The 60948-nt window shown below is 42.9% G+C and overlaps 4 protein-coding genes, 1 long non-coding RNA gene and 1 pseudogene across 7 annotated transcripts; 4 read left to right on the top strand and 2 right to left on the bottom strand.

Annotated features, from left to right (window-relative positions):
* Window positions 1–829: 829 nt before the first annotated feature.
* On the top strand, window positions 830–1849 carry LOC115132364 (uncharacterized). The gene is made up of 3 exons (XM_029664946.2): window positions 830–1196; window positions 1399–1521; window positions 1723–1849. Exons 1-3 carry the CDS (start codon window positions 873–875, stop codon window positions 1780–1782), a joined length of 507 nt encoding a protein of 168 aa, XP_029520806.1. The 5' UTR covers window positions 830–872; the 3' UTR covers window positions 1783–1849.
* An 871-nt stretch (window positions 1850–2720) lies between these two features.
* On the top strand, window positions 2721–14278 carry LOC115132362 (XK-related protein 7-like). The gene is made up of 3 exons (XM_029664945.2): window positions 2721–3281; window positions 11100–11299; window positions 11838–14278. Exons 1-3 carry the CDS (start codon window positions 2752–2754, stop codon window positions 12794–12796), a joined length of 1689 nt encoding a protein of 562 aa, XP_029520805.1. The 5' UTR covers window positions 2721–2751; the 3' UTR covers window positions 12797–14278.
* On the bottom strand, window positions 5156–17837 carry LOC115132365 (uncharacterized). The gene is made up of 3 exons (XR_003864058.2): window positions 17221–17837; window positions 14092–14208; window positions 5156–10273 (listed from the first exon to the last, which is right to left on the bottom strand). It is a non-coding gene; the product is annotated as an uncharacterized LOC115132365 (long non-coding RNA).
* On the top strand, window positions 15866–37060 carry LOC115132363 (CDK5 and ABL1 enzyme substrate 2-like). Of its 3 annotated transcripts, XM_065020805.1 has the most exons (9): window positions 15866–16506; window positions 18509–18604; window positions 29030–29107; window positions 29373–29478; window positions 29554–29725; window positions 29825–29922; window positions 30190–30296; window positions 30467–30671; window positions 34781–37060. In XM_065020805.1, exons 1-9 carry the CDS (start codon window positions 15866–15868, stop codon window positions 34919–34921), a joined length of 1644 nt encoding a protein of 547 aa, XP_064876877.1. In that variant the 3' UTR covers window positions 34922–37060. The 3 variants fall into 3 exon arrangements, with proteins under 3 accessions (XP_064876877.1, XP_064876878.1, XP_064876879.1); XM_065020806.1 differs by lacking the exon at window positions 29030–29107 and having other exon boundaries at window positions 15931–16506; window positions 29352–29478; window positions 29554–29922; XM_065020807.1 differs by lacking the exon at window positions 29030–29107 and having other exon boundaries at window positions 15932–16506; window positions 29554–29922.
* Window positions 37061–37412: 352 nt separating this feature from the next.
* LOC115132634 (proteasomal ubiquitin receptor ADRM1-like) lies at window positions 37413–39259 on the bottom strand (annotated as a pseudogene).
* An 8894-nt stretch (window positions 39260–48153) lies between these two features.
* LOC115132633 (microtubule cross-linking factor 2-like) lies at window positions 48154–57648 on the top strand. Its single transcript, XM_065021089.1, has 9 exons — window positions 48154–48252; window positions 48769–48993; window positions 50085–50243; window positions 52540–52605; window positions 52689–53894; window positions 54032–54172; window positions 54374–54460; window positions 55340–56617; window positions 56884–57648. Exons 1-9 carry the CDS (start codon window positions 48154–48156, stop codon window positions 56971–56973), a joined length of 3351 nt encoding a protein of 1116 aa, XP_064877161.1. The 3' UTR covers window positions 56974–57648.
* Window positions 57649–60948: the final 3300 nt, after the last annotated feature.

Raw genomic sequence — 60948 nt, 5'->3', positions numbered from 1 at the left:
TACGAAAACCTGGGCTCTCTACTTTAGTCATAACATTACTGTCCTATATTTTTGTTGAAACATATCCTCAAACCTCAAATTGTTTGAGTCGTGCACTCGCTTAGGGGAGACCGTGGGAAATGATGACCTATTTTGTATTTGTATCTAGGCTATTAGAGAGACCATGGTTAGTGGTTAGTGATAATTTACAGAGTGGCTCTCTATTTGTCCTCAGAATATTTTTTTTTTCCTCATTCTGGATGACTAAAGTTTTTCTTCTGAAATATTGACAAAGAATTATTGTAGCCTATATTATTACGGCGCCGATCGGAAAAATTAAACTCGCATTGTTCCACTCTTAACTCGCCCCGTCCAGGTCTCGATCACAACACGGGTGTTTTTCCCCCCTATCCCACTCCCCCTGAAACACCCTTGGGATCACGGCCAGGGATCAGCCTCTGGAGCGTTTAGGGTTAAGTGCCTTGCTCAATGCAGAAGTTGCACCTAGTTGACTCGGGGATTCGAACTAACAACCTTTGGGTTACTGGACTAATGCTCTAACGGAGAGGCTTTCTGTCCCCATCTTTAACCGTTGCAAATGCAATATGTCACGGTAACGTCTCTGTGGTGACGAGAGAAAACAGAACGAATCTCATAGAATTAGAATGAGACAATTCGTTCTACTTCCATGGAATCGGCCCTCAGCCTAACATTTATCAACTTCCCGCGTGTCTGAAATACAACAATGTTTGCAACGTTAGTAATGCGCTAACTGCTGTCCCCAATTGTCACAGTTCATCCTCCATCTAATTCAGGCCTATTATTCATAATGATTAGACGTTCCTTTTAATTAAACTTCAAATGGCTTAAAAGCCAAAAGATTATCTTAGAAAATGACCGACGCACCAGCCAAGACCCATACCGTCGTCTGCAGGAATTGGAGAAATGCGACAGCAGCGGAACTTCGTGAGATGTGCCCACAGCAAAAGGCCCGTTATTTGGCTTATGAGGAACCACCTAAGGAGGCGCAGGGTGTGATGGCTGTAGCGCGGCAGAGGGTGTGTGCCAGGCTGACAGAGTGGAAAGGCAGACAGGCCACTGTGAATGCTGCGCAACAGTCAGAAAGAACTAGGAGAGACACAATAATCGGTCAACTGAAGGCTGCAGAGGCGCGCAACAGGGTTCGCCTTATGAGGATGCGTCACCAGAACATCAGGGTAAGACATAAAAGTTGTATAGACGTTTTTTCAACTTTCAACAAGCCACCAACAAATATCTCCATAGCATCCATAGTACTTTTTGTTTTCTTTGCTACAGTGTATGTTCCACTGTTTACATTGAATGTGAAAATATAGGCCTATTCAGTATCTTTCAGTCTTCTCTTTACCTCTACCTGCTTGTTTCATTATTGCTCTCAAGACCCAAGATATAAGTCTGATGATCGCCTGTCAGCCCACTGCTCAGAGGGCTGTACGGCTGGAGCTTTTACTGCCACAAGAAGAGACAGGACTCAATTTTCAGGATACTTTTGACAAACTCCAGGTTAGCAAAGCCATATCTAAAGACAACGTTAGCATACTGAGCTAAAGCCTGACCTCATACTAACATGACTCTTCTGCAAGAACCAGGCAAGGTACTGTGGATATGACTGTCAGAGTAAAAATATAACGAGTATGTGAATCATGGAAATGGCAACAAATAAAACACTCACCTATTCATTCAGTCCTTTCTGTATATTTTTAGAGGAAGAGGGTTGAGCAGCTACTGGATAAGAGCTGGGGAACTCTGGAAAGAAGGTGGTGATGGGATGCCAATCGGAGATGAATATGCTCTCTTAATAAAAAATACCCACACTGAGCCTGTCCAAGCTAATCAACTTCATTGTTCTGTCTTGCTTTCTCTCATACATCCTCTCTGCAATTTTTTATACAACAATCTTAGCCCTACTGATTAACTTTGTAGATTTTTTACAACTCTGCTTCACATTTTCACCAGTAGGTGTCAGTATAATAAGAGACTGTACCAGGATCCATAGGCGCCTGATTTTTGATAGCCCCATGTCTGTCACATCATCATATGAAATTTTTATATCTTTGTGGCACATGGATCATGTAGGCCTAAATTACAACGAGGAGGAACCAGCTTTTTTATAGCAAATTACTCGTACGAAACAAAGGACTGAATATACTTGTAAATTGACTTAATATAATATATTTTAGCAGGAAATATATTACATTTCATATACATATCCCAGTCATATTTGTATTTATTTTTCCCAAGGGAAATGTTCAAACAAAAAAATAAAAACACACACATACACGTACTACATATATACACACAGCAACAACACAGCCTCCATATAATTCATTTCATAATAAATAATAGTAAATTGACATTTTAACATCTGATATGTGTTCTCATAACGGCCATCTCAGTATTTGGTTCGGCACTGATGGAACGTCCAACTGTTTCGTCATGGGCCCCCTGCCAGTGCAAATGCAGTATTTAATAAAACCGCCCAATCATTCATCTTATGATCTAGCTTGCTAAAATTTCACACTTAATTTCCGTTATATGGTAGAGCTAAATCAATATTTTTTTTGTCAGGATTTTAAAAATGAAATATCGTTTTCGCTTTCTCACCTCCCTTCGCCTTTTATTCCTCCCTTCCTTTCTCCCCCACACATGCATGCATTCACACACATACGCGACCCCCTCCTCCCTTCCATAATTTCCCCATCTCCCTTACCCACTCTCTTCTCTACAACAAACATGGCCGCTAAATCTGATGGTGCAACCGTCTCGTTGCGAAATGACATCCTGCCCGAGGGTCTGCCCGGTTCAGATCAACGTTCGCCTCAGTGCCACCCTGACAGGAAGCGCTACTCACTCCACGATTGCAGCTGGACGCTATGTGCCCTTTTGGTGTTCTTTTCGGACGGGGCCTCAGACCTGTGGCTGGCAGCGGATTACTACCTCAGCCGGAACTACTGGTGGTTTGCATTGACACTGGTCTTCGTGATCGTCCCATCTGTGGTGGTTCAGGTGCTGAGTTTTAGGTGGTTCGCCTATGATTATTCGGATACCAACGACAGTAGCACAGCCGCAGCAGCGGTCGCAGCATCGGGCGCCGAGAGCCATTTCACCACCAAGGACAGCGATCAAACGGGCGCTGGCCGCGATGCTGAGTTCGGGAAATTGCCTACGACGGGCACTATGGGAGGAGCCCGGGGTTGCTGCAGAGCCTGTATGTGGCTCTTTCAATGCTTCATCCATATATTTCAGCTAGCACAGGTCTGGAGGTAAGATCACCCATGCTCTCTCATATACGGATACTGTACTGGCTTGAGCGTGTGTGACAGGGTACTGCGAAGATGGTGATCAAAGCATTCTAAAAGCCCTAGTAGCCCTACTAGACTACGATGTCTGGGTTCGTTTTAACAGCTCAATCTTGACCTAATTGTTAAACGAATTTAAACTCATCCAGAGAGAAGGCTACTGTATTCACAATAGGGCCGATTCCGATTTAGGAATTTACGCCTATCCTACACACTTCTCAGTAATTCGTATTCAGATTTACACAAGAGGTCCACATAGCACATTGGGGTCGATGAAACAATGACAACGTTCACATGAACACCAATATCCCGTTATTATTAGGGATACTCAAGTATTCTGTTTTGGAGTTGACACATAAACATCATATCCCGTTTACAATAACCCGAAAATGGCTCGTATCTCAGTTTTGAGAAACCCGTATAAAATGCCTGGGATATGCTGATTTTAGACGGGAAACTGGCATGTAAAAATCTTATCTCCTTTACTGTTTTTTTTCTGGGTCTGCACAAGCTCTGTTTCGCATATCATTGGTGTTGTGTGATGATATTTTCATCTGATTGTCAAACAAATCACTTCAAAAAGTAGGCTACCTGCACAGTTGGATCCACCATAATAATGTATTTTGCTGATACTCCGTCCTGGACAGTATAGCCTACTGGCTACTTTCACCCTTAATTTAGACAACTTTCTGCTTATAATTTCCGACATTTGGTAGGCCAAATTCTAATTTCCGACTTTTGGTAGACCAAATGATAATTTCCGACATTTGGTAGACCAAATGATAATTTCCGACATTTGGTAGACCAAATGATAATTTCCGACATTTGGTAGACCAAATGATAATTTCCGACATTTGGTAGACCAAATGATAATTTCCGACATTTGGTAGGCCAAATGATAATTTCCGACATTTGGTAGGCCAAATGATAATTTCCGACATTTGGTAGACCAAATGATAATTTCCCCGACATTTGGTAGACCAAATGATAATTTCCCCGACATTTGGTAGACCAAATGATAATTTCCGACATTTGGTAGACCAAATGATCATTTCCGACATTTGGTAGACCAAATGATAATTTCCGACATTTGGTAGGGCAAATGATAATTTCCGACATTTGGTAGGCCAAATGATAATTTCCGACATTTGGTAGACCAAATTATAATTTCCGACATTTGGTAGACCAAATTATAATTTCTGACATTTGGTAGGCCAAATTATAATTTCTGACATTTGGTAGGCCAAATTATAATTTCTGACATTTGGTAGGCCAAATTATAATTTCTGACATTTGGTAGACCAAATTATAATTTCCGACATTTGGTAGACCAAATTATAATTTCCGACATTTGGTAGACCAAATTATAATTTCCGACATTTGGTAGACCAAATTATAATTTCCGACATTTGGTAGACCATTTGTTTGTTAAGTATAGTTACATGCAGCTTCTCTTTTGTCATAACTTCTTGCACCAGAAGACTAAATAAAGTAGTTCTCACCTGAATAATGTTTTACAATTGATATAATTAATACATTAGTAATAAAATTTAACACCAGTAAAGTTGTATATTTCTTTTAGGGACCAGGAAGAAAACTCGCTAACTCCAAAACAGTGGAAAGATTGGTCCTGTGCAAAATGTCATCAGTTTGAATGGTTTTAGGGAAATTAAAATCTGAGAAAACTATTAAACATGTTTCTGGTAAGACATCAGTTTGTTTTAGGTGCATATTTGGGGTTGAAATAGTGTCTGCTTGCATAACAGTGTCAAAGACAACACATTAGACTTGCATTTTCTCAAGAGATGCTGAAATAAATAAATATTTCTCCACTCCTGTTCCCAAGACAAAATGAACATTTATTGTATAATTTCCCTGCAAAAAAATGCATCATTCTGCAGGAGTTAATATGATATTATACTACATGTGAGGTTATAGGCCTACAGTGAATACACATTTCAGTTACTATTCCATTTAACCCATATGAATTTAATTGAGGAATATTCAGTTCATTCATTGATACAGGGGTGGCAGGTAGCCTAGTGGTTAGAGCATTTGACTAGTAACCAATAGGTTGCAATGTCAAATCCCTGAGCTGACAAGGTAAAAATGTGTCGTTCTGCCCCTGAACAAGGCAGTTAACCCACTGTTCCTAGGCCGTCATTGAAAAAAGTTAAATACAAAAATAAATGGGTCCTGAGATCCTCAAAATGTTGTACAGCTGCAACATTGAGCGCACTGGTTGCATCACTGCCTGGTACAGCAATTGCTCGGCCTCTGACTGCAAGGCACTACAGAGGGTAGTGCGTATGGCCCTGTACATCACTGGGGCTAAGCTGCCTGCCATCCAGGACCTCTACACCAGGTGGTGTCAGAGGAAGCCCCTAAAAATGGTCAAAGAACCCAGTCATAGACTGTTCTCTCTGCTACCGCATGGCAAGCGGTACCAGAGTGCCAAGTCTAGGACAAAAAGGCTTCTCAACAGTTTTTACCCCCAAGCCTTAACAGGTTCAACAGTTTTTACTCACAAGACTCCTGAACAGGTAATCAAATGGCTACCCGGACTATTTGCATTGTGTGCCCTCCTACCCCTCTTTTTACGTTGCTGCTACTCTCTGTTTATCATATATGCATAGTCACTTTAACGATACATTCATGTACATACTACCTCAATTGGGCCGACCAACAAGTGCTCCCGCACATTGGACTACCAGGCTATCTGCATTGTGTCCCGCCAACCCCTCTTTTATGCTACTGCTACTCTCTGTTCATCATATATGCATAGTCACTTTAACCATATCTACATGTACATACTATCTCAATCAGCCTAACCGGTGTCTGTATGTAGCCTCGCTACTGTATATAGCCTGTCTTTTTACTGTTGTTTTATTTCTTTACTTACCTATTGTTCACCTAATATCTTTTTTTTGCACTATTGGTTAGAGCCTATAAGTAAGTATTTCACTGTAAGGTCTACCTACACCTGTTGTATTTGGAGCACGTGATAAATAAACTTTGATTTGAAACAGCTAATCCCGAATAAGACCTTAAGTGGGATATGAGCCACTATCCACAATACTGTGCGCATGTGAACGTGGTCATTGGAAGCCCATACATTTTTAATGAAGGAAGCGAAGTGGGCGGGGGACCATTGGACGATGCAAGCATGGGTGAGGGACGTAAAACCGCAGGACCAAAGTCGTGTCTCTGTACACATACAGAGGGAAGCCTGGCTTCCCTTGGCATCCATGATGACACACCACTGCATGTCCCTAAAGCACAACGTTAGCCTAATATGATCCACTAATACTCAGACCCTCAGGAACTGTTTAAACGGTCTTGGCAGAGGAAATAAATGTAAATGGAATAGAAGGATGCAAAATGTAAGCAACTCATTGAAGAAAACTAACACCAAAGTGGCAGTAATAAATATATATATGGGTATTACTTAGCTTGGATGTCAAAATTTCATCCATGCATATTATCCAGTTAAATGTAATCGAAAATGTCATCTATGTAATCCCCAAAAGTAATTATTTATCATAAACAATAACTAGTAATGCTGTATACTCAAAGAAAAGGTTAAAATCTCACCTTTCTGGTAAAAATAGTTATAAATTGCTGAGGTTTAGTCACTATTGAGGACACTAGCTCAAGTACACAGTACAAATATTATAAAAATATGAAATATTTGATATGATGTATTTCCTATTCAACAAAAGGCTTGAAATGACATATACTTTCTAAATATAGCATAATGAAATGATAAAACGACTAACTATAAGATTTCACCTGCCTTATAACTGTAAATACCTATTTGTATGTAAAAATGTGCATATTTTCTAAAGGTCTCTCTTGATCAAAACTTCTGCCCCCATCTTTGTGAACATATCACAGAGCTCTAGGAACTCACCTTTCATCTCATGTTAATATTGTCCGTCTGTGGCAAACAGAAAATGTTTGTTTCAAATCGATTATTTATTTTTGATTAATGGATATAAATCGATCTCTGAATGTGCTATCATGATGAAACCACTCCCTCCTGCTGCGCTACGACCTAATGCTTGCAGGCATGTGCTTTGTCAGTGGCTGTGATGTAGGGTTCAGCCAGGAGTTGATGGACAGTCGGAAGAGCGAATGAAATGGTAGGAGGGACATCCCAGCTTCAAGTGGTTTCAGATTTCACATCATACGTCACACGGGGTCAGAAAAAATATTACTGTGTATGTGGGAACCAGGGCTATCGCTCAATGCAAGCCATTTCGATATCCACTATGGTATCCACATATCAATTTATAAGCAAAAATGTCAGACAGAACCGGTACCAGAACCACACAGGTCCGCTAAAAAGGGACCTTGCATCTAAGAGGTTTTAAGAGGGCACACAATTAAAATTCGGAATAATGGAACGGCTCTAGACCTTATTCATGGTTTCCTCACACATACAGTTGAAGTCGGAAGTTTACATACACCTTAGCCAAATACATTTAAATTCAGTTTTTCACAATTCCAGACATTTAATACCTGGACTTTGTTGTCCTTAAGCCATTTTGCCACAACTTTGGAAGTATGCTTGGGGTCATTGTCCATTTGGAAGACCCATTTGCGACCAAGCTTTAACTTCCTGACTGACATCTTGAAATGTTGCTTCAATATATCCACATAATTTCTCCCTCATGATGCCATCTATTTTGTGAAGTGCACCAGTCCCTCCTGCAGCAAAGCACCCCCACAACATGATGCTTCCACCCCCGTGCTTCACGGATGGGATGGTGTTCTTTGGCTTGCAAGCCTCCCCCTTTTTCCTCCAAACATAATGGTGGTCATTATGGCCAAGCAGTTCTATTTTTGTTTCATCAGACCAGAGGACATTTCTCCAAAAAGTAGGATCTTTCTCTCCATGTGCAGTTGCAAACCATAGTCTAGCTTTTTATGGCGGTTTTGGAGCAATGGCTTCTTCCTTGCTGAGCGGCCTTTCAGGTTATGTCGATATAGGGCTTGTTTTACTGTGGATATAGATACTTTTGTACATGTTTCCTCCAGCATCTTCACAAGGTCCTTTGCTGCTGTTCTGGGATTGATTTGCACTTTACGCATCAAAGTACCTTCATCTCTAGGAGACAGAATGCGTCTCCTTCCTGAGGGGTATGACGGTCCCATGGTGTTTATACTTGCGTACTATTGTTTGTACAGATGAACGTGGTACCTTCAGGCGTTTGGAAATTGCTTCGAAGGATGAACCATGTGGAGGTCTACAATTTTTTTCTGAGGTCTTGGCTGATATCAAGCAAAGAGGCACGGAGTTTGAAGGTAGGACTTGAAATACATCCACGGGTACACCTCCAACTCAAATTATGTCAATTAGCCTATCAGAAGCTTCTAAAGCCATGACATAATTTTCTGGAATTTTCCAAGCTTTTTAAAGGCACTGTCAAGTTAGTATTTGTACACTTCTGACCCACTGGAATTGTGATACAGTGAATTATAAGTGAAATAATCTGTCTGTAAACAATTGTTGGAAAAATTACTTGTGTCATGTACAAAGTAGATGTCCTAACCGACTTGCCAAAACTATAGTTTGTTAACAAGAAATTTGTGGAGTGGTTGAAAAATGAGTTTTAATGACTCCAACCTAAGTTTATTATAAACTTCCTACTTCATCTGTATAATTGAATTAAATGTATTTGATAGCAGGCATGTTCACAAACCTTTTGTGGAGAGCTTCCTACTTCCGACTTCAACTGTAAATGTGGTGGAATTATTAGCGAGAAGTTAAAAATGTCAGTGAAGACACTTGCCAGTTGGTCTAAGCATGCTCTGAGTACACGTCCTGGAAATCCATCTGGCTCTGTGGCCTTGTGATGTTTAAAGGTCTTGCTCACAATGGCAATGGAGAGCGGGACCACACAGTCCTCCCGAACAGCTGGTGCTCTCATGCATGCTTCAGTGTTGCTTGCCTCGAAGCGAGGCATTTAGCTCGTCTGGTAGGCTCGCGTCACTGGGCAGCTCGCGGCTGGGTTTCCCTTTGTAGTCCGTAATAGTTTGCAAGCCCTGCCACATCCGACGAGTGTCAGAGCCGGTGTAATAGGATTCAATCTTAGTCTTGTATCAATCTTAGTCTTAGTCTTGTACACCCCCGCCCCTCGTCTTACCAGACGTAGCTGCTCTGTCCTGCCAATGCACGGAAAACCCAGCCAGTTCTATTTTATCCATGTCGTCGCTCAGCCACGACTCGTAAAACATAAGATATTACAGTTTTTAATGTCCCGTTGGTAGAATAGTCTTGATCATAGATCATCCAGTTTATTTACCAGTGAAAACGTTGGCCAATAGGACGGAAGGTAGTGGTGGTTTACCCACTTGCCAATGAATTCTCACAAGGCACCCCAACCTCCGCCCCCGGTATCTCAGTCTTTTCTTCACGTGAATGACGGGGATTTGGGCCTGGTCTCGGGAAAGCAGTATAACCTTCGCATCAGACTCATTAAAGAAAGAATCTTCATCCAGTTCGAGGTGAGTAATCGCTGTTCTGATGTCCAGAAGCTCTGTTTGGGTGGCTTCCCGAGTGGTGCAGTGGTCGAAGGCACTGAATCACAGTGCTAGCTTTGCCACTAGAGCTCCTGGTTCGAGTCCAGGCTCTGTCACGACCGGGAGACCCATGGGGCGGCGCACAATTGGCCCAGGGTCTTCTGGGTTAGTGGAGGGTTTGACCAGCAGGGATGCTTTTTTCCCATTAGCGACTCCTGTGGCGGGCTGGGCACAATGCACGCTGACACGGTCGCCAGGTGTACAGTGTTTCCTCCGATACATTGGTGCGGCTGGCTTCCCGGTTAAGCGGGCGTTGTGTCAAGAAGCAGTGCATCTTGGCTGGACGCGCGGCTCTCGACCTGCTCCTCTCCCGAGTTCGTATGGGAGTTGCAGCGATGAGACAAGACTGTAACTACCAATTGGATACCCTGAAATTGGGGAGAAAAAGGGGTAAAAGTTAAATATATATATATTTTTAAATGGAAAATAAGCTCTTTTTGGTCATAAGAGATGGTAGCAGCAACATTATGTACAAAATAAGTCAAAATAAATAGCACAGTTGGTTAGGAGTCCCAGAACAGGATGCTTTTGGATTACTTTGAATGAGCATAATCATTAGTGGGCAACTATAGCATACAATTACGTGTGTACTGTGTGTATATGACATGTGTATATGACAGAGGAAACCAGAACAAAAACTGTTATACTAACTCCTTGTTCACTGGGCTCATTGAGATACTGTAGTGTAGAGCTCTCTTCTGTCCCATGATCCCATCATCCCTCTAGCCATCACAGAGAAACACTTCTCTTTCACAAAATCAGACGGAGGTAATAAAGTAACAAAAACAGTCCCTGCATTTCACTACATTTAGAGAGGTCAAATGAGAAAGTATAATTTTATATTGTCAAAGCAATCACTTCTGTAGCCCGGAGAGGAAAGGATGAAGTGACCAGACCCGCTCAGTGGCACTCTACCAAGAGATGACATACCATTACCAGTTATTCTGTCTGGATGGAGTGACAGTTCCCAGGCTGTCTGGAGAGTTTGATGTTCAGTTGCTAGAATGAGGCTGGACTGAGGCTGCAATGAGCCATCTGTCTTGGGATGGTGCTGGCATGTGGATGAAACAGATTGATATGGAGTGTCTCTCGATAGCTGGAGATTCTTCTCTCGCACAAATTATGACATAATTCTAATATCATACTCATGCCTTTCCCTCTCTGTCCCCCCACCTCCCCTCTGATGTTTCACAGGTATGTCCATGCCCTGTACTTGGGGGTGCAGAGTCGCTGGCGTGGGGACCACGAGAGACGTCACTTCTACTGGCGCATGATGTTTGAGAGTGCTGACATCAGCATGCTGCGTCTGTTGGAGTCGTTCCTGAAGAGCGCCCCCCAGCTGGTCCTGCAGCTAAGCATCATGGTCCAGGCCAGCCAGGTCCTCCCGTTGCAGGGTGAGTCACGGTCTGAACACAAATACTGACCTGAACCTTAATAATTACCAGTGACATCACCATCTCAAACTACCCCATACAATCCACTGTGACCTTCACATTGATGGCCGGCATCCTTGCGGTTAAGAGCATTGGGCCATTAACCGAAAGGTCGCTGGTTTGAATCCTCGAGCCGACTAGGTGAAAAATCTGATGTGCCATTGAGCAAGGCACTTAACTCTAATTGCTCCTGTAAGTCCTTTACCTTATCACTCACTAATGATAATCACCCTCTCAAACTCCCCCATATAATGACCTCACATAGTCACAACTGCCAGATTTTCAATCCACGCAGTTAGTCACCATTCTTAATTTTACAACAACAAAAAAATCCCTTCACACAGAGCCACTAAGGATGAGTTCATATTTTTTGTGGCCCCCACTCCCATCAAAGTTGCCCATACCTGCTCTAAAGAATTCCTTAACCTACAATAGTCTTCTGATTCACACAGACTCAATCTTAATTATTATTTCTCCCTGTCTCTCCCTCTTTCTCCAGGCCTCTCAGCCTCTGCCTCGCTGGTGTCCCTGTCCTGGATGATCGCCTCCTACCAGAAGGTTCTAAGGGACTCCCGGGACGATAAGCTGCCCATGTCCTACAAGGCCGTCAGTGTGCAAATCCTGTGGCACCTGTTTACCATCGGAGCCCGTACGATGGCCTTCGCCCTGTTCGCCTCCGTATTCCAGCTCTACTTCGGTATCTTCATCGTGGCCCATTGGTGCATCATGACATTCTGGATCATTCAAGGCGAAACAGACTTCTGCATGTCCAAATGGGAGGAGGTCATCTATAACATGATGGTCGGCATAGTGTATGTTTTCTGTTGGTTCAGCGTGAGGGAGGGGCGCACACGCTGCCGTATGCTCATCTACAGTGTGGTTGTATTCATTGAGAATGTGGCACTCACCACATTCTGGTATGTGTACCGTGGCCCACATACCTCTGACTTCAGTGCCCTGATCATAGTGTGTATGGTGGCCAGTAGCTACGCTCTGGGCACCTTCTTTATGTTAGTCTACTACTGCCTGCTGCACCCTGACGGTCCTATCTCAGGGTGGTTATGGGGGGTACCAGAGGAGATAGCAGTGGAGTCCTGCCTTTCCCCAGCTTCCTCTCTTCCTCCAGATGTAGTAGCGAGCCCCCCCAGGACTCTGCAGAGGACTAAAGGAGGAGACCGTGAGCAGATGGGAGGGGCTAATGCAGACGTGTTTCTGGTACGAACACTTAAAAGAGGAGGCAAGCCAAATCTCCCACCCCTCATCCCTAGGACAGAAGGGCCAGTCATCCGTATAGACTTGCCAAGGAAGAAGTACCCTGCCTGGGATGCCCACTTCATCGACCGCCGTCTGCGCAAAACCATTCTGGTGCTCGAGGCTGCTGCTCCGGTCACACCAAGGATCCAGTACCGCTGTCTGGGCTCAGCCACAGAGGTGATGGAGTATGAGACCACAGTGTGAACCGCTTAGAGTACAGTTACTCAACTGGCTATCATCCAGCCGGCAAAGCCCCACAGTGGCACACAGCTGACTAACTCTCTCTGAGGATCAGTTCTGCTCTAGTCCCGCTCTGTGCTGTAAAGCATCAAGAATACACTGGCTGGGAGAGGGGGAGTGCGTGGAAAGGGTTTCACATCAAATGTCTGGGATAGAAAGACGATGTCTGATGTGGCCTAAGTAGGTGACCACGTGAGGTTTGTATTTTGGTGCCGTGTCAGTATAATTTCTCCGGTTAGGGGGATGGTACAGGTAGTTATGGGCCAGGGGTCAGAGATCAGTGAAAGTGCAGAGGGACACAGAAAGAGGAGCTGGATAGCTGTCAGAGGGAAACCATCCTCAATGAACTTGCTCCAAAATAATGTCCTCTCAAGCCAAGGCAAATACCATCAGAGACAATACCTAAACATTTATGAATACCTATGACAATACCTCTGTTAATTTATTATGATTATACACCATAACAGTAGATAAGTCACATGGTTAATACATACCCGTCTAATTGAGCTACTGGAACAGGACATTTTGACTGCTGTGTGTGATTTGTCATAGCTATTTATGCATGTTGAAGTAATCTCAAAGCCTTAATAAGTGGTCTAAAATCCATAGGACAATTTCTAAAGAGAGAGAAATTGAGAAGATGTATTGGGATGAATGTTCAATACACTTGGTTGTCATACAGTTAGTGTGGTATTATGACAACATTCGTGTAGTATAATAAACATGAGGCTGGATACTGAATGTGCAGGATTGCAGCACCATGGATTGCTGTATTTTGTCTAACTTGTCTGGACTCTGGTTGCCCTGTAGAAAATAGTTTAGATATCTTTCAATCTTCATGATGATGATACAGTGTGTGCTTCGTGTGTATCTAGGTGGTCATTGCTCCATAAAGAAATGTTCTGTCTAACACTAAAAATGGAGTGCATTGTATCAACTTTAAATCCAGAACAAGACAGAAACCTTATGTGGCTAAGAAGTGGAAACAAGGTTGAAACTGGGAGCATTTGTATATGAGGTGTATGCGTGCGCGTGTTCGTGCACATTTGTATGTTGTACATTGGGGTTCATATGATATTGTGTTGTAGAAAGATTAAGCTTTAGTTCTTAAATGCTGTCCAGGTAACTCAATTATCCCACTAGCACTAAGATGAATACAATATCTCCACACAGAACCATCAACACAGCCACAGAACTATGAAGCCACGGCTCCACGTTGGTGCTACCTGTTGAGTCTGTTTATAAACACCACAACTTACCTTATACAGTGGTCTGGATTCATCCATCAAACCATTCTGGTTTGGGTGGGCTGTACCTCAAATACACATACCAGAATGAAAGCCTTAAACTGGTCAAGCCAGACCTGTTGCTGGTGACTGCAGAAAAAAGAACAGAGACTTTCATTATGTTGTTGTTGGGAAAATAAAGAGCAATGTGTTTACCTTCTCCATGACCAATTCATTCTTTCAATGTGTGGTTTTCAGAAACCAAATGCAACCACAGTTATCCAAAATATGGCCAATTATCCAAAACATAAATCCGGATTTCAGGTCAGGTAAATGCAGTTATCCAAATACAATAGAATAGTTTAAATGTGAAGCAGACAATCAAACAGATAGGAAGAAACAGACAGATCCATCTAATCATTCTGCTAAAGTGACAGATTATTCTGATTAGACTGTTCAGTGGTAAAAAGCTAAATCATGTCTCATATAGAAGTAGATTAAGTAGATTATGAAACAATACCCCGCTGGCTGCTGGCACCTGAGCCCAGGCAGAGGTCATTGGGTCAGGTGAAGCTGGCTACACAAAATTATTACATTTTTTATCATCATAATTTTCAACTGAAAGTGGTTCACTTAACAGCCATTCCCATATCATATATACTCCCATCTGTATTAATTTGGACAGTGAAGCAAAAATGTGTACATTTGGCTCTATACTCCAGAATTTTGTATTTTAAATAAATAAAATGTTTCATATGAAGTGACAGTACGGAATGTCACCTTTTATGTGAGGGAATTTTCATACACACCGGTTTTACTGTTTACAAATTAAAGCACTTTATGTCTCTAGTCCCCTTCAAAAAATGCTAACCTCTCACCATTACCAATAACAGGGGAGGTTAGCATTTCTCACTCATCATTATTCAGGATTCATTCATGATTATCCATAATCATGGGAGAATCCACATTAATGTAGAAGTGTTCAGAAAAATCTTATATTCTTATTTCAAATAAAAGTGACTCCAAAATGACACAATACATGATTTACCATTCAGTTCCTACTGGGAAAGACATTATCCGAAACACAACCAAAACAAACTGCAAATGCTTCCAACAACAGTTTGTAGAGTCACAAGCTTGACATAGTCATTGCGTGCTAGGAATATGGGACCAAATACTAAACTTTTGACTACTTTAAGATACTATAATTTTATTGTTCCAAATAAAATGTATTCAAAATGGGGGGACTAGATACACAAAGTGATATCTAAACAGTAAAACAGATCTATATGAAACATTTAATCTCATATCCAAAATTCTGGAGAATAGGGCCAAATGTACACATTTTTGCTTCTCTGCAGCACAATGTTATTCAATATAAATCATCACCAACCTTCTGGGTAAAGCAGGCTAATAAGTAACAGATCCCTCTACAATAAATTGGTGATTAGGATGAAATTAGTAGGACCATAGTTAATAGAAAAATCTATTAAAATATGTCCAATGTTTTGCTGATTAAATGCATAGGGTCGAATGTATTACAATACCTTGACTATTATGCATCTATCCGTTACAATCTATTATTATCTGTTGTTACATTGGTGGAGTTCGTTTTGCATAGCCCGGTGCCCCGGGTGGATGGCTATTTCACTTAAGGAGCAATGGAAGGGTCCTAAATGAACAACTCCGATAGCCCGGGACACCAGCCCACGCAAAACGAACCGAATAATGTATCAATCAGTTGTTACAATGCATCGCCATCAACTCACAGCCAATCCCCTAAAACCAAACCGTACTTATTTCAATAATGATACGTTTGAACCAATCAGCTTATGGTGGGCGTGGAGAGGTCCTCTCGCCGGCTAAATTCATTCCTCAACGAGCACAATCGTTCTATTATACTAGAATGGCGACTGCTGTTTTCGGTCGTCAATGTACAACAGGCAGTAATACTGCAAAATCACACAAAGAACACCTGCGAAAAGGTAAGGATTCACGACGGAGACAGGCGGCTCTTTTGTTCCTCAACAACATATCTTTAGACGGAAGGCCTTTGTATCATCTCAGCAATGGAAACCACGGTCAAAGGGAGGCCGCCGAGCTCCGAAGTCGAGACGCCACCGGGGCACAGGCGACTGGACACCCTCTTTTCTCATCGAGTATCTACGGAACCGTCTCCCTTGTGGCACCCTCCTTGGCCGGTGGCGCTGCTCCTACTGTGGCGGGGATCAGTGGACTGAGCCCAGTCCCTCCTAATTTGGTCTTGTCTACAGACACGGGCTCAAGTACTGCTGTGCGGTGTAGTGAGGTCTTTTTTGAGGGAGTTGACCCCATGGTCCCACCAGATACCCATCTGTCCCCCACCTCTGGACCTCAGACATTCAATCCAAGTGCCAAATCATCATTTGTGCTCCAGACTCAGAATTCCGTTCCGGGGGATACACAAAGGTGGGAAATAGTATCTAGCTACTACGTTTGTATTATAGGGTGGTAAAAAATAATGGATTAATCTGTCATAACCATCAGTCACGACTAACGTTAGGTGTTACTCACTCTGCTGTTGTATTCATTGTAACCAACATTGGCTGTTTCAAAGTTTGACAGAATAGGCCTGATTTATAAATGTGGTCTATTTACTTCCGCATATTTCATTTCAATATAGAAATCTACGGTAACGCAAATGGCCACTGACTAGACCTTACGTCAATTTTAGTTATTTAAATCTATTTCTCAAAGCAATCATTAGAACACGTCTTAATTGTCAGCTGCCACATTGGAAAAAAATATTTCCCTGTCAAAGTCCTTTTAAAAAAACTCTGCAGCGACAAATGTAGCTGAGGAACGCTCAACTCTGTTCTAGTATAAAGGCGGAGTTGAGTTGATTCAATAAATTGTGCAGCACTTGTAGCTGAGGAACGCTTAGCTCCTTTTAGCAAAGCTAGTATCTTACGCACTAGTATTGCTAGGAATTGGCTTGTATAAAAAACGAAATAGCCCGTCAAAGGCGAGATGTTAAATACAATTCAATTTACTGCGAGTCTGCCCTGCAGATTGTCCATAGGGTTGGTCCTTATGCAGGGGGAAATTGGTCGCGCGATTTACTAGCAACAACCTTTATCATCAGTCGATACATGTACAAATGTCAATTCTGAAAACGCTTACCTGTACCCGTTTATGTACAACCGCGTTCCTTCCGCGGGATCCGAAATTCACACGTTTAATAAACCCTTATCGAATACAACCACCGACCTTTTCCTAATTTGGGTTGCGCAACTCAGCGCGAATGCTCATGTGACAATTGTATCTCCGCTTACATCGAGGTCGCTACGTGAGCAACACAAATGTGAGAAAAAGTAGGTATTGTTTACGTTTTTATAAAATAAATAGGAATTTTAGCACAGCGCGGAAGGACCGCGATTGTACAGGACAAACATACGTACTGTAGGCCTACAGGTAAACGTTTCAGAATGTAACTTTTTTCAAGTACTGACTGCTGGCAAACTCAATGTTGTTACGAGCAAATCGGCGCCCAGTTATCAACATTCAACCCTGCCTTGATATAAGAGAACAGTTGGACGATCGCTTAGCTGCTTATAGCAACGCTAATATTTACACACTAGGGTTGCTGGAAATTGGCTTGCAAAAAAACGGAATCGTCCGCCAGAAGTTCAAATATTCTGTCCATTGTCTGTATAGTTGGTCCTTGTGCAGAGGGAAATTTGAGAACACACAATGGAACTTAAAATGAAACGGAATTTCCACACGTGGGTCTGTTGTAGACCTATGAAGTTCCTCTCCTTACTCGTGTCAAAGTAAAAGTCCCCTACAATTTTTTTTGTGCAGGTTTGGCGCACGTGCTGGACTTTTATTTTGACATGAGGTTATCAGAGGAAGTAGGTCTAAAAAATACCCATGTTTGAGAAATCTCTTTAATTTATGTTCTATTAGATTTTTTCTTCTTCTCGATTTCCCCCCTGCACAAGGACCAACCCTATAGGCAATTGGCAGGACAGACTCGGAGTAAGTTGAAATTGAATTTGATTTAACTTCTCGCTTCTGAGGACTATTAGTTTTTTACAAGCTAATTCCTAGCAATGCTAGTGTGTAAGATACTAGCAATCAAATTGTATTGGTCACATACACATATTTAGCAGATGTTTCTAAAAACAGCTAAGCCTTCCTCAGCTACAAGTGCTGCACAACTCCTCACTAAATTAAACATATTTAGTTGGTATTGGTTTGTTTATTTTACCAATTCATCTTTAAGGTCTTCCTTAGTTTATTATTTCAAGAAAATGGTTCATTCTTCCTCCATATTTGTCTACCTCCATATTCTAAAACTCACTGACAAATGATATGGTACTGTTGCTACCTGTTGGTCCAGATATTAGACATTACTAATGTTGACGTTTAATTGACAATTATGTTTGTGTTCTCCATTTTGTCTTAGATCACGGAATCATTCGGGCTCTCCAAAACCTGCAAGGGTGGCCAAGAAGGTCCACTTTATCAAGAATATGAGGCAGTACGACACAAGAGGCAGCAGGTGAGTTTAAGTAGTAGATCAGGGGGTGCAGGAGATGTGTGGCTTTAACTGTGTATTCTAACGAAGTGAACAACCAAAACAAAATGTATAAAGCATTCTTCTATAGGCTCAACAAGTGGTATCAAAAAAGTAATTCTAAATGGCATTGTCGTCACCCATGACATACAGGAAATGAATTGCATTCATAAGCATAGGCTTTATAGAGAATAGGGAAGGAGATTGCAAAGAGACCTGCTGGAACTTAGATAACGCTCTTAAATGAGTAACAGAACGACTGTGTGGATTGCAACAGTGCATTTAATCAAATCAAAACACCAAAAAGGTGTCCTGTGGAAATATAACCCTCCCTGGCATTAACAGTAAAATAACCCATAGTTCAGTCCCATCTTATATATCACACTCAAGCTGCACTCAACCTATTCTCACTCTGTTTAACTTAGTCTCTTATTCAATGTGTTTATTATGAATGAGGAACCTGGGTGAGGCTTATAGGGCTACAGCCTAGTCAGGTTGTCTTAGAAAGAAAAGTTTCCCTTTCAAATCAAATCAAATCAAATTTTATTTGTCACATACACATGGTTAGCAGATGTTAATGCAAGTGTAGCGAAATGCTTGTGCTTCTAGTTCCGACAATGCAGTGATAACCAACAAGTAATCTAACTAACAATTCTAAAACTACTGTCTTATACACAGTGTAAGGGGATAAAGAATATGTACATAAGGATATATGAGTGAGTGATGGTACAGAGCAGCATACAGTAGATGGTATCGAGTACAGTATATACATATGAGATGAGTATGTAGACAAAGTAAACAAAGTGGCATAGTTAAAGTGGCTAGTGATACATGTATTACATAAGGATGCAGTCGATGATGTAGAGTACAGTATATACGTATGCATATGAGATGAATAATGTAGGGTAAGTAACATTTATATAAGGTAGCATTGTTTAAAGTGGCTAGTGATATATTTACATCATTTCCCATCAATTCCCATTATTAAAGTGGCTGGAGTTGGGTCAGTGTCAATGACAGTGTGTTGGCAGCAGCCACTCAATGGTGGCTGTTTAACAGTCTGATAGCCTTGAGATAGAAGCTGTTTTTCAGTCTCTCAGTCCCAGCTTTGATGCACCTGTACTGACCTCGCCTTCTGGATGATAGCGGGGTGAACAGGCAGTGGTTCGGTGGTTGATGTCCTTGATGATCTTTATGGCCTTCCTGTAACATCGGGTGGTGTAGGTGTCCTGGAGGGCAGGTAGTTTGCCCCCGGTGATGCGTTGTGCAGACCTCACTACCCTCTGGAGAGCCTTACGGTTGAGGGCGGAGCAGTTGCCATACCAGGCGGTGATACAGCCCGCCAGGATGCTCTCGATTGTGCATCTGTAGAAGTTTGTGAGTGCTTTTGGTGACAAGCCGAATTTCTTCAGCCTCCTGAGGTTGAAGAGGCGCTGCTGCGCCTTCTTCACAACGCTGTCAGTGTGAGTGGACCAATTCAGTTTGTCTGTGATGTGTATGCCGAGGAACTTAAAACTTGCTACCCTCTCCACTACTGTTCCATCGATGTGGATAGGGGGGTGTTCCCTCTGCTGTTTCCTGAAGTCCACAATCATCTCCTTAGTTTTGTTGACGTTGAGTGTGAGGTTATTTTCCTGACACCACACTCCGAGGGCCCTCACCTCCTCCCTGTAGGCCGTCTCGTCGTTGTTGGTAATCAAGCCTACCACTGTTGTGTCGTCCGCAAACTTGATGATTGAGTTGGAGGCGTGCGTGGCCACGCAGTCGTGGGTGAAAAGGGAGTACAGGAGAGGGCTCAGAACGCACCCTTGTGGGGCCCCCGTGTTGAGGATCAGCGGGAGGAGATGTTGTTGCCTACCCTCACCACCTGGGGGCGGCCCGTCAGGAAGTCCAGTACCCAGTTGCACAGGGCGGGGTCGAGACCCAGGGTCTCGAGCTTGATGACGAGCTTGGAGGGTACTATGGTGTTGAATGCCGAGCTGTAGTCGATGAACAGCATTCTCACATAGGTATTCCTCTTGTCCAGGTGGGTTAGGGCAGTGTGCAGTGTGGTTGAGATTGCATCGTCTGTGGACCTATTTGGGCGGTAAGCAAATTGGAGTGGGTCTAGGGTGTCAGGTAGGGTGGAGGTGATATGGTCCTTGACTAGTCTCTCAAAGCACTTCATGATGACGGAAGTGAGTGCTACGGGGCGGTAGTCGTTTAGCTCAGTTACCTTAGCTTTCTTGGGAACAGGAACAATGGTGGCCCTCTTGAAGCATGTGGGAACAGCAGACTGGTATAGGGATTGATTGAATATGTTCTTAAACACACCGGCCAGCTGGTCTGCGCATGCTCTGAGGGCGCGGCTGGGGATGCCGTCTGGGCCTGCAGCTCTTACTCACCTCGGCTGCAGTGAAGGAGAGACCGCATGTTTTCGTTGCAGGCCGTGTCAGTGGCACTGTATTGTCCTCAAAGCGGGCAAAAAAGTTATTTAGTCTGCCTGGGAGCAAGACATCCTGGTCCGTGACTGGGCTGGGTTTCTTCTTGTAGTCCGTGATTGACTGTAGACCCTGCCACATGCCTCTTGTGTCTGAGCCATTGAATTGAGATTCCACTTTGTCTCTGTACTGACGCTTAGCTTGTTTAATAGCCTTGCGGAGGGAATAGCTGCATTGTTTATATTCGGACATGTTACCAGACACCTTGCCCTGATTAAAAGCAGTGGTTCGCGCTTTCAGTTTCACGCGAATGCTGCCATCAATCCACGGTTTCTGGTTTGGGAATGTTTTTATCGTTGCTATGGGAACGACATATTCGACGCACGTTCTAATGAACTCGCACACCGAATCAGCGTATTCGTCAATATTTTCATCTGACGCAATACGAAACATGTCCCAGTCCACGTGATGGAAGCAGTCTTGGAATGTGGAGTCAGCTTGGTCTGACCAGCGTTGGACAGACCTCAGCGTGGGAGCCTCTTGTTTAAGTTTCTGCCTGTAGGCAGGGATCAACAAAATGGAGTCGTGGTCAGCTTTTCCGAAAGGGGGCGGGGCAGGGCCTTATATGCGTCTGCGGAAGTTAGAGTAACAATGATCCAAGGTTTTACCACCCCTGGTTGCGCAATCGATATGCTGATAAAATTTAGGGAGTCTTGTTTTCAGATTAGCTTTGTTAAAATCCCCAGCTACAATGAATGCAGCCTCCGGATAAATGGTTTCCAGTTTGCAAAGAGTTAAATAAAGTTCGCTCAGAGCCATCGATGTGTCTGCTTGGGGGATATATACGGCTGTGATTATAATCGAAGAGAATTCTCTTGGAAGATAATGCGGTCTACATTTGATTGTGAGGAATTCTAAATCAGGTGAACAGAAGGATTTGAGTTCCTGTATGTTTCCTTCATCACACCATGTCTCGTTAGTCATGAGGCATACGCCCGCCGCTCTTCTTACCAGAAAGATGTTTGTTTCTGTCGGCGCGATGCGTGGAGAAACCCGTTGGCTGCACCGCATCGGATAGCGTCTTCCCAGTAAGCCATGTTTCCGTGAAGCAGAGAACATTGCAGTCTCTGATGTCCCTCTGGAATGCTACCCTTGCTCGGATTTCATCAACCTTGTTGTCAAGAGACTGGACATTGGCAAGAAGAATGCTGGGGAGTGGTGCGCGATGTGCCCTTGTCCGGAGTCTGACCAGAAGACCGCTACGTTTCCCTCTTTTTCGGAGTCGTTTTCTTGGGTCGCTGCATGCGATCCATTCCGTTGTCCTGTTTGTAAGGCAGAACACAGGATCCGCGTCGCGGAAAACATATTCTTGGTCGTACTGATGGTGAGTTGACGCTGATCTTATATTCAGTAGTTCTTCTCGACTGTATGTAATGAAACCTAAGATGACCTGGGGTACTAATGTAGGAAATAACACGTAAAAAAACAAAAAACTGCATAGTTTCCTAGGAACGCGAAGCGAGGCGGCCATCTCTGTCGGCGCCGGAAGTCTACGAAGTCTCCCTGGAGACACAGATAAGACACACATTTTTCTAAACTTATCTGTTTCAACAAGGCAAACCGTTTTAGAAGCCCTCTCATTTCTCCCTACCTGAAAATTCCTTAATCATAGACAATATCACATCAATAGTCGTTTTTGCATGTTTTCCTGAACTTAGTGCAAAATGCAAATACAGTATCGCACGTTGCTGGCATGTTATAAGATGTTAGGCAATAACCAGAGCCATGTATTTAGAGAGATGGGACATTGCGGTTTCTGTATCATAATGCATTTACGTGGTACTGCAGCCATGTTGGCGCACAATTAACATTACATGCGGAATATAATGCCTAGAAAGAGCATTATGGTGCATTTACATGACACTTAAAAATGAAATGGCAGTCCTGTTAGACCTCCAGTAAAGATGGTATCCGCAGTAGGGGAAACTGCGCCACTGACCACCCAACAGCCGTAGTTATTGTTCCTGTTTTGTTAACGAAGCAGAACTGGGAGCGGCGTGGATTTGGTTAAAAAAAAGTTACGTGAATTGCATATGCTGCTGTTCTATTGCGTGTGCAATGATGTCCGAGGGGGAAACAAATGTGTCCTTTGTTTGCAGTTGTAATATTGTAAACAGACGTGTCACTTTCACTGTTAAGGATTCCAGCTTTAACGTTACATGTGTGTTATTAATAATGTGATGTACTGAATGTCTACAATTAGAACAATATTCAAAATGATAACATTTGGCCCAATTCTCTTAATATACAGTGCATTCAGAAAGTATTCAGACCCCTTGAATTTTTCTACATTTTGATACGTTACAGCCTTATTCTAAAATTGATACAATTATTTTCCCTCTGCAATCTACACACAATACCCCATAATGACAAAGAAAAAAATGGTTTTAGCAAATGTATTAAAAATAAACAGATACCCTATTTACATAAGTATTCAGACCCTTTGCTATGAGACTTTTTAACATTTTTATAATTATTTATTACAAAAAACACAAGGGGTAACATTAAAGTATTAGAACATGAAGGACAAACAATACAGCATCAAGACACTATCAAACATGTATCAGTCTTTCATCAACAGAGCCATCCTTATGTGTGAGGGAGCGTGTGCATGATAGTGATATGAAATATGTCATAGTTTCCTTTTTCATGATCACAATCTTGTGAACCCCCCACAGTTCCCCAATAGCTGCCCCTCAACCATTCGAGACGGAAGAAAAAAAATACAATTCATTTCATTCCTCACCCCCAAGAACCCCCCAATGCACCAACAACCAAGAGAATGAACAAAAGGGAAAGACCGAAGAAAACAGCAAACAACAATGCAAAAAAATAGTAATAATACATTTAAAACCAAGGACAACTGAAACCATAACATCAATGCCTACTTTATATGTTTGTGTGCATGTCTGGCACTATTACATGTATGTGTGTGTTCTTGTATGTGTTTATTTGAATGTGTGTGTATATGCATGTGTACAAACACCTGCATAGCATCAGCCTCAGGCAAACCGGCATTAGTTGTAAAAACACTGCCACTAACATGCTGACCAGACCGGACACGTCGTGTGCCCGAGCATCGCAAAATAAATGTAGAAATCCATGTTATTCAATTATTGCACCCACACTGCTCGCACGCGCCAACGAGCGTCTGCGATGCCAAGGGCTAAAATAGAACTCCTGTCTATTTCTGAAGTGGTTCTTGCTGAAAGTCCTGCCTCTCCCATCTCCTCATTGGTTTATAGAAGCAGGTACCCACGTGGGTGATTGAAAGACAAACTGTTTTGCCGGTTGTCGTGGTAATACTATGAAAGTTTAAATGCTGACCACCATATAAGTTCAGAGATGAAAAAGCCTGGAAGGAGGAGAGATGACTAAAAACGATTCGGTTGGCCGTTTTATGTGTGGATTAATTGTCGGAGTAGAGGACCTTGTGCAGTTCAGGTAAAATAACAACTCAATATTTATATCCCAGGACAAATTAGCTAGCAACGGCAAGCTAGCTACATAGGACAAATTGGCTAGCAAGTGCAGGCAAGCTAGCTAAATTGCCATAAATGTTTAATGCTTTTTGACCTGTCCCCAAATTAATGTAATTAAATCAGAGTTTGTTTTGATATTTTAACCTGCGTGTCGTGATCGCTTTTGGTGTGGGGGGACAAAATAAATCTATGCACGATAGCGCACGATGGCGCACGCGTGCAGACGGTTTGGGTTCTGTGTTGGTGTCATTCAAATGTACTTTTTTCCCCCTTTATCTTTTGACCATCATTCTCTCTCTCTCACACAGCAACTCCACTCTCACTTGTCTCCAATTACACATACCCAACCCTCAGCTTCCCTTAGCCCATCCCATCTATCCCGGCTGACCTGTTTCTACGCAACACATATCTTTCAACTATGCTATGATATTTAACATACAATTTCAATCTATCTAATGGAATAGATTCTACAGATTGCGTGTTGAAGATAAATACGTTTACTAAGAGTATTAGTAATTGACTGACCCGGTTTCTCCAGATCTCCTAACAGTACTATTTCTAGGTCAATTTTAGATCAATGCAATGCATTTTCATCCATTCCTGAACCTGAGACCAGAAACAGGCTACCTGAGGGCAATACCAAAATAAATTGTCTATTGATTCAATATCCTCACAACAAAATCTGCAGAGCTTTGATGATTTTATGCCCCAAATATTAAACATTTTGTTGGTGGCAAGAATTCTATATAATAATTTTAGCTGAAAAGCACAAAGTCTTGAATCTTGCGTTGTTTTATATAATAACTCATACACCCTGTAACATGGAATCGGTACATCAAATCTCTTCCCAACTATTTTGCAATCTGTATGGCACAGTTGTCAACATCCTGGTCCTCAAATGAAACTGGTATACATTCCTATTTATGCTATTTTTATTCCTCTGCTAGTTTTGATCCTTTATATCAGGCAGACAGACCAGTTCCCTACCTCCTCCCGCTGCCACCCGCCTCCTCCATTTTTGGGGCAATGCTGTAATCAATTGGTTGTACTCTTGGATTGAGCAGACCTTCCCGTACAATTCTGATAACTCCATGAAGGACATACCATTACAATATCATTTAAGAACAAAATACCCCTTTCAAACATCTTTCCCATAAATACAGGTATTTTATCAACCAGCACATTTGGAGTTCAGCCATAATATGTGTTCTATCTTTCCAGTGGGATGAAATTGTAGCCAGCTCTGCAATGCTTGTTTGAAAAAGACATACTTTTTTCAAAGTATCTAACTTTCAATTAATTGAAAAAAAGACATGGCAATTTTTAAACAATGGATGAGCTTTTCTTATTAATCTACTTGAGAACCATTTAGGGTTAAACTTTTGAATGAGTGAAGCTTTTAGAGAGATTTAGTGCTTTTATATTTAATAATCTCAACCCACCCAATACATATTCATTATATAGATAGGCTCGTTTTATTTTGTCTGGTTTAGCGTCCCAGATAAAGCAAAATATTTTTTGCTCATATGATTTGAAAAACGAATCATCAGGAGTAGGCAGCGCCATAATTAAGTGAGTAAACTGAGATATGACTAAGGAGTTAATCAGGGCAATTTTCCATAAATAGACAGGTATTTACCTCTCCATGGTTTGTGGTGGCTTCTGCTTTTACTAAATGAGGAGAGTTACAAACTTCACACACCAGTCATCTTTAATAATAAGAGCTTTGCAATAACAATTTGACTTTCAATGATGCGCCATCTCTAATGAACCATTTGAAAGTACCAACAGAAAAGTACAGATCCTAAGATCTTTTACAGACAAGATACACCCCTCTCAACCTACATGATGAACCACAGATCTTAGGAACAGTTCACAAAGGGACTTTATAATTGAGAAAGGAGTATTCCTTAGCCAGATAACATTCACTATAAATTATCGTTCAGTTTGGTCCCTAAAACGAGGTTCTAATCTTGTTCCTGGTACTTCATAGCACAAAAACACCATCTCATCCAATGGCATAAATCAATTGTCAACTCTAACATCTCAAGTAAACCCCCTTTTGACCCCACTCCTGGACAAGCTCACTGAGGAGAGTGAGCCTCTAGGTCATACACTATTCCAGAATAAGTACAACTTCAGAGAGGACATAAAATGGTTCCAGACACTGCCCAACACCCCAATGCAAAGGAAGGGAGTGACTTGCACAGACATTGTGGAGACAAGTAATTGGTTCCCCCTTAATCACGCCATCCCTTCACATGGTTTAACAGATACATTCACATATGAAGACAATGTTCCATCCTGTCCTCTACCCTTTCTGATATTCTGCATAGCACCAGCGACATGTAAAAGACAAGCCTGACCTTTCCCCTTGCTGGGCCCCAAGTGACTGAGCCACATCTGAGGGAAGAAATGCAACTGCCAACACTAGAGTCTATTAGGAATACATTCCAATAAAAAGTATATCACATAAGAATATAATGCAGATATGACATCTTAATTACTTATGTTACCCAACTAATTCTGATTCATCTACCACAGGTTGTAGGATCTTGTCTATTTTTACAAGTTTTCTATTGAAATTCATAGTGGAGAGCTTATTTATGTTTTGTGATATGAATACAGAGTATCTCTACTTCACCATCAGCCCATTTTATAGGTAAGCTGCAAGGTAATATAAAAGTTGTATTTTTAAGGATCCAATACGTAATATTGTACACTTATCATGATTAGGTTTTAGTCCAGAGAGTACAGAAAAAAGGTATCTTTAATGAGACGTTGCAGGGATCTAGCTAACGGACTTAACATAAAACTTGAGTCATCGGCATACATGGACACCTTTGTTTTTAAGCCTTGGATTTATAATCCTCTAATGTTGTTATTGGATCTTATTTTAATAGCTAGCATTTCGATGGCCATAACGAATAGATATGGTGACAACGGACACCCTTGTTTAACTCCTCTTGACAATTCAAAACTCTCTGAGAAGTAGCCGTTATTTACTATTTTACACCTGGGGTTGCTATAAATTATTTTGACTATGAGACTTGATATTGAGATCAGGTGCATTGTTTCCATTGATCATCCTTGAGATGTTTCTACAACTTGATTGGAGTCCACCTGTGGTAAATTCAATTGATGGACGTGATTTGGAAAGGCACACAGCTGTCAATATAAGGTCCCACAGTTGACAGTGCATGTCAGAGCAGAAATTTTGGAATTGTCCGTAGAACTCCGAGACAGGATTTTGTCAGGGAACAGATCTGGGGAAGGGTACCAAAACATTTTTACAGCATTGAATGGCTCCAAGAACCGTGGCCTCCATCATTCTTAAATGGAAGAAGTTTAGAACCACCAAGACTCTTCCTAGACCTGACCGCCTGGCCAAACTAAGCAATCGGGGGAGAAGGGCCTTGGTCAGGGAGGTGACCAAGAACCCCATGGTCACTCTGACAGAGCTCCAGAGTTCCTCATCTCAGCAGCACTCCACCAATCAGGTCTTTATGCTAGAGTTACCAGACAAAAGCCACTCCTCAGTAAAAAACACATGACCGTTCACTTGGAGTTTGCCAAAAGGCACCTAAAGGACTCTCAGACCATGAGAAACATCTCAACGATGTTCAATGGAAACGGGAGGCACCTGAGCTTATTTTCAAGTCTCATAGCAGGGTCTGAATACTTATGTAAGGTATTTTTGGTTTTAATACATCTGCAAAAATGTCTTCGCTTTGTCATTCTGTGGTATTGTGTGTAGATTGTATTGTGTGTAGATTGTATTGTGTGTAGATTGTATTGTGTGTAGATTGTATTGTGTGTAGATTGTATTGTGTGTAGATTGTATTGTGTGTAGATTGTATTGTGTGTAGATTGTATTGTGTGTAGATTGTATTGTGTGTAGATTGTATTGTGTGTAGATTGTATTGTGTGTAGATTGCTGAGGAAATTGTTTTATTTAATCCATTTAATAATAAGGCTGTAATGTAACAAAATGTTTTGAAAAGTAGGGGTCTGAATGCTTTCCGAAGGCACCATACACATTGTACTAATAAGTGCATTACTAATGCTGTAGTTAACTGTAGTTTGGGGCATTCTTGAATTGCGGTGGCATTTGGGCACTACATACATTTATATTTAAAAAGGCTTTCCATTCTAAATCAACTAATATGCTTTTTCTTTTTACATTAGGATAACGTGCCACCAGTAGGAGTAGTAACACCAGTGAGACATTTTTGGTTATTCAGGATTTTTTAAACTGTAGCCCAGATACTCAAATCTAAGGTCATTAACCCTTTAAAAATGTATTTCAATGATATGGTTAGGGCTGCAATACAGTATGTTCCTTTGTGGGCGACCCGACCCATTTAGTATGTGACTGTAGCTGTTGTTTGTGTAGACTGACACTGTGAATGTTCTGTGTGCTTGTACTTGCTATCTGTATCCTGCAGGATCATGATGATTTGTGCCAAGCGGTCTCTATGTGCTGCTTTCTCAGTGCTGCCCTATGGAGAGCGTATTCACCTCAGGTACAGACACATAGCCCTAACCAACTACAGCCCACCTCTATCCCTCTGTCTCACTATATGACCCAGCCATCCTCTCGTGTGTCCTGAAGCGCCATCAGGAAAGGAGTTGCGTTATGATGATCACAGGTTTTAATGTGGAGCTGCATAATAATTATATAATGTATGCCATTTAGCAGACACTTTTATCCAAGTGACTTAGTCATGCATTCATACATTTTACGAGGCATGATGGTGACATGAGTAGATTCTCTTTCTGCACACCCAGTGACCCAAAGTTGGAGGCGCACAAACTACAGCTGTCCTCTGGGGTGGCATCTGACCTGTTCCCTGGCCTGGAGGGCCTGGGGGTGGAGCTAGGTGCATATGGAAAGGTAAGGTTGAACTGGAGAGTAATTGCACACTGCCTGTCTGTGCTTTGTGTTTGTAAACGTCTCTTTCCTCATCAGACGGTATCGTACGCTCAGTTCCTTTTCCCCACTAATGCCTTGGTGAGACCGAAGAGCAGTGGAGCACTAGAGCCCAGCACAACACAGACCCCCCTGTCACGTTACCAATGCAACGGCCAGAAGAACTACACCACCCCGTCTCGACTCAACAGCACCATAGGACAGGACCTGAGTACGCTCCACTTCACTAGAATACAGGTTACATGCATTCTCTCTTTGGCAAATTGTTTTTGCAATATTACTGTCTTCTCATTTAATATCATTTTTACAGATATAGAAGACCTGGCAGACTATGATCCCTACCTACTCAGTGACCCTCAGTGGCCTTGCGGGAGACACAAGAGAGTTCTTATATTCTCATCATATGTGGTAAGCATTCCTATAACATTATACATGTTACATACACCTCACCACATTACTTTGTGACTAGACAATACTACATCACATGACACACTGACAATCCAGAATGCTCTGATTTTCTTCAGTAGCACCATTATCAATTTAAAACAATCCATATCGTAAGGGATTTTATTGACAAGTAAACTTTACTGCACATAGTAAACACCATCATAATGCAATCTCTATGAATAGGATGAAAGCAAAGTTCTCATATTTATCTTGTTCCCTGTCTTCCAGACGACTGTTATTGAGTATGTAAAGCCGTCGGACCTGAAGAAAGACATGAATGAGACGTTTAAGGAGAAGTTCCCCTATATTAAACTGACCCTCAGCAAGATAAGAAGGTGCACGGTGCATGAACACGTTGTGCATTTTTGTCTACTGTCTGTTTCAATCTCTGAAAATCACATTTGTATCTTTGTCTCCCCATCCATGCATTTACATATGCAAATCCTGCATATCTGCCTACCATACACACCCATGTGTAACCTGTAACCCCCCTCCTGTTTGACAGCCTGAAGTGGGAGATGCGTGCGGTGGGAGAGGAGTGCAGTTTGCAGCCGGTCACAGTGGCCATGGCATTTGTGTACTTTGAGAAACTGGTGCTGCAGGGCCGCCTGAACAAGCAGAATAGGAAGTTGGTGTCTGCAGCCTGCGTCCTACTGGCAGCCAAGATCAGCAGTGACCTGAAGAAGCATGAGGTCCGACAGCTGATTGACGTGAGTGATGTCGTGTTTTTTTACACGTACAGTTGAAGTCGGAAGTTTACATGCACTTAGGTTGGAGTCATTAAAACTCGTTTTTCAACCACTCTACAAATGTCTTGTTAACAAACGATAGTCTTGGCAAGTCGGTTAGGACATCTACTTTGTGCATGACACAAGTCATTTTTTCCAACAATTGTTTACAGACAGATTATTTCACATAATTCACTGTATCACAATTCCAGTAGGTCAGAAGTTTACATACAGTGGGGGCAAAAAAGTATTTAGTCAGCCACCAATTGTGCAAGTTCTCCCACTTAAAAAGATGAGAGGCCTGTAAATTTTCATCATAGGTACACTTCAACTATGACAGACAAAATAAGAAAATGTATTTGCAAATTATGGTGGAAAATAAGTATTTGGTCACCTACAAACAAGCAAGATTTCTGGCTCTCACAGACCTGTAACTTCTTCTTTAAGAGGCTCCTCTGTCCTCCACTCGTTACCTTTATTAATGGCACCTGTTTGAACTTATCAGTATAAAAGACACCTGTCCACAACCTCAAACAGTCACACTACAAACTCCACTATGGCCAAGACCAAAGAGCTGTCAAAGGACACCAGAAAAAAATTGTAGATCTGCACCAGGCTGGGAAGAGTGAATCTGCAATAGGTAAGCAGCTTGGTTTGAAGAAATGGAAGACATACAAGACCACTGATAATCTCCCTCGATCTGGGGCTCCACGCAAGATCTCACCCGGTGGGGTCAAAATGATCACAAGAACGGTGAGCAAAATTCCCAGAACCACACGGGGGGGACCTAGTGAATGACCTGCAGAGAGCTGGGACCAAAGTAACAAAGCCTACCATCAGTAACACACTATGCCATCAGGGACTCAAATCCTGCAGTGCCAGACGTGTCCCCCTGCTTAAGCCAGTACATGTCCAGGCCCGTCTGAAGTTTGCTAGAGAGCATTTGGAGGATCCAGAAGAAGATTGGGAGAATGTCATATGGTCAGATCAAACTAAAATATAACTTTTTGGTAAAAATTGAACTCGTCGTGTTTGGAGGACAAAGAATGCTGAGTTGCATCCAAAGAACACAATACCTACTGTGACCTAGATGCACTATTGTAAAGTGGCTGTTCCACTGGATGTCATAAGGTGAAAGCACCAATTTGTAAGTCGCTCTGGATAAGAGCGTCTGCTAAATGACTTAAATGTAAATGTGAAGCATGGGGGTGGAAACATCATGCTTTGGGGGCTGTTTTTCTGCAAAGGGACCAGGACGACTGATCCGTGTAAAGGAAAGAATGAATGGGGCCATGTATCGTGAGATTTTGAGTGAAAACCTCCTTCCATCAGCAAGGGCATTGAAGATTAAACATGGCTGGGTCTTTCAGCATGACAATGATCCCAAACACACCGCCTGGGCAATGAAGGAGTGGCTTCGTAAGAAGCATTTCAAGGTCCTGGAGTGGCCTAGCCAGTCTCCAGATCTCAACCCCATAGAAAATCTTTGGAGGGAGTTGAAAGTCTGTGTTGCCCAGCAACAGCCCCAAAACATCACTGCTCTAGAGGAGATCTGCATGGGGGAATGGGCCAAAATACCTGCAACAGTGTGTGAAAACCTTGTGAAGACAAGGTTTTCAAAAACGTTTGACCTCTGTCATTGCCAACAAAGGGTATATAACAAAGTATTGAAATAAACTTTTGTTATTGACCAAATACTTATTTTCTACCATAATTTGCAAATAAATTCATTAAAAATCCTACAATGTGATTCTCTGGATTTTTATTTTCTCATAGTTGAAGTGTACCTATGATGAAAATTACAGGCCTCATCTTTTTAAGTGGGAGAACTTGCACAATTGGTGGCTGACTAAATACTTTTTTGCCCCACTGTACACTAAGTTGACTGTGCCTTTAAACAACTTGATGTCATCAGAAATTGATGTCATGGCTTTAGAAGCTTCTGGTTAATTGACATAATTTGAGTCAATTTGAGGTGTACCTGTGGATGTATTTCAAGGCCTACCTTCAAACTCAGTACCTCTTTGCTTGACATCATGGGAAAATCAAAAGAAATCAGCCAAGACTTCAGAAAAAATGGTCTGGTTCATCCTTGGGAGCAATTTCCAAACTCCTGAAGGTACCACGTTCATCTGTATATCCCATCAAGGCGGTGGCCCGTTCCTGTAGGTTCATGCTCTACAACATCCGCAGAGTACGACCCTGCCTCACACAGGAAGCGGCGCAGGTCCTAATCCAGGCACTTGTCATCTCCCGTCTGGATTACTGCAACTCGCTGTTGGCTGGGCTCCCTAATTTGCAAATACATTTTCTTTCGCCGCAGCCCGTCTGGTGTTCAACCTTCCCAAGTTCTCTCACGTCACCCCGCTCCTCCGCTCTCTCCACTGACTTCCAGTTGAAGCTCGCATCCGCTACAAGACCATGGTGCTTGCCTACGGAGCTGTGAGGGGAACGGCACCTCAGTACCTCCAGGCTCTGATCAGGCCCTACACCCAAACAAGGGCACTGCGTTCATCCACCTCTGGCCTGCTCGCCTCCCTACCACTGAGGAAGTACAGTTCCCGCTCAGCCCAGTCAAAACTGTTTCGCTGCTCTGGCCCCCCAATGGTGGAACAAACTCCCTCACGACGCCAGGACAGCGGAGTCAATCACCACCTTCCGGAGACACCTGAAACCCCACCTCTTTAAGGAATACCTAGGATAGGATAAAGTAATCCTTCTCCCCCCCTTAAAAGACCTAGATGCACTATTGTAAAGTGGCTGTTCCACTGGATGTCATAAGGTGAAAGCACCAATTTGTAAGTCGCTCTGGATAAGAGCGTCTGCTAAATGACTTAAATGTAAATGTAAATGTATAAACACCATGGGACCACGCAGTCGTCATACCACTCAGAACGCATCTCCTTCCTGTCTCCTAGATGAACGTACTTTGGTGCTAAAAGTGCAAATCAATCCCAGAACAACAGCAAAGGACCTTGTGAAGATTCTGGAGGAAACGGGTACAAAAATATCTATATCCACAGTGAAACGAGTCCTATATTGACATAACCTGAAAGGCCGCTCAGCAAGGAAGAGCCATTGCTCCAAAACCACCATAAAATAGCCAGACTACGTTTTGCAACTGCACATGGGGACAAAGATTTACTTTAACTTTTTTTTAAATTATTATTATATATATTTTTTAAATGTCCTCTGGTCTGATGAAACAAAAATAGTTGGATAATTTGGATGAAAAAGGGGGAGGCTTGCATGCCGAAGAACACCATCCCAACTGTGAAGCACGGGGGTGCCAGCATCATGTTGTGGGGGTGCTTTGCTGCAGGTGGGACTGGTGCACTTCACAAAATAGATGGATTCATGAGGGAGGAAATTATGGATATATTGAAGCAACATCTCAAGACATCAGTCAGAATGTTAAAGCTTGATCGCAAATGGGTCTTCCAAAAGGACAATGACCACAAGCATACTTCCAAAGTTGTGGCAGAATGGCTTAAGGACAACAAAGTCAAGATATTGGAGTGGCCATCACCAAGCCCTGACCTCAATCCTATAGAATATTTGTGGGCCGAACTGAAAAAGTGTGTGCGTGCAAAGAGGCCTACAAACCTGACTCAGTTACACCAGTTCTGTCAGGAGGAAAAAATAATAATTATCTCTACTATTCTGACATTTCACATTCTTAAAATAAAGTGGTGATCTTAAGTGACCTAAGACAGGGAATTTTGACTAGGATTAAATGTCAGGAATTGTGAAAAACTGAGTTTAAATGTATTTGGCTAAGGTGTATGTAAACTTCCGACTTCAACTGTACATATTGGTCATTTAGCAGACGCTCTTCTCCAGAGCGACTTACAATCAAGTAGCACTCCTAACATGCAATTGTATTATTCAACCTACCCATTTGAGCATTGCATACATTTTAAGAATTGAAAATACAGTAACTTGTGTGTTTTAAAATGTATGGATAATTTTGCTCACGTCAGGATCACTTGAAATAATAGAATTATTACGGTAATCAGAGCATTGGGCAGTATCGTAGGAGGTTGTCTTCTCGTTCTTAGCCCCCCTTCTCTTTCTCCATGGTTGAGCAGAAGCTGGAGGAGCGTTTTCGTATAAACCGCCGGGAGTTGATTCCATTGGAGTTCCCTGTCCTGGTTGCCTTGGAAATGGGGCTCTACCTCCCTGACAGCAAGGTCATGCCGCACTACCGCAGGCTGGTACAGCAGGGCTAGACTGGAGGTGGCCCGGAGAACTGGCCTGTGACAGTTTTGATATTTAAGTCCTGATGATATTGATTGGAAATGCTGATCCTGAATCAGCACCTTGAGAGATGCACCTTCTGCCCTAGAATCTGTTCAGGTGTAGCAGGCCATCCCAGCTTACAATGCTCCTTATAAAAAATAAAGTTTAGGTACTCTATTTATTTGATTGAATGCAATCCAATATCTTGATAACTTGATATGATAATATCTTGGTAATAGAATGAAGGATTTTTAAGAATATTTTCTGCAAAGCTGTTGGACTTTTTTTTTCTTTCTATGTTTTGATTCTTGTTGGGTCAGCTTGTTCTGAACTTCTTTCTGGGTGGTATATGGCATTCTGATGTGAATGTTTTTTTCATAGAAGGGTTCAAAACCATGTTTATTTGTACAAAAAGTACACATTAAATATTTGCTAAAGATTTGCTCAAAAATTGAGTGTAGGATGGCAACCCAATGGGGGTGTCTGTAAGAACACAGAGGACTTTTACTATTCTCTAGTTTAGCTCTTTCGGTCTTAAAGGCATTGGTGCTCGGATGAGTGGCAATGATGGGTTACATGTGATCAGATGACAGATGTAGATGGTTTTAGTTGTCAGCACACGCATCTGTTTGTGTCCATTGTACGTACTGGTTTGGTTGCTTGTGAGAAGAGGGCTAATGACTGAGGGTGAGAGCACAGATCTCCCGAGGGTTGACTTGTTGTTCAAAGTTTTAAAAAACAATCAAAAAATCAAACCAGATTAAGACTTGCAGTGCATTCAAAATGCATGACAGTGCTTTGTTATAGATGATGTCACAGATCACGTTAAAGGTGGTGATTGTTCCTTCTAATCCTCTGTACTTTCATTTCTAACTGTGGGAAGAAGTTTTAACTTAAACTCTATTTAAAGTATGTGTCTGATAAGGTCCTCATTATGTGATGTTGATGGTTGCCATATCAGTTTGAAATCATTTACATTTACATTTAAGTCATTTAGCAGACGCTCTTATGAAGTAATTCCCTGTCCAAAGGTAGAGAAATGTTTTTTTTTTGTGTGTAAATTGTGCCTGGTATTGGCATCTTTGCTCATTATAGCTTGTGTTGATCTTACTATTTATTCACTCACATTGGACTAAAAGGCCTCATGTGATTGAGATGACACACTGGCCAGCCCAGAACTCTCATCCTCAGTTGTTTTTATTGTATCATTTGTTTATAACTTTGCTTGGATGGTATTTATTACCCTTTTCTTTGGTTGGAATCTCAACAGTTTTGATCATGTCAGTTCTGTAGCTAGCAATCAGTCTAATTGTGTAGACTTTAAATCACCACTGTGCAATCAACTGCCTCTTTGATGTTCTATTACACAAATTACTTTTCTGCTGTGAATGGTTTTGTTAAGTTGCATGGTTCAGTCAAACTTCATATCAGTACTTGGTTGGTATTGTATATCAACACCCAGGTATAGGATTTGCAATAAGTATTCTTACCATATTGTTCAAAGTACTGGCTCATCCACAAGCCAGTTGTCATATTTTTTTTAGCTCAGGAAATATCTTTGAATTAATGCTTTATTTTCCACTGATCATTCTGAGATCATGGGATTTATCAAACAGAAACTCTGGAATGAGAGCAGGTAGAAACCAGTTATTTGTGTGTCCTAAAAAGTGTATTTATTTACAGTATTTCTTGTGTATTTCTCTTAATTTGCATTGTATTATGCCACTTGACAAAACGGTAAGATGTGCCTAAAACCACCATGAGTTGAATGACGTATCAGTCCTATCCAGATATTATTCCCTCTTGTATTTCACTCTCTTACTGCTGTTGGGGTGTTTCACCGGATCTGTGAATATCATGGATAATTGGACTCTGCATAATGTGAAGCTCATTGTTCTTTGAGTGATCTTGGAAAAAACGTTTTGTACGGTAATGTGCAGATTTCTGCTGTGGTGTGACTGGATGTCTTTGTTTTGCAAATGTATGCTTAAATCACCTCATGTAATTGGTTTAGAATGTGAAATGGTAGAACTTCTGACAAATTTGTGATCATGGATGGTGTCAATTTTGTAAAAGTATATTTTTATTCTTAAATCAGAAAAGATATTTAAACATTTTCTAACCATTAAGACCACATGACTGGAGTGTTTATTTTTGATTTTTTTTTTATGCCAGGAAGCTACAGGTCACATTGGCACATGTAGCTGTCACTAGTCTATCAAGGCCCAAATCCTAAACAGTCACAATATTCTGGTTTGCAATATCGGGGAACACATTTTAATGTTGTTGATTCAAGCTCTGATTTGAGCATGTGTGCATCAATTTGTTATAATTTTAACACTCGATTGAGGGTAGGTGTCTTACATTCCATTAAATATATATTCTGATAGGAAATGGTAAACCACTTCAGTGCTCTAAATAACAAATCAGCTAGTAAATAGTTTTAATAAAATATTTAATCAAACTGGACTAACACAGGTACTAATCCAAACTCATATCTTTGTCATCATCCTTGTCTTTGGAATCATCGTCCTCATGGTCAGACCTGCTGTCTCTCTCCATGGCTTTAGCAAAAGCCTCAATGTCTGGAATGGAGGAAAGCTCAATTAGAATTTCACTCATGAAAAGAGCAGGTCATAACCTCTTATGGAAATCTTATTCAAAGTGGTAGACACTAATGTTATATAGGAATATCTGCACAGGCAGACCTGCATGTTGTGTTCTCTAAACAATGAAATGACATACAAACAAGGTCCCTGGGTTCATGTTTTGTGGGCCGATACAGGACACTGACCTCCTTTGTTAGCTGCATCCACAGCTTCTGTTGGCAGCCCAAACTGGTTCATTAGAGGCCCCAACTGCCCTGAAGCCAGGGCACTACTGAACAGACCCATGGCCTACAAAGAGAATAATCACTGCTTTACATCATACATACTCATACAGTAGTATATGAAATTTAGCACTCAAGTGGTAACTAAAAGAAAGACCAGGATCACTTTATCATACTATAGTAAGTGTTCTGAGAAAACACGGATACTCAAGTGTGCTCAACAGAGCAGTTTTTGTGTGTGGTATACCTGCTGAAACTGTGGGGAGGTGAGTATGTGGTGGAGGTGTTGGTGCTCTGAGGCAGGGCCTCTCCTGACGGCAGGAAAGGCAGAAGCATCTCCTGGACCTCCGCATTGGCCAGGATAGGAGCCATGATCTCAGGGTTCACAACACTATCCAGGTTCACTGTAGAGAGAACAGTCATTCATATTTCATACAGACATCAGACAGGTGATCAATACAGAGGGCCATTCTCAACTTGTATCTACTGCCGCAAGGCTTTATTTCCCTGGTAACAGCATGATTGCAGTCCCTTATTTCATTGTAAATGTCTTCAAGAGACTCCTTATTGCTCTGTCAACTGTTCTAAACTGTTGAGCTGCTCTATAATTTAGTTTAGTCCCTCACCTCCCTGCCCGGCTGCAGGTACATTCATGGTTGCTAGGATACTCTGCAGGTCACTCAGCTGGATTGACTGGGTGGGGCTGGCTGTGAGGGAGGGGGCAACAGGGGTGGCGGGTGAGGCCATGGGTGACACTTCTAAATGTAGAATAAGCTATCTGTAAAAGTTGGCTAAGTATTGAGTGTGTAGTCTAAGCTGGAGAGAGACAAGTGTATAAATGTACTAAATAAATTCATTTAGTAGTGAAGTGAGTGTTGGCTTGTGGTACCTTGAAGAGGAGTTGCCGGCTGCAGGACCTCCACTACTTAGCAGGCTGGCCAGGCCCGGTCCAGCCAGAGCCCCAAGACCTCCTACAGACAGACACATGACAGAAATAGGGAGCGGATTATTCATTTGTCTCCCAAATAATCCTGTTATGATAGACATCGTTGCAATTAATAACAACTCAAGAGTCAGGCACTCCAGTCCAGAACACATTCTCAGTCAATCCAGCTATCGGCTGTTTAAAGCACATTGCTATGAGTGGTAAAAAAAAAAGACTGTACACTAAACAATGGCTACTTATCAAGACCTCCCAGTCCAATGAGCTGCATGAGCTGGTTGTGACTCATGTTACCGAGGAGACTCTGCAGTCCACCCTCGCCTAGGACAGAAGAATGCTAAATGTTCCCGAACGGATCAACACATCATGCACAAAGGAGACATCCGTTACACTAACCCCCCTTTTGACCTCCTCCTTTTCCGCAGCAACCAGTGATCCAGGTCAACAGCATCAATGTAACATAACTTTATACCGTCCCCTCGTCCATACCCGGGCGCGAACCAGGGACCCTCTGCATACATCAACAACAGTCACCCTCGTAGCATCGTTACCCATCGCTCCACAAAAGCCGCGGCCCTTGCAGAGCAAGGGGAACTACTACCTCAAGGTCTCATAGCAAGTGACGTCACCGATTGTAACGCTATTTAGCGCGCACCACCGCTCACTAAGCTAGCTGTTTCACATCCGTTACATGAGTCTTTCATATACCCTGATGAAGACAGCTTGGCTGTCGAAACGTTGGATATTGTATTTTTGCATCTGAACTCCTAGAGTGTGCGGCTCTCCTTTATTTTCAAGTTTTCTACTCCGCTAGCCAGCACCTCGCCTAACTAGGTGTGCGTTTCTTTTTCTTCTAGACCGAGTCCTTTAGGTACCTTTTGGCAAACTCCAAGTGGGCTGTCATGTGCCTTTTACTGAGGAGTGGCTTCCGTCTGGCCACTCTGCAGAGATTGTTGACCTTCTGGAAGATTCTCCCATCTCCACAGAGGAACTCCAGAGCTCTGCCAGAGTGACCATGGAGTTTTTGGTCACCTCCCTGACCAAGGCCCTTCTCCCCCGATTGGACAGTTTGGCGGGGCGGCCAGCTCTAGGAAGAGTCTTTGTGGTTCCAAACTTCTTCCATTTAAGAATGATGGAGGCCAATGTGTTCTTGGGGACCTTCAATGCTGCAGAAATTTTTGGTACCCTTTCCATAGACCGTGCTTCGACACAATCCTGTCTTGTAATTCCTTCGACCTCATGTCTTAGTTTTTGCTCTGACATGCACTGTCAACTGTGGTACCTTATATAGACAGGTGTGTGCCTTTCCAAATCACGTCCAATCAATTTAATTTAGCACAGGTGGACACCAATCAAGCTGTAGAAACATCTCAAAGATGATCAACGGAAACAGGATGCACCAGAGCTCAATTTTGAGTCTCATAGCAAAGGGTCTGAATACTTATGTAAATAATCTATTTTAGAATAAGGCTGTAATGTAACAAAATGTGGCAAAAGTCAAGGGGTCTGAAAACTTTCCCGAATGCACTGTATTTGGTGGTGAGTGGAAATGCCAAATTGACGCTTCAGATTTATACATTCGGTGAAACATCTGGCTCATTGTTCTATCTGTGACTGTACTGTTGGTATGTTGTTGTTGTTCTTCTTCTTCTGTGGATTTCATGTGACAGTGGGCAACCACCTTTAAGGTCCATTACCGCCACCAACCGGACTGGAGTGTGTACCAGAGACAGGAAAAATCTAAATCCTACCTGTTATTCTCATCTCGAAGAACTAGCATATGTTCCACTCTCTCCATCTCCTCCTGACAGTGATTACACCTCCCAGTGAGATGTTTTCCTACCAATTTCAATGAACTGCTGAGCCCTGTGTGTCCCAGTCTCAGCCTTGTGATTAAACTTTCCTCCCTTCTCTTGACCAGAGGACCTCCCTGCCCCCACCTCTTCCTGGATCTTATACAGGTGTCTTCCCTTTCCCTCCCTGTTCCACAACTCTTGCCATTTGTTTTTAACCACTGTTCTTACTAACCCCTAGTTTTATAAAACCATGGGTACAATAAATAACACGATCAGAGATGAGTGGGATTATTTCAGTTAAATTAGCAAGGCCATTTAGGATGACTGACACCTGTGAAAACTAACATAAAAATCAGAACATTCTGCTTCCCTCATGTAACTAACTGTCTTAGCCTCAATTTTCTGTCTTTCACATTCAGGTTGCTCAAATGTTCCCTTTTTCACTTGCAAAATGAAAGTAAATCATTTTAGTCACATACATAATTTCTTGATTTCAGAGATTCTGTTGGGGGAGAGGTTTGGCTAAGTTTGGAAAACTGTCATAATTGTGTCCTCAGCTGCCTCACATTGTAATACTGAGAATGAACAGGATAATCAGGCCTTCATCCACTATGGGTAGTAATGGAAACCCTTCTAGTCCCTCCTAACCAATCAGTAAATGTTGGGACAGGGTAATTCCTATCAAAGTATCCCCCGTGTACAGCCAGTCCTGGGGGTTTGTTCCCAACCCGAAACCACCTGTAAATTAAAAAATAAAATGGTACAGAAATATGTTTTAGAGAAATAATTGGATTCAAATTGGAATATATTAACATGACAATACATTCATATTTCTGGGCATACTTATTATTGTTGCATAGCGAACACACCTGGTTGACCACTCTTCTCAATCCTTAGAAGGTTATTTGCATGCATCTCTCTGTTTTTCCTCTAGTCTGTCCTTTTCTACGCTTGCTGCATCTGCAATATATAAAACCACCTTATAAAACAAACCCATGTGCTCCATTTTCAAATCAAATTTTATTTGTCACATACACATGGTTAGCAGATGTTAATGCGAGTGTAGCGAAATGCTTGTGCTTCTAGTTCCGACAATGCAGTAATAACCAACAAGTAATCTAACTAACAATTCCAAAACTACTGTCTTATACACAGTGTAAGGGGATAAAGAATATGTACATAAGGATATATGAATGAGTGATGGTACAGAGCAGCATAGGCAAGATACAGTAGATGGTATCGAGTACAGTATATACATATGAGATGAGTATGTAAACAAAGTGGCATAGTTAAAGTGGCTAGTGATACATGTATTACATAAGGATGCAGTCGATGATATAGAGTACAGTATATACGTATGCATATGAGATTAATAATGTAGGGTAAGTAACATTATATAAGGTAGCATTGTTTAAAGTGGCTAGTGATATATTTACATCATTTCCCATCAATTCCCATTATTAAAGTGGCTGGAGTTGAGTCAGTGTCAGTGTCAGTGTCAGTGTGTTGGCAGCAGCCACTCAATGTTAGTGGTGGCTGTTTAACAGTCTGATGGCCTTGAGATAGAAGCTGTTTTTCAGTCTCTCGGTCCCAGCTTTGATGCACCTGTACTGACCTCGCCTTCTGGATGATAGCGGGGTGAACAGGCAGTGGTTCGGGTGGTTGATGTCCTTGATGATCTTTATGGCCTTCCTGTAACATCGGGTGGTGTAGGTGTCCTGGAGGGCAGGTAGTTTGCCCCCGGTGATGCGTTGTGCAGACCTCACTACCCTCTGGAGAGCCTTACGGTTGAGGGCGGAGCAGTTGCCGTACCAGGCGGTGATACAGCCCGCCAGGATGCTCTCGATTGTGCATCTGTAGAAGTTTGTGAGTGCTTTTGGTGACAAGCCAAATTTTTTCAGCCTCCTGAGGTTGAAGAGGCGCTGCTGCGCCTTCTTCGCGATGCTGTCTGTGTGAGTGGACCAATTCAGTTTGTCTGTGATGTGTATGCCGAGGAACTTAAAACTTGCTACCCTCTCCACTACTGTTCCATCGATGTGGATAGGGGGGTGTTCCCTCTGCTGTTTCCTGAAGTCCACAATCATCTCCTTAGTTTTGTTGACGTTGAGTGTGAGGTTATTTTCCTGACACCACACTCCGAGGGCCCTCACCTCCTCCCTGTAGGCCGTCTCGTCGTTGTTGGTAATCAAGCCTACCACTGTTGTGTCGTCCGCAAACTTGCGTGGGTGAACAGGGAGTACAGGAGAGGGCTCAGAACGCACCCTTGTGGGGCCCCAGTGTTGAGGATCAGCGGGGAGGAGATGTTGTTGCCTACCCTCACCACCTGGGGGCGGCCCGTCAGGAAGTCCAGTACCCAGTTGCACAGGGCGGGGTCGAGACCCAGGGTCTCGAGCTTGATGACGAGCTTGGAGGGTACTATGGTGTTGAATGCTGAGCTGTAGTCGATGAACAGCATTCTCACATAGGTATTCCTCTTGTCCAGATGGGTTAGGGCAGTGTGCAGTGTGGTTGAGATTGCATCGTCTGTGGACCTATTTGGGCGGTAAGCAAATTGGAGTGGGTCTAGGGTGTTTATCAATTAATCTTGAATGTTGTTATGGAATCGTGTGTAAGTATCTGTGTTCCAATGTGAGTTAATACCCAGGTCTCCATTCTCCATGGCTCTGACGTCAGGTCTTAGATGACATTCTTACGCTGCCAATAGCCTCACCATGCCAGGCTCCAGTTCATTCAGAGTCATGGTGAAATGATACATCTATACCACAGAGAGCGTTAGCAAGGATCAGAGTCAGGGTTAATTAAAAACACAGGAGAGACAGAAAGAAACACAGATATAAATCATATCCCTAATGTGTGTGTGTGTTTCCTCTTCTGAATGTGCAGGTCATGGAGTTATTTTCCACAGTTAGACACTTCCTGGTATCACAGAGACGGTCTCTCGAACCTCAGGCATATCCTCAGTCTCCTTTTCTCCAGCACTTGCTCCTACATACAATACTATACACATTAGCCTACTACAATCTACAGTTGCATTCACACAAACTTTAAAGCAACATATATAACCATAATAACTAGGACTGCTGTAGCACACTAAGTCAACAGTACTTACAAATACACTTATACCTTACCTTCCCCTAAAACCACTGCATGTTTATGTAAAAGGAAGAAACACTGTTTAAGAAAAATGTTTTGCCATTGTTTAAAATCAGTTGGACAAATCACAGGTCTGTGTGCTCGCTTGTTTATTTTTCTTAGTATCCCCCTTCTCTGACTTATTGTTGACTTCATACACTTTAGGCTCCACTCTGTCCACTTCCCATACAGCACACGGCGCCATACAGTTACCGATGTCTGATATTATAAAACACACCCAAAAACGTATTATTCAGTGAAATTATTCAGTTTACACTGTGCTGTGGTTTTTGGTTCGTTAACTTCACAATTGATTTTTCTAAGCTGCGCTCGCATTCTACACATGGTGTATTTCTTTATATTTTTTCCTATGGAGGGGGTAGGCTTGCATCGACACGGCCTTCCAGGATACAATCAAAAGGCACTAGACTAGATCTAAGTAAGAGGACTCTTAGTCCTGACACAATAGATGTCTCTGGGCAAAAACGGGCAAGGTTTTTGTCAATTATGTCCTCCATTTTTGTTACCATCAACCTCAGCAGATGAGATGGCCCCACCAGTCTAGTGTTCTCAGTGTGGCACTTCCTGTTGATAAAGGATGTTGCATCAGAAGATCCTTTAGCATAGTTATGCTCAGAACCCATGTGGACCAGCAGCTTCTCACATGCCTTGCAGTCATGGAGGATTGGCTCTTTCTGCACCTCATGTGCACGCCATCCGCTTATATAGCTCAAGATCTCATCCATCAAACAATCACCATCTGCATCCCCCTTGTGTTGATCTGTGTTTGTGAGTAATACAAACACCTATTTTTAATGTTGTTTGTGTCTTATTGAAATTGTTTACCATTGTAATTGCTGTAAGGTCACTGTCTGAAGCAGTGGGAAGATTCTCTGAGTTGGCCTGCTTCGTCGGGACTAGAGCCGGAAGCAAGTGGGGTAGGAAAAGTGGTGTCTTTGCCGTGGAGTAGTTTTTTATTTATTTAACCAAGCAAGTCAGTTAAGAACAAATTCTTATTTACAATGACGGCCTACACCTGCCAAACCTGGATGACGCTGGGCCAATTGCGAACCGCCCTATGGGACTCCCAATCACAGCCAGTTGTGATACTGCCTGGATACAAACCAGGGTGTCTGTAGTGACACCTCTAGCACTGAGATGCAGTGTCTTAGACTGCTGCACCACTCGGGAGCCCAGTAGGTTGTCATCTGGATCTATCAGGCAGTTTGTGTTACTAGTACAGGCAGAGGGGTTGAACATGTGCCCACCTTTCTCCATAATAACTGAGAACAGATTTTAGTGACTGAAACATTAGGATAAATGTTTGAAATACCCTCTGATTTTTCATCTCCTTATTTCCTTTTATGTTGTCATCTGAAGGTGAAGGCAGAAGAGGAAGGCCCAAGAAAACATGGCAGGGAACATTGGAGAATGAGCACCTACGACAACTAGCACAATGATCGAGTGATTCAATGTAGAGGGCTGCGGGTCCTGACAGAAATCATTGCAGCGTGGTCAGCATCTTTCATGCTGCGGGTGGGAGCGAGTGGTCAGACAGACTACCTTGGGTTAACATTTTTTTTATTGTCCCATAGATTATTCGGAAATAATCGTCTTTCTGCTTTGTATGCGTTAGCCTAGGCCTACATATATTGGACCGCGGCTGGGTTTGGGACCTCTAATTCAATGTAAGACTCATGATCAAATCAAATGTATTTATATAGCCCTTCGTACATCAGCTGATATCTCAAAGTGCTGTACAGAAACCCAGCCTAAAACCCCAAACAGCAAACAATGCAGGTGTAAAAGCACGGTGGCTAGGAAAAACTCCCTAGAAAGGCCAAAACCTAGGAAGAAACCTAGAGAGGAACCAGGCTATGTGGGGTGGCCAGTCCTCTTCTGGCTGTGCCGGGTAGAGATTATAACAGAACATGACCAAGATGTTCAAATGTTCATAAATGACCAGCATGGTCGAATAATAATAAGGCAGAACAGTTGAAACTGGAGCAGCAGCACAGTCAGGTGGACTGGGGACAGCAAGGAGTGAACAATGAGGGCAATGAGGGCATTGCCCAAGGGCAATGAGTATGGCAGAATGTTCTCCAGCCCATGATGGCACCAGCAGACTAGTCAATAAGGGGGTTGTGTCGCTGGAGCCAAGAGAATCCAGATACCATGGGAACCTGAGGAGACTTAATAAGCAGGAATTTGATCATCTCGCCGTGGTTCCTTGACACAGGTAGGTTGATGGGGGTGGTATTGTGGATATTGTGGTATTGATTACGTACCAATAAAACTTTTTGACAAATTGAATATACTGTATATCTCGATATGTAATACCGCTGTTTGTTGGGTTTATGTACTCTTGTTTGTATATTTCTGTTTTGTATTTGTTTTATTCAGAATTTTAAAAATGATGGACTACGTTGTCGCTCCGAGGACACAGCACTGATAAAGGCCAGGAAACGAGTTGTCACTAGTTACCACAGCCACAAAGTCAACATTGTCTATATCGTAAACTTTAATGAAATCAAAAATGTGCTTTTTGGTTTTAATTTAAGGTTAGGGTTTGGAATAACGTTAGCAGTGTGGCTAAGGTTGGGTTTAAAATCAGAGTTTAAGAAGAGAAATTGTACATAATTACGACTTTGTGGATGTGGTAACTAGTGACGACCAAAATAACGGGTGCTATGATACATCACATCTGATAGTCTCAGTGGCAGCGTTGCAAGAGTTGTAATTTCTATTTTCTGGCCACTTGAGGGAGTCATTTATCAAAAAAGAACATGGGCGCACCGGACGCACTGGGGCCACCCGGAACCTCAGCCGCCCAGAACTGAATTGAGTACACCCATTGGATGGGCTGTTTCATTTTCCCATAAATTTGTCTAGAAAAAACAAGATGTTTGCATGACAAAATGTAGCCCATCACAGCAATAGAATAAATGAAAATTGGGATTTCAATATAACATTCCATTATATTCTATTTTGGAATGAAATTGAGGAATAACTGGAACCGCCTTTATAGCAATTCAACGTCTATTCCATGTTGGTTCAACATCAACATACGTTGATTCAACAAGTGTGTGTCCAGTGGGTAGCCTCATAATTAATTAGGCTATTACTCCATGACTTTCTTGTCCTGATGTGTGTTTTGTCCTATATTTTAATTTATTTTGACCCCTGTCCCCGCAGGAGGCATTTTTTCCTTTTGGTAGGCCGTCATTGTAAATAAGAATTTGTTCTTAACTGACTTGCCTTGTTAAATAAAGGTTAAATAAAATAAACAGTATGAACCGGGGTGCAACTTTCACTGGGGGCGGGGGGACATGTCCCCTTCACATTCTGAAATGTACTTTTTATCCCCACAGTTTTATCATTGGAATGTGATACAAAACGAGGCAACGACTTGATACATAAAATAAAAAAACATGTCCCTCCACTTCTAAAACCAAAGTTGCGCCCATGGTATTAACATATGACCAATAGACCGTAGCCTATGATGTTGTGTTATGCTCAGTGCAGAATGCATCATGTGGCAATTTCATTGGCGAACCCCATAATTTGCCACAGTGCGCGCGTAAAAGATGGGCGGGGTATGCTTACATTTCTGGTCAGGTTTAAATCAAGCAATGTGACAGCACACACTTGACCGACTGGCCGAAGGATGAACTGAAGTGCGCTGGTCTCTCCTTCCTTCTGTCATTCGCTTCTACAGAAAATAGCCGTGGAAAGTCTGTTATAACTCATTCCGTTTATTTTGTTGGACTCAACAAAGAATAATAGACTGTATGAATTAATTAAGGGCAATTCTTCATTTTATGCACTAGGCTATATATTAAGAAAAACGGAAAAGAAATGAACAGCAGAGATGTTGACAGTCCGGTGCCAAGACAGGCGCACAGGGGAGAAAGACAGCCCAAGGCACAACAGGGTGTCAGCATGAAGAAAAAGAGAACCCCATCGAATGCGCCGCTCAAACATGCCCCAGACTCATCCAGGTCAACAGGGACTGTCCGGCGCATCATGGGCAAAGGGAAAGAGATTCAACTGGAGAAAGGGAAGCGCACAGGAAGGGGCGCACCATCCGTTACGGAGTGCCCAAAAAATCTAAGCACTCCGAGAAAACGATATGAAGCTAGCAATGCTTCGGAGGATTTGAACAATGATTCAGGTTGTGTGTCGGGGAAGCTATCCTACTCGGACAGAAGTTTTGACATTTCTGACTGGACGGAGGGATTTCTGACTGCATCGGAGGGAAACCAACTTTCTGCGGACACTCCGTCTCCAAGCTGCGAGGCAGGACCAAGTGGCGGAGAAAGAGAGGCAAATAGAGACAGGTTGAGTGGGAATGCACAAATCAGTGTACGCGATATGAGCACTGGAGGCAGCGCATTCAAACGGCTAGGCCTATCACAGGAAAATTCTATTATGCATTCTGTCTGGGATGGAAACCATTATCCTGGATGCGGAGGGTCCGTTCTTGCTTTCCTTCCCTCGCTGAATGTCAGTGGAGCGTCCATGGTGAATTCAGAACCGACCCGGGAGCTCGTGGACGAGACGCACGAGGATCTTGTCAGAGAAAACGACGATTTGAGATCGGAAAATCAGTATTTGAAAGTAAGATAATTCATTAAATGTACATGTCATTACGCGTAAAATGTTTTTTTTTTAAAATTACTTCACACATTGCCTCTAGGGGCTTGGTCCCTCTTATCATAAAGAAAATACGTTGAATATCGACTGATTTAAATATAGATGAATACTGAAGGATTGAAACCAGAACGCAGGCACGCACATGACATCAGTTGTTGTCAAGGTTAGACAGACAGACATTCCTTAGCAGAGCAGCTTAGATACTTTTTGTAATTGGCCATGTCAACCTTAATTACTAGCATGCGACTACAGGAGCCGCAGCACGCACAAGGACCATCAAAAGTCATCACTCACAGTGGGCAAAATTATAATTATCTGGCTAATTAATTGGGCCCTCAAAAAAAAATGGGCCATGTGTTAGAAATGCCAGAGTCGATTTTTGGTCCCATTCCTCCCCTACATAGTACACACACACACGCACACGCACACACACACATGATGATGCAGTTGATGATGATGATTGTTGGTTGTCCTGTCCAGGATGAGATGGAGGAGATGCGCTGTGAGATGCTGGAGATGCGGGATCTGTTCCTGGAGGATGAGGTGTGTCAGCTTCAGGAGCTGCGGCTGCAGCTGGAGCAGGCCAACAAGTTGTGTCGCATCCTGCAGTACCGCCTCCACAAGGCCGAGCGCCGCAGCCTCAGGGTGGCCCAGACTGGCCAGGTGGAAGGGGAACTGGTCCGCTCCCTGGAGCATGACGTCAAGGTGAGGGGTCTGCGTGTTTATGTGTGTGGAGTGCTCACTCAAAGCAACTTTTCATTTTCAGGCATCTTTGTCCTGTAGGGACTGTACTGTAATCCTTCCTTCTCTTGCTCTGTTGCATAGTGTTATCAACAGGGTCGAGTGATTCATTATGATTCCAGTCAATGTACCAAACCCTGAAAAAATCCCTTTGAATGGCTGTACATTCCAATCTACTGTTTCATGAGTTCAGGGTATTTTACATAAACTACACTGCTCACATCATATGACTCAGTTTTTTAAGTGCACACTTAACTTTACAGTATTTAACAATGTTTTATGGCTCAGCTTACTGTTACATCCTGTCAGATGTGCTTCAAGAAATGTGAAGTATGTCTGTTTAATGTATCTGTGAGTGCGTGTGCTTTTGTTTGGGTTTTGTTGTGGTGGAGTGGCATTTTTGTGGTTGCCACTTGCTGTGAACTGCCCAATTAAAGACATTAAAGAGACATTATGACAAATACAATTACTCCGACCGACCAGCCTCAAGGGGTGAGTGGGTAGATCACTGTGGAAAGTTTACTGGCATGTTGGCTGATTCCTCTGTTAGAGGCTGCAATGCTCAGTTTCTTTGCTCAGCTGTGTGTGGTGATAGAATGCCCACCAGTAGCATGGCAGAGAATCTGGTACTTTTTGCTTCCCCCTCACCCCCTCTTCCCCTCTTCACATTCTAACACGGAGATCTGTCTTTTTGTATTACTGCCAAAAGATGTAAAAATACAGATACAGTATAGTTTCTCTTGGAGAGTAAATAGCACAATATAATAATGTGCTGAACACCACCTTACAATCACATGCATCATCTGGACCTGCCTTAGGTTGCTCCTCAAGGGATGTTTCATTCATCTTATTACAATGCAGAAAACACAGGGTTGTTGTTTTGAAGGCTGATATCTGGAAAATTGTCTTGTAATTTTCTATGACAAAGGCACAACATGATTGTTATCTAATGCACTATTATGTCAAAAACAACCTCTAATTCCCTCCAACAAAGACAGTTGTCTGTTAGTGTTTTATAGTATTTAAAGTTTGTTGTGGTTGACTTCTGTTCACAGGTAGCAAAGAGTGTATCCCTCCGCCTGCACAATGAGTTGGAGTCCGTGCAACAGAAGAACTCCCGGCTGGAGCGGGAGAACGATGCGCTTCGGGAGAGGCAACAGGAGCTGGAGGTGGCAAAGCAAGTTCAACAGGGCGAGATGGAGAAAGCCAGAGAAGTACTGCTTTTACACACCACCACCAACTGTATTAGTTTAATTAGCATATACCCTGCCCATTTCCCTCACCAAAGACCAATTTGTGCCACCCATAATTGAGAAACTTACAGGCCAAGTATAGACCATATATTGTGTTCCCTACAGATGATAGGAAAGAGCAGAAGCTCTGAACTATCCATTCAGACCCCAGTCCCACCTACAGGTTATTGAAAATGTGTCATTTTAGTATTACTCCAATGGGTTTCCTCAAGGAGAAAACCTGCACTCTTATGTCAAAGATAATAAAACAAAAAAACTATAGTAAATACCACAGTAATTTCTGCAAAAACACTACAGTGTATACTACAGTCCATAACGACATGCATGAATTACTTTAGTATATCCTACAGTTTTCTTTTACTACAGTATTTATACTATAGTTACCTGTAAATGTTACAGTATAGTACAGTAAATACTACATTATTCACTACAGTGAATACTACAGTAAAGTCCACAAAAACATTACAGTGAATACTATAATATCTATACTATAGCATACTACAGAATTCTTTCATGTATAAGAGTCCTATTCCTTCATGTAGTACTCTATACACTTCAGTTATCCCATATCAACCAGTTACTCCCCATGCATCCTACTGTCACTCTGAAGTGAGGTGACACATGACCCTGACTGGATCCTAGGACTTTGCTGGGCCTAAGGCTCAGGGCATGGCTAGTATCTGACTGCTGGGCGGTGGGCACTGAGTGAGGTAGAGTGGTACTGCATGTAAATCAAATAACATTTTATTTGTCACATGCGCTGAATACAACAGGTGTAGGTAGACCTTACATTGAAATGCTTACCTACAATCCCTTAACCAATAACCCAGTTTAAAGAAGAAAAGAAAAGTACAAAATGAAGGTAAGAAATAATTAAAGAGCAGCAGTAAAATAACAATAGCGAGGCTATATACAGGGGGTACCGGTACAGAGTCAATGTGCGGGGGCACCGGTTAGTTGAGGTAATTGAGGTAATATGTACATGTAGGTAGAGTTATTAAAGTGACTATGCATAGATAATAACAGAGAGTAGAAGCAGCGTAAAATAAGGGGGGGGGGGGGGGCAATGCAAATAGTCTGGGTAGCCATTTGATTAGATGTAAAGGAGGCTGAACTTGGGGGACACAGTTGACATTTTTCTCACTAGGGACTACAGAGAGAGAGAAAGAGGACCAAAATAGGTAAATAGTTATCTCTCTCTCTCCCCTCTGGTCCTATTAAGCATGGGTAAATCTGGGTCAGGAGGATGAATTACAGCATCAATAAGGCTGTGGCTTAGGTACTGGCTTAGTGCCATACTATCACTGAATTCCATGTCATCAACTGGTGGCCATGGAGTCACCCATGCAGGTCTTTCTTAATGACAGTGCAGTGCAGTCCAGCTACCTGTGTTTAAATTTAATCCAGGATTCGGTGCTTTGTCGTCAGCTCAGCCTAGTCTGCTCATCTGAGACAGCTGCTACTCCTTTTGATCCTGACCTGGAAATCCACTTAGATGACCTAATCTGGGTAGACTATTACCAGGGAACCTAGTCAAGATCAGTGTAAAGGAAGATTAACATTTTAACGACCACCACTGTTACTGCAGTTTGCCTGTCTTGGTTGCTGCCTTGCTTTGAGACTGAGACCTTAAGGGTGGTGATAGTAATATATTGGTTGTCACAGTGCCGTTTATTGTTGTTCTTTTACACCAGACTCATCCACTGTTCACTGCCTCGGGGTCTATTTATTACCGACCTAGTTTTGATGGGGCTATTCCCACTGCAATACCTCAGTAAGATGATTATTTTGAGTACTTTAACCCCAGTGATACCTGCTTGAGACATGAGAAAGACAGAGACTGACACGGTGACACCAACCTACATTCCTCTCATACTCTGCAGTGCAAACATTCACAACTCATACAGGATGTTAATGTTGGGACGTTATAAGACATAGACAAACAGTGTGTTTGTAATGGAACAAATTAATTTGTGTACACATGTGCTTTGACTCTCTTGGTTTGTTTCTCTTGGACATTAAATGCTGTGTGTAAACATTGATATCATGTAAGAATCTCTAAGAATATTCTAAGATACAGACAGGAGTGACAGACAGGAAGGAGACAGGGGAGGAAAGCTGAAAGAAAGTTGGTTTATTAGGATGACATCTATATCCTCTCCTCCTCTGTCATGTTTTCATAGGGTGGTAACTATGCCGTTTATGATACTGTTGAATCATCAGAATTCTTTGACATTTGTTTTACTTTACTTCTCAGAGTTCTCTGAAGAGGAAAAATGTCAGATCACCAAACAGCAAGATTGAGAAGACGCTGTCTCCCCAGGTAAAGGTCTAATATTATATTTTCATATGAGTGACTTCATTAGAGTAAATTTATGTCATCTTTAATCACATTTGACTCCTCAGGATGACAGTGCTGATCTGAAGTGCCAGCTTCACTTTGCCAAGGAGGAATCAGCTCTCATGTGCAAGAAGCTGAGCAAGATGGTGTCGGAAAGTGAGTGCATGCGTGAGGTTCTGTCAAAGTACCGCTCGGCCTATGGAGACGTAGATGCTGCTGCCCACTCCTCTGAGGGTGGTACTGCCAAGTCCCCCCACACCAGGGAGGCAGAGGTCAAGGTTCACCTGCGGCTGGTGGAGGAGGAAGCGACGCTGCTGAGCCGCCGTATTGTAGAGCTGGAGGTGGAGAACCATGGCCTCCGGGCAGAGATGAGCGACATGAGGGAGAGCGTATTAGGAGGAGGAGGAGAAGAGAAAGAGGAGCAGACACAGAAGGGAGCCAGGGACAATGGGGATCTACCACCGCTTTATGTGAGGGATGTAGAGGATTGTGAACAGAGCTTGAGGAGGGAGTGTATGCAGTTTGAGCAGGAGAAGAGGGAACAGCAGAGAAGGAGTGTGATTGAGTGTTTTCAGGAGGAGGTGATGGAAATACAGCGTAGAGACCAACCTCAGACGGAGAGGTTGAGTCCCCTCAGTCAGATCCCTCGAAAGGGGTCTGTAGGTGGGGAATGGGAGCCCCTGGACAACCAGCAGAGTTATACACGCAGAGGCAGTGTTGCCCATACCTTGAATGTGAAAGACCATGAGGCCCTCCTTGTCTTGCGAGATCATGCCTGCCTTGTAACCTCAGCTATCCAGCTTTTTGTCTCACCGGCCAAGAATGGCCACAGCTCCCCTCCCTTATCTCCCCACATCTCTCGGGCAAAGTCTTACCCTCAGGGTAAAGCCCAGCCTCTGGCTCTGGACCCACTCATGCAAGGACACCTTCATGAGACTCTGGAGCTCCTGCAGGCAATGCTGTTAGCCTTAATGGGGAGGGTGGAGTTATTGGTGACACAAGGAGGAGAGTTGAGGGTTGAAGGAAATTGGGATCCCACCGCAATCCCATCCCTGGCTGATCAGGACACACAAAACAACACAGAGGTCTCAGCCAAGAAGGAAACAGGTGAAGGCCTGCACACAGTAGTGGTGAAGGAGAGCGTAAGACGAGCAACACAGTCAGACCACCTCGACAGCTGCAGGGACCCCATGATGAAGCTCACTTTGAAGGTGCTCTGGGTCCTCCACCAGCGTGGTGTGGGGAAGAGATCTGGCCTGGAGGGCAAAGAGGTATGAGGGAAAGGGAATGTAGGGGAACATGAATTGCAACATACTGTAACTGAAATGTTCATAAATCACTTTATTTTAGTAAGTAACAATGAAAGCCAAGATTTCAAGTATGTTAAACTTGTATCTTTTTTTTACAGAGCAGAGATCTTACGACTATGTCTATACTACACGGGTTGCTGCAGTACTTGGGCACAGAGCTGCAGGACTCAGAGGACAGCATGGCAGGACAGGATGCGAAGGCCACATGGGCATCAGACTGGAAAGGCTTAGTCTCCAAGGTGAGCTAATGCCACTGTCCCGCTGTGGGCTCAGCCTATGAAGTCACTGTCCAATTACATAAGTTGATACTTAAGATCATTATCCCTTACAATGAGGGATACACCACTATTATGTTCTAAGGCAAGTGGATCAGACAGATATCCTGATTTTGAGAAATCATCACAGACTGTAATACCTCACTCTTTCTTTTAATAACTCAGATGGAGTGCAGCACTGGTAAGACTGAGGCACAGGAGTATCCAGACCAGCCAGGCCATCCTAGAGGAATACAGAGTGAGAAAACTGAGGTAAGGAAGTATTTTATTTTCTGTTTCCTCCAGCCACCAGGCTCCCATGTTTATATGTCCTGTGTTGTGTTGTGTTTGGGAGCATGTGATTGGATGTGATTCAGCAGTAAGCCCAGCTGATGTCTTCTATCTGGCAGGGGTTCTCCCTGGCCTGCCTGCATACAGTACAGACATCATGAGATCAACGGTGCCACGGTATTTAGGCTAAGCTCTTGTGGGGGCTACTGATAAAAGCAGAACTAACATGTGCATCCACTGCATTACAACACCCAGACAGACCCAGAGAGGGATTATGTGAGAGGGAGAAAGTGAGCAATGAAGAGAAAAAGAGAAAAAGAAAGAGCCAGAGAGAGAGAAAGGGGAGAGAGAAAGGTATAGTGTGGGGGAGAGAAAGTTGGAATGAAGTCTGGGTGTGTGTGGATAGAAAAGAAAGCGCACTGAACTCATGACTCACTCGCTCGTGGTCGGTGTGTCATTGTCCAAAAACAATGAGTAAAACATTCACTTTTTTTATAGTCCATCTACGTCTCTTCATCACATCCCGTTGTTTCAAAACAGGGAAGTGGTTTTCCTCCACATGTTGAACAATAACTTAAAACAGGTTTGTGGTTACCATTATTACATTTTAATGTAAAGAAGATAATTTTTCTGGCAAACAGAATAGCAATTTAAATAAAAAAGATCAATTGCAAATATTTCAGCTGTTGATAGGAGACAGACAGAAATACGAGACGACTAGCTAGCTACTAGCCCGTGGTGTTGCTAGGCCCAGTGAGCCTTTGAATTGGGAAGAGCAGATTTATTTCTTTACATGGCTGCTTCCCCTGGGTTTCTGTGCTCTTTTCACCATAATATGAAGATACTCTTATTTCCCCACAGACAAGAAATAAGACCAAACCAGACCGCTCTATATTAGGTTCCAAGAAGAAGAACTGGTGTTACCTCAGCCAAGAGGCTGCCCAGCTAGACAGAGAAGACCCCTTTAAGACCTGGGACCACCCCATCATGCCCCCTAGCTTCCCTAATCTAAACTTGGACCAGTTGACACTGGACAGTAGCTGCACTGCCCCAGAGAAGACTGTCCTCCGCATCTACTACAGTCCCCTGTCTGCACGGAGAGTCCATCTAGCTCATCTGAGGCACATTACCAACACTGATAGAAATTCTACTACCAGTGTAATCTCTGCCAGGCTTAGTACGTCCCAAAACTCTCTCACTCCCTTATGTCTGAGGGTCTCCGCTAACTTGAGCGACGACATGAAAGAGATGACAGCTAGCTTACGACAGGCAGTTCACTCCAGTTCGCCGGAGAGGAGGAAGGGGAGGGTGATTGTGAGTGGGGGATGGACAGTGGACGTGGCCACCACAGGGACTCAGACCCAGATGCACCCACAGATGGTGAGTGTGGGTCTACAGACGGATGGGCCCTACAGTGTAAGTGCAGTGAGAGGCAACCCTTTACGCCTCTCTGCCCGCACTCAACAGATCTCGACTTCCCTTGAGAGGCTCCCAGGGAGGACCGAGAGGTCCAAGTCAGGCTCCACCTCCCCAAAAATGTACCGCAGATACTCTGCCTCTGCTTCATCTTCATCGTCCATCTCCCCTTCCTCCACAACTGGTTTCACCACCACCTCCATCTCCTCCACCTCCTCCTCTGCCACTCCTGGCAGGGAGGGTGTTTTGTGGAGCCTTTCCCATCGGGGTCCTGCTGGGCCAACCTGGGCCCGCCCCATCAATCCCAGAGCTGGTCCAAGGCTTATTCACCATAGCACAATAAACAGTGAATTGAGCAGTGGAGGGAACAACACTAAACCCACCAGAAAACCTGGTGGTGCCAACCGGTACGGCCTAGTCACAGAGTTCTTGCGCAAAATGAGTGGTCGAGCAGACAAGCCAGCACAAGCAACAGCACCGGGCGGGGGGCAGAAGGGGAAATGCAGTCCAACTCATAAAACCTTGGAGGTTGTGACCACTCGACGCCCTGCTGCACCAGTACACAGGAACGACAGTGTCGCCAGGATTGGGAACCAGAGGTTCATGAAGCAGAGAGAGGAAGCGTGCCGCGGCCAGAAGGAGGATAACTGCCCCAGTCAGGCCCACAGTCAGAACCAGGCTCTCAGAAGAGACCTGAACCTGGAGAGTAAATTGACACGGGAGGTGAGTACTGTAGGCCTACCCAACACAGGATCCACACACTGAACACATACTGTACCTCACGTATATTCAACTTACTGGCTAGTGGCTCATGTCTGTCCACACATACTAGTTAGCTTGCTTGGGTTTGAGAAGGATCCAAAAACTAAACAAATACTGTACTCACTGTACTGAGCCTCACTCTCATATTCAACTTACTGGCTAATGTATGTTATTCCTCTGTCTCTCCCTCCCCCCTCTTTCTCTCCCTCCATCCATCTCTCTCTCAGGATGGGAATTATGACTGTAGCAGTTCCAAGTCCTTGTCCTTCTGCTTTGCCCGATCATCTCGCCTTGGCCCTGACCAAGCTACAGCATAATAGATATTCCTCCGCTGTAAACGGTTGTGGGTCAGGAGAGCCCAACTCCAACTGTGAGTAAGGGGGTGGAGCAGTATCACCTTGACACCACTGGACAGCTGATAAAGATTACAAGGGACATGGAGAATCCAAGGCCTGTGTTCTGGAATTCTGCTTTCAGTCATCAGGATGAATTGATAGAGGGAAGTACTTTAGAACCCATTATGATAGGGGGTATAGTTATTTGAGATACATACATGTCTATTATCTGCCTGTAGCATGTCCTTTTTGAAAGAGAAGGAGTTATGTAAGTAATTCTGTGCTAGAAAAACTATTTTTTCTTCTTTCAGTTCAGCCCATGGCACTTCACCTTTTTACAATATGCAACAACCTTTTTGGACACCAACAACCTTTTTGTGTGGACACCAAGGCATTTACAATTGTCAGTACTCATTGATTTTGTATTATCTTATAGAACTAAATAATATTTTCTACATCTGTAAGAATATTGTCGGAATGAATAAACTACTATACTATGCAATTCTGTACTTTAATTAATGCTGTCCATACTTGTACTGTATGTACAGTGCTGTTCGGAAAAGTATTCAGACCCCTTGACTTTTTCCACATTTTGTTACGTTACAGCCTTATTCTAAAATGTATTAAATTGTGTTTTTCTCATCAATCTATACACAATACCCCATCATGACAAAGTGAAAACTTTATTTTTATTTTTTATTTTTTACAAATGTATTATATTAAAGTAAAAAAACAGAAATAAATACCTTATTTATATACGTTTTCAGACCCTTTGATATGAGATTTGAAATTGAGCTCAGGTGCACCCTGTTTCCATTGAGCATCCTTGAGATGTTTCTACAACTTGATTGGAGTCCACCTGTGGTAAATTTAATTGATTGGACATGATTTGGAAAGGCACACACCTGTCTATATAAGGTCCCACAGTTGACTGTGCATGTCAGAGCAAAAGCCAAGCCATGAGGTCGAAGGAATTGTCCGTACAGCTCCGAGACAGGATTGTGTCAAGGCACAGATCTGGGGAAGGGTACCAAAAAATGTCTGCAGCATTGAAGGTCCCCAAGAACACAGTGGCCTCCATCATTCTTAAATGGAAGAAGTTGGGAACTACCAAGACTCTTCCTAGAGCTGGCCACCCGGCCAAACTGACCAATCGGGGAAGAAGGGCCTTGGTACGGAAGGTGACCAAAAACCCGATGGTCACTCTGACAGAGTTTCTCTGTAGAGATGGGAGAACCTTCCAGAAGGACAACCATCTCCGCAGCACTCTACCAATTAGGCCTTGCTGGTAGAGATCGGCCAGACGTAAGCCACTCCTTAGTAAAAGGCGCATGACAGCCTGCTTGGAGTTTGCCAAAAGGCAACTAAAGAATTCTCAGGTCTGATAAAAATAAGATTGAACTCTTTGGCCTAAATTCCAAGTGTCATGTCTGGAGGAAACCTGACACCATCCCTACGGTGAAGAATATTGGTGGATACATCCTGCTCTGGGGATGTTTTTCAGTGGCAGGGACTGGGAGACTAGTCGGGATCGAGACAACAATGAACGGAGCAAAGTACAGAGAGATCCTTGATGAAAACCTGCTCCAGAGCGCCCAGGACCTCAGACTGGGGTGAAGGTTCACCTTCCAACAGGACAACGACCCTAAACACACTGCCAAGACAACGCAGGAGTGGCTTCAGGAAAAGTCTCTGAATGTCATTGAGTGGCCGATCCAGAAACTTGACTTGAACCCAATCAAACATCTCTGGAGAGACCTGAAAATAGCTCCCCATCCAACCTGACAGAGCTTGAGAAGATCTGCAGTGAAGAATGGGAGGAACTCCCCAAATACAGGTGTCAAGCTTGTCGCATCATATCCAAAAAGACTTGAGGCTGTAATCGCTGCCAAATGTTCTTCAACAAAGTACTGAGTAAAGGGTCTGAATACTCATGTAAATGTGATATTCGTTTTTAATTTTTAATAAAATAGCAAAAATATTCTGAAAAACAGTTTTTGCTTTGTCATTATGGGGTATTGTGTGTAGATTGATGAGGGGGGAAAAAAACTATTTAATCAATTTTAGAATAAGGCTGTAACCTAACAAAATGTGGAAAAAGTCAAGGGGTCTGAATAGTTTCCGAAGGTACTGTATATGTACCATAGCCATGTGGCTGTCTGTTAGTACTCTGTGTTGGTTGAGCATGTCTGACCAGTGTTACAAAGTCATAACCTGCTGGCCCTGGTTCTGATCAGTGGCCTGAGCAGGATATAAGAGCAAAGTTGACAGCTCACTTTGAGACCTACCTCAGCCACAGAAATGTGGGTCTTAGAAGGGGTGAGAAGGACAGGGTGGGTATATGGCCAGCTGTTCATTGTGTGTCACATGCACACAAACAAAGCGGAAATCACACTAAGCAGTTAATGAGATCAGATGTCCTGTCACTGTGTAGTCATGGAAGACTTACGGTTCCTGCCTCCCGCTCTACATTCCTCTCTGACTTTCACCCCTCCTGATGTCAACAACAGTTTTCCCAGATCTTATCCAATTGCATAGTGCAGTAAACAAGAGTGTCATCATAGAAAGATCATCCCTGTCTGCTGAGTGTAGGACTATGTAAAACTATGTATTTGATACCATTCCACTGATTTCGCTCCAACCACAAGCCCGTCCTCCCCAATTAAGGTGCCACCAACCTCCTGTGGTATACAGACAAGATTTACTTGAGTCCCAGCCCATGTGGGGTGGAGGGGAACGAGGCAACTGATGTACTGGCTAAACAAGCACGTTTCTCCCTGTCGCTGGCCCACACTCCAGTATAGTAGGTGGCGGTAATGCACCATAACGTTGACGGCCAACTGCCGATGAACCCCACAGAAGAAGACGTATTTTCTTTGAGTTGGACAAGAAAACATCGCACAGACACATACGGTGTAGTAGATTAAAGTATATATTTGCACATTTCAATACATGTATCAGCTTCATGAGCGACAATAGCATTCTACGCGTGAAATGGAGTCTGCTTACAATCGGTTCGATTCATATGACTTCGAGGTGGATTTGAATTTCCAGAGTGGTTTGAAAAATCTTCAGGCTTCCAGCGAGGAAACTGTTTTGGGGATTAAATTATTATTTTACAATCGGTACGTGCTGCTGACATCATTTTACCAATCATATACATGAGCACTAAATGGTGAATACATAGTACTTTATTTGTTTATTATCAATAACTCAATTGTTTACATTTTTGTTCGTGGGGCATAAAACTGACGGATTCGGCGCTGCCAAATGTCACATGGATAGCTAAAATGCCGGCAACTGTAAATAAAAGCCCACCTGCAGAATATTTATGTTTATTAATGGTTTTGCCAGACCCGTCCAGCGATGTAGTAGAGGATAAACGCCTTTTACTCGCCTTTTTATTTAGTTAATTATACTTTAACCGCGTATTATAGCGTCACTCATCACTCTTGTCCAACGGGAAAATTTGCCTACGAACTACCTTGGGCCAGGCCTATCGTGTGACAAGTGGGTGAGAGGTCGCTGACAGTGGGATATTTTTTCAACATCCATCGACTCCTGGGGTGTCAATAGACATCCCCATTCTTCCTGACTCGGAGAATGAGTGTACAACTAGTAAAAGTCGTTGATATTTCAGTCAGCTGTCTAGCTAGCTATGTAGCTCAAGGGCTCTTTGGCTGTAAAGATGGACTACTATAAATTCTCATAACAAAATACCTTTTCTTAACAATGAGTAGTGAAACAGACAGTGGTGAGTCAGGCTGCAATGAAGGAGGCAAAGGAGATACACAGCAAGAGGTAGTAGCATTGAAGCAAGTATGGAGAGAGGTGAGGTACCCTAAAATGTAAATAGTGTCCCCTGAGAGAATCTTTAATCTTAATAAAACACATTAATAATTTGTTTCTCTTCAAATGGGTAAGGAATACAACATTTTAGAATGAACTAAGGGCCTT

Source organism: Oncorhynchus nerka, linkage group LG7 (assembly GCF_034236695.1).
Source record: "Oncorhynchus nerka isolate Pitt River linkage group LG7, Oner_Uvic_2.0, whole genome shotgun sequence".
Lineage (NCBI taxonomy): Eukaryota > Metazoa > Chordata > Actinopteri > Salmoniformes > Salmonidae > Oncorhynchus > Oncorhynchus nerka.
The sequence above is the reverse complement of the archived record's forward strand: the minus strand, read 5'-3'. Positions and strand labels throughout refer to the sequence as shown.

Excerpts from the sequence above, each read along its gene's own strand:
- LOC115132364 (XM_029664946.2), top strand. The coding sequence starts at position 873 with ATGACCGACGCACCAGCCAAGACCCATACCGTCGTCTGCAGGAATTGG. Across the intron at positions 1,197-1,398 it reads TGCGTCACCAGAACATCAGG|ACCCAAGATATAAGTCTGAT; the intron begins GTAAGACATAAA and ends ATTGCTCTCAAG. Across the intron at positions 1,522-1,722 it reads ATACTTTTGACAAACTCCAG|AGGAAGAGGGTTGAGCAGCT; the intron begins GTTAGCAAAGCC and ends GTATATTTTTAG.
- LOC115132362 (XM_029664945.2), top strand. The coding sequence starts at position 2,752 with ATGGCCGCTAAATCTGATGGTGCAACCGTCTCGTTGCGAAATGACATC. Across the intron at positions 3,282-11,099 it reads CAGCTAGCACAGGTCTGGAG|GTATGTCCATGCCCTGTACT; the intron begins GTAAGATCACCC and ends GATGTTTCACAG. Across the intron at positions 11,300-11,837 it reads CCAGGTCCTCCCGTTGCAGG|GCCTCTCAGCCTCTGCCTCG; the intron begins GTGAGTCACGGT and ends CTCTTTCTCCAG.
- LOC115132363 (XM_065020805.1), top strand. The coding sequence starts at position 15,866 with ATGATACGTTTGAACCAATCAGCTTATGGTGGGCGTGGAGAGGTCCTC. Across the intron at positions 30,297-30,466 it reads ACCCTCAGCAAGATAAGAAG|CCTGAAGTGGGAGATGCGTG; the intron begins GTGCACGGTGCA and ends CCTGTTTGACAG. Across the intron at positions 30,672-34,780 it reads AGGTCCGACAGCTGATTGAC|AAGCTGGAGGAGCGTTTTCG; the intron begins GTGAGTGATGTC and ends ATGGTTGAGCAG.
- LOC115132633 (XM_065021089.1), top strand. The coding sequence starts at position 48,154 with ATGGTGAATTCAGAACCGACCCGGGAGCTCGTGGACGAGACGCACGAG. Across the intron at positions 52,606-52,688 it reads AGAAGACGCTGTCTCCCCAG|GATGACAGTGCTGATCTGAA; the intron begins GTAAAGGTCTAA and ends TTGACTCCTCAG. Across the intron at positions 54,173-54,373 it reads GGAAAGGCTTAGTCTCCAAG|ATGGAGTGCAGCACTGGTAA; the intron begins GTGAGCTAATGC and ends TTAATAACTCAG.